The sequence below is a fragment of the Salvelinus alpinus genome, chromosome 17 (assembly GCF_045679555.1).
Source record: "Salvelinus alpinus chromosome 17, SLU_Salpinus.1, whole genome shotgun sequence".
NCBI lineage: Eukaryota > Metazoa > Chordata > Actinopteri > Salmoniformes > Salmonidae > Salvelinus > Salvelinus alpinus.
The window spans coordinates 38,623,587-38,695,675 of NC_092102.1; the positions used below are offsets into that span (position 1 = coordinate 38,623,587).

Consider the following 72,089-nt stretch of genomic DNA (forward strand, 5'->3'; position numbering starts at 1 on the left):
AGCTAACTAGCTACATAAATAATGAATCCACTAATTGTAAGTTGCTCTGCATAAGAGCGTCTGCTAAATGACCACTGCTAAATGTAAAAATACATCCAGAGCTCCAGAGTAACACTGAAAGTATTGCAACTGCACTTTAACTTTAAATAATTCATGATTGAGCTGGGTATACTAAATTTGATGTAACAGCTGATGTAAATAGCTCAAAAAGGCATCAGTCCCAAAGCGGCCTTAATCCTTATTCATTTCCCTAAACTTATATTCTAAATCAGGGGTATTCAACCTGAGGTCCACGGCCATCTATGGGTCTGTGGGGGTACTGCAGGGGGTCCTCGAAGATGAATATCACTAGCAACAGAATAAACAAATTGTGAATTACATACTTACAGTAGAAAATAGTGGAATATCTTCTTTCTAATGACGTCAACTGAACATCTCAACTCCTAATATTGAGTATATTACACTCACTGAGTATCTGACATTGGCGTTGAAAAATCACCTACAGCAAGTACCAGTCGCAGCAAGTACCACCCGCAGCAAGTACCACCCGCAGCAAGTACCAGTCGCAGCAAGTACCAGTGGCTGCTGGTTAGCTTGCGTGACGTTTTTGCCAACACATGGCTAACCTTTGTTTAACCAGCTAAACAGCTGCTATTAGCTAAAAAGTATTTGGAGTTAACTTATTAGCTAGAAAGTTATGTTAGCATAACCCTGAATAGGCTAAATGTGTAGAATTGCAGAAAGATACCGGTTTTTCTAACTACATCTAGTCTACTACGACAGGTTCTTATCTGAGCAAGCCAAACCAGCCTTTCCTAATTAGCCCTAATTCACTTGGCGTTGGGTCTGGGCACGACCAGGTCTGGGCACGACCAGGTCTGAGCACGACCAGGTCTGAGCACGACCAGGTCTGAGCACGACCAGGTCTGAGCACAACCAGCTAGCTACTCCAAATTATTAACAACTTAACTCCCCTCTAAAGGATTTACAGGGCAGCTCTAACAAGACTCTTTTTATACATGGTACCATGGGGAACAGACAACAGGAAAACACAGGAGTTCCTGAAAAGCAGATCGCTGAGACGGCATGGTCAACAACAGGATCTGTTGCAATGGCAAAGTGGAAAGGGTACATTGTTAAAATTGTCATCACCATCATTACAGTATTTGTCTTAACAAGATTGTTTGTTATGCTGGTGAGGACAATGTCATCATCATCATCATCATCCCCCCCATCAACCTGCCCCCTATGAGATGAGATAACTGGGCTGTTCATGTTGTGGTCATGTTGTTGACATTAACAAGTGATTCCATTACCACCAGCTGCTGTGTGCCAGCAGCACAAGACCAGCGTAACCACGGCAGCAGTATCAATAACAAGGGGAGGGACGGGCCGCGGAAACAAAGAGATTCTTCTCCTGTCCCTCAGGTTACACTGGTGATTAGTGTCCATCTCCCTTACTCCAAACTACCCCCATCCTCACACACCTAATAAAAAAAACACCCTAGATTAGAGGACAACACATCTAAATGAAATAGATCTGAATCTGAGTGACAGAAGAAGTTGACATGTTTTGGAGTAGGATCATGTGGTTTTGCTAGTGTGGTCACTAGGTGGAACTAATCTGCGTCAGAGGTGGATAGAGACAGGATGTTGTGCTGAAACAAGAAGACACAATGGTGACCTAGAGGTGCTGCCTATACTTTCAGTGAGGAAGCTGCCATGCAATAGTACACAGGTGTCAAACTCATTCCACGGAGGGCCAAGTGTCCGTGGGTTTTCGCTCTTCCCTTGTACTTGATTGATAAATTAAAGTCACTAATTAGTAAGGAACGTCACTCACCTGGTTGTCTAGGGATTAGTTGAGAGGAAAAACCAAAAACCTACAGACACTAGTTTGTATTTCTGAAGTATTCTCACAACATGATGGAAGGGTCCATTTATTTATGAGAGGTGTGACTGTTAGTGTGTATCTAGGAGGAGTCCGTGACATCATTGGTCTATCAGCCACTTTATTGGCCCACAGTAAATTAGACAGAAGTTTCCACATACATCATCTTTATTAGCCTACAATGTGTGTGTGTGTGTGTGTGTGTGGGGGGGGGGGGGGGGGGGGGGCAGCATTGATAATGTACCAATAGATTGCTATAGATAACTAGATAAGTTGTCCATGCCATATCAGTGAGGAAGTGGGTTTCTCAACTATTTAGCCCTGCTTAATAGCCTCTCAAGAGAGCACTGTGTCCCATGGTAACCACACGAGATTATGCTCATTAAGTTGTGAATGAGTGAGTGAGAGAAAGAGAAATTGCAATAGAGATAGTGTGAATGTGTGTATGTGTGTGTGCTTTCGTAAAGGACGGATCACACGGTCAAGGAAAGGCTATAAGAGGATTTCTGGTGTTTGAGAGTGACTCGATAGGTGAACTAAATTCCTTTGTTAATACAGCATTCAGCATCACATGTCCTTGGGCCTCACCTTACACACGCTTAAAACAATGGGTCCAATAGCAGCTAGGGCAGGAAGACATAGGCCCACCTACCTAACACTCTAGAGGGCAGTCAACTGGTTTCCATTGAACAAATGAAAAGTAATCAATTCATAGAGGTTTCACGGTTTGATTCCCCATGTGTGGCCATGTCACTTTGACAAATTGCTTGTTCTTTTGAAATGGCCATTTGGCAGATATGAATGAATAGGCCTACTATTATGGCAAAATGAGAAATCTAATCTAACCACACTGGGCGTAATCAATTTAATTCCAAACATATATTCAACTCCCTTCACAGCAGAGCAATAACCTATTCCAAACGCATGGGGACTGATTAAGTGTGTTTGGACGTATGCACCAGGCACAGAATAACTCTGCCTTTTCCATTTGGTTCTCTTGGGGGGGGGGGGGGGGGGAACTGCAGTCACACACACACAAAGCACTGCGGCTGGAAGCAAAATGTTTGTGTTGTTACTGTGACGACAAAGATACACAAAGTCAGTGTTCCGGTCTGATCAAGGTCTTGGGGACCACAGTAACCACAAGAAAATGACATACGTCAGATAGACAGACAGTAGGTATCATTGTCTAAAGAGGAGACATTCAATCTATGGAAAGTCTGCAGTGTGGGTGTGTGCCTTCCTCAAAAGTCCCCACGAGGATAGTAAAACAAGACATTTTCAATTTTCCAGGTCCCCAGAAGGACAAAGGTTATTTTAAGCTCAGGGGTTTGGTTTAGGGTTACAATTAGGGTTAAAATTAACTAGTGATTGGAAATTAGCCCTAAGAAGCCAACTGTGTGAATTGATCAAAGAAGCATCAGAGAGAAAATAAATTTGCCTCACTATTGGCCTCAAGGACTGGAGATGCACAGACCTGCTCTAAAGTGGAGCCACTGTAAGAGCACATCCTACAGACCCAGAAAGGCCTAAATATACAACAAAAACACACACGTCAAGGTACACACTATGTTAACCCAGGTCCAAACCCGGTCCTCACCATTATGGCAACCACACAGGCAGCCGGGTCTATAAAAGTGTCAAGAGAAAAGAGCAGTATCATTATTCATCTGGGATAGTGTGTTAACATCATGGAGAATAGAGGACTTTATACACTATATAGGATGAGGCATCTTAGTGGTTGGAGGCTTCCTCTCCTCATCATCTTCAATTTGACTGATGTAAAAACACATGAAAGAAATATGGTGGATGAAATATACACAGAGTGTACAAAACATTAAGAACACCGGGGATCAATAGGGATCTTTCACCTGGATTTAGCTGGTCAGTTGATGGAAAGAGCAGGCGTTCATAATGTTTTGTACACTGTGTACATTCACCTGTCCAATTCTTTCACCTCAGATGTGACACGAAAGGAGACCGTTCAGACCATGGATGAAACAAACTGGATGGACTGAATGGTATTGTTAAGCAGATTAATTCAATTTTGCATTATAAATCCCAAATAGTTGTTTGTAGTTTGTTGGCTCTAAAGTGCTGCCTCTCTGACCAACAAAGTTAATGAGTTAGACATTACCCTCAATGGTCATTATCTAGGCAGACTCCTAGTACCTACCAACCAGCTACACACGGACTGGAGGTCAACAAGACAGACTGACAGCCAGACATGGTTTTTGCCTCCATTCGCGTTTGCCAAAATGCAAAGCACCCTGCTACACACCACCATGGTCATGACATGAGCGCTGACACACACACACACACACACACCCCCCTTTTGAGTTTACACAAATCAGGATTCAAATGATGCTATGAGTAGGATGCTGCTTTGCTGCCTTCCATTGTTAAGCCAAAATTGCAGCTTGGAAGGAAGTGGCTCACTATGCACACACACGTGCACGCCTACACACACGTACACGCCTACACACAGACACATACACAACGTAGTCTCAGAGCATTTGGTATTATTCTGTACGTAAATTTGAGAAACTCAATTTCGTATGATATGCTACGAATTTGCTAAATGTTTGATATGTTACGATTTCCAATTTGTGGGGCTAACATTAGCTAGGTGGCTAGCGCTAAATTAGCTAGCTTTAGGGGTTACGGTTAGGAGTAGGGTTAAGGATAGGGTTAGCTAGTAGTTGCAAAGTAGCTAAAAAGTAGTAAGTCATTGCAAAGTTGATAATTATCTAAAATGCTAAAGCTGTCCGTGATGAGATTCGAACACGCATTAAGTAACCTTCCATGTTATACAACATAGCATACTAAATTTCAGTGTCCTGGATTTACGCTTACTATGTTACATGTAGTCTAGGAGACCAGTCTGGCACACAGGACAAATAAAAGCATGCACACACACAAAAATGAAACACAGCTATTCGTTGAGCTGCCTTGCAGGAAACTCAGGTGGGGAAACTAAAAAGCCTGGAGAGGCAAGCTATGCAGGAAGAGGGGTACAAACTGACCCTGAGTCATCAAGGAAACAACACAACTCAAATTCAACAGAAAATGAAAATGTAAAAACTTTGCATCACAGGCACAATATTTCTGATAGTCATTTCCTTCACTGTGATGGGTTTTGCAAGCCTCAGGGTTTTAGAGTCAGTAAACCAGATTCCAAAACCTTTAAAGAAGCAGTCGATTTAGGCCCTGCATGAACAGATTTCAGCTGAAACCCTGCCAACTCACAAATTGACCATAGCTGTAGAGTCGTTTATCGAGATAAAACAAGCAGAGCCTGCCAAAACCAGACAACAGATTTCAAAGGTTCAAAGGTGGCATGCTGCAAGGAAACGGTGACGTAAGAGAGGTTGGCATGGAGACAAAGACACAGTCAAACAGGGAGAGACCAGTCAAACCAGAAGAGGCCAGTCAAACCGTGAAATAACTTATTTTTTGGGGAGGGGACATACCCAACCAGAGCAGGTTGAGTGAAAGCTGAGCTCGCTCAAATTTTTCACTAGATGTTATCAGGTGAGCAAGGCTATAACCTGTTATCTACACATTACAGATGCAGCTAGTGTGTGGAGCATAGCAACATCAGCAGGGCATTTGTGGTTATAGCATTGGGCCAGTAACCAAACGGTCGCTGGTTCAAATAACCAAGCCGACGAGGTGAAAAATCTGTCGATGTGCCCTTAAACAAGGAAACCCTCATTTGCTCCAGGGGCGCCGTACTACGATGGTTGACCCTGTAGAACAACACATTTCACTGCACCTGTCCAGTGTGTGACAATAAAACAACATTAAATAAGCATTAGAGCCAACCCTCTGCTGCAACACTATGCATAGGCTTGTCTGTCTGTCCACTCTCTAGTAATACATTTTAGCCTCAGTCTCTCTCTTTGGGTATCCCGGGTCACCGGGGTCTGAGAGAAAGAGGAGTGCTACCACTGGTCGCTGTGTGTGGGTGACTGACCGACCATAATAACACAGCCATAGTTACCACAGCAGGCAACATGAACTAACTGGCAGTTCACACCCACTCTCCCCCTGTAATTAACAGACTCACATGCTATCAGGATGGGAGAATTATACCATGGAGATGTATGCCATAAAACCATGGGCATCCGCCTGGCGTCGCAGGATAAGCTTTAGCAGTCAACACCTTGGCAATGTATGCAATGTCATTTTTATGAGGTGTGTGTGTGTGTGTGTGTGTGTGTGTGTGTCAGGGTAGTCAGTCACTGGCACTTAAGTAAGCTAAAGCACTGTTTTGCTGGTTCAAAGCATGTAGCCTTTACACTCGTACATGGGTTGAAAATGGCAGATTTGGGCACTAAAAAGCACCTACATTTGAACGTAGTGGCTGTACAGTAATTCTTTCCATGATGTCAGAGCTCAGGCTCTGTGCGTCACAGTGCTGTGTGGGTTTTATACTGACTGACGTTCTGAACTTGAGCACCATCCCTCCTGGTAACTGGGAAACTTTTTGGTTGTCCGAGTGAGGGGAATACTGTAAATGAAGAGGACGATGTATTATGAAAGATGAGATGTTGAGGATTATAATAAATACCCACGAGTCCAAATGTGCACTTCACATTTCCAAGTCATAAAACTTATGTCATATCCAGTGTCAACGTTTCTGATCACTGTGTGATGTACAGTTACAAGATGACATGGCTTCATACCCTGGTTGTTCTGAACACAATGAGCCTGTTAGTCGACTGTGAAGAAAACACCTGGATGCACTCATGACTTCTTTCTATGGCACCAAAGTTACATTTCTCTGAATTGCCTTGTGAAAACCTAACACCGTAAGATCTTATTTTATAACTTAGCTAGTCATGTTGGCAATAGAACAAGCTTTCAAATGATGCCCACCTGGCCCAGAGTGAGGTCTATAAAATGGGCAATGTTTGGATTGTGGAAACAGTAATTGTGTGATGGCGAGGATGCAGGGTTGTGTGTCGTTGGCATAATGTGTATCAATGCATCACATGCGACTCCTAATAAGACTAAGCAATTAGCCTATTAAAATGTTTATCTGACTCCATAAAGATTATTTAGCAATATGCAAGAACACCATAGTTGAGTTACAGTAATAGACAATGAAGAAATTTCTAAATACAAATGTATTGAATTACTTTGTAAAATGAATGGACTCACATACAAGACATAAACTTAAGTTACAATGCATTACATGGCTTTATTCTAAGTATATAGATCCTAAGGTTAACTTACAAGACAAAGCATGAACAAAGAGACACTTACTAGACCGGAGGCCTAGAAAATGAGAATTGATCATATAACCTTCCTCCATGGACTGGATACAGGATACGAGAGAGAACAAAGGCATTTCATTCCATTTATAACATCTGAAGATGTAACCTTTCAACCCAAAACCAACCATTGATCAATCAAACGATACCAAGTTACCAGAGTAACCTGACCACCAAGGCCCAACCTAAACAGGGTGTCACAGCAGTTAAAGGTGTGTGTGGGGGATGAGACTTATGTAAATAAGACAGAATTCCTGAAAGGACAAGACAACCTGTTTTAGAGTCATTTAGAGTTCACCCTGTCCAGATACAAGTTACCACAGAGATCACCCATCCATACAGATAGCATCAGAGTTCACCTCAGTGAACAGTTACCACAGAGATCACCCATCCATACAGATAGCATCAGAGTTCACCTCAGTGAACAGTTACCACAGAGATCACCCATCCATACAGATAGCATCAGAGTTCTCCTCAGTGAACAGTTACCACAGAGATCACCCATCCATACAGATAGCATCAGAGTTCACCTCAGTGAACAGTTACCACAGAGATCACCCATCCATACAGATAGCATCAGAGTTCTCCTCAGTGAACAGTTACCACAGAGATCACCCATCCATACAGATAGCATCAGAGTTCACCTCAGTGAACAGTTACCACAGAGATCACCCATCCATACAGATAGCATCAGAGTTCACCTCAGTGAACAGTTACCACAGAGATCACCCATCCATACAGATAGCATCAGAGTTCACCTCAGTGAACAGTTACCACAGAGATCACCCATCCATACAGATAGCATCAGAGTTCTCCTCAGTGAACAGTTACCACAGAGATCATCCATCCATACAGATAGCGTCAGAGTTCTCCTCAGTGAACAGTTACCACAGAGATCATCCATCCATACAGATAGCATCAGAGTTCTCCTCAGTGAACAGTTACCACAGAGATCATCCATCCATACAGATAGCATCAGAGTTCTCCTCAGTGAACAGTTACCACAGAGATCATCCATCCATACAGATAGCATCAGAGTTCTCCTCAGTGAACAGTTACCACAGAGATCACCCATCCATACAGATAGCATCAGAGTTCTCCTCAGAGAACAGTTACCACAGGGATCATCCATCCATACAGATAGCATCAGAGTTCTCCTCAGTGAACAGTTACCACAGAGATCACCCATCCATACAGATAGCATCAGAGTTCTCCTCAGTGAACAGTTACCACAGAGATCACCCATCCATACAGATAGCATCAGAGTTCTCCTCAGTGAACAGTTACCACAGAGATCATCCATCCATACAGATAGCATCAGAGTTCTCCTCAGTGAACAGTTACCACAGAGATCATCCATCCATACAGATAGCATCAGAGTTCTCCTCAGAGAACAGTTACCACAGAGATCACCCATCCATACAGATAGCGTCAGAGTTTTCCTCAGTGAACAGTTACCACAGAGATCACCCATCCATACAGATAGCGTCAGAGCATCAGAGTTCTCCTCAGTGAACAGTTACCACAGAGATCATCCATCCATACAGATAGCGTCAGAGTTCTCCTCAGTGAACCCGTTTCAGGTAGAATAATGCTATAGTATTCATGTTTGGTATCTATCACTCCTCTGGATACTGTAACGTAGATACATTTTGGACCCTCAGAGGGAGAAGGGCTGACTAGTTCTTGGGTATTGACCTTTGTTCCTGGACCATTTGCCATGCAGCTCCATGTAACAGAGAACACATAAATTAGGGCCGAGCCTACATGTGTACCAAACAAAACAACTAAAAGTGTGCTGGCTCTAGTTCCTTAATGGCACAGCTAGGATTGCAACATTTGTTTTATTAAAAGCACCTTATAGTTGAAGACTGTTCGTTGAGTCATAAAAGTGCATTGAAATTACTTAGAATTTGTGCACACTTTGGAGAGGTGTGTGGCCCTGTCATTTTTTAAAAATGTTTATGTTCCAATCAACAGTGTCATGTTTGGATTCAGTCTTGTGTCAGGTGACCTCGTGTTCTCAACTTTGGTCTAATAATATTCCCATAAGCTCCAAACTGTTCTTTCATGTGCTCCCATGGTTATGCATATGTTTGTGTCTTCTGTAAGAAACATTTCCATTTAGCCCTATCCATTAGAGGCCAATTCCCACAAGTATAAAGGTTAAACCCATAGGACAATTATAAATGAATAACCAGACACAGAATGTCTTACACAAACGTACTGTGACCTACTTGTTCCTGGTACAGAGTGTGAACTTACTTCCTCAACACCCATATAAGGGAGCAGAATAAGGAAGTTGACAGTTAAGCTGCATCAATATTTTTAAAGTAATACCTCCAATTTAGGTAGTAATCACACCTATCATCACACTCCATCTATGCTGCAGGGTTAGCTGCAATTTTAGCTTTGAAAACATTACCATGCATTGTGGTCAGTGTTTTATAAACATAGATTTTAATGACATGATGATGCCCAAATAAACAAATTATTACATAACAATTGTATTTCCAATTTACTGTGAAATCTATAACACGCAAGCTCGCATGCTAGCTAGTTAGCAGACTGTAAAATCAAGCGTAACCAAAATGTTCAATGGGTTGTAGACTAGAGATGGCTTTAGGGCAGGAACTTGGCTATCCCTGTGAGTGAATGCACGATGGAACTAACAGTGGCACACACCATGTAGTAGTATAACATCCCCTTTATTCAGTACACCTGGGGGTTCACCTACAAACAACAAATCCCACACACACGGCACTGACACACACGGCACTGACACACACGGCACTGACACACACGGCACTGACACACACGGCACTGACACACACGGCACTGACACACACGGCACTGACACACACGGCACTGACACACACGGCACTGACACACACGGCACTGACACACACGGCACTGACACACACAGCACTGACACAGAAGAAGCACCTGGTTTTCTCGTCTCGCTTGCTCTGAGTGTGCCAGTGCGTGGGTGCCTCTATAAATAGGGCTTGTGCCTTCCCCAGCTCCGACGGGATCCTCTCATGTTTTAATTAAGTAAACTGCAGCCATCAAGACCAGCTGTGGCCTGCATCCCCGGTCTCCCAACTGCATCACAGCATCCATGCTCCAGGGCCACAGAGAAGCTGAGCTCATATGAGTATGTGTGTGTGTGTGCGTGTGTGTGTGTGTGTATCACGTGAGTGACGCAGTTTGTTGTGCTTGTTGGAGGGGGTCTATACGTGTTTTTATAACTACACTCCAGTGACGCAGAAACTAGGGACTGAGCCTATGGGAGAGGGGCATTCTGGGTAAAACATACTGGTGTTTCGGGAAGCTCCCCTGGAGTGTAACAGAGAACGAGGGTACTCCTGATCTGTCTATCCCTCCCCCCTCATCTCTCCAGCCATCTATTTGTTTCATTCTCCTCTGGCATCTCTTCACCTACTCATCCCAGAATCCTCCCACCCTCCCCTGTCCCTCTCCCTGCTCTCTGCACCCACTACGTTCCTCATACTTTTCTGACTACCTCACATGTACCTACCCCTTATACTCTCCCCTCCACCTACCCCATATACCCTCACCTGTCTCTCCCCTATATCTACCACCTACACCCTCCCCTGTATCTAACACATACACCCTGCCCTGTCTCTTCCCTCCCCTGTATCTACCACCTACACCCTCCCCTGTATCTACCACCTACACCCTCCCCTGTATCTAACACCTACACCCTGCCCTGTATCTACCACCTACACCCTCCCCTGTAACTAACACCTACACCCTGCCCTGTAACTACCACATACACCCTCCCCTGTAACTAACACCTACACCCTGCCCTGTAACTAACACCTACACCCTCCCCTGTAACTACCACATACACCCTCCCCTGTAACTACCACCTACACCCTCCCCTGTAACTACCACCTACACCCTCCCCTGTAACTAACACCTACACCCTGCCCTGTAACTAACACCTACACCCTGCCCTGTATCTACCACCTACACCCTCCCCTGTAACTACCACATACACCCTCCCCTGTAACTAACACCTACACCCTGCCCTGTATCTACCACCTACACCCTCCCCTGTAACTACCACATACACCCTCCCCTGTAACTAACACCTACACCCTGCCCTGTATCTAACACCTACACCCTCCCCTGTAACTAACACCTACACCCTGCCCTGTAACTAACACCTACACCCTCCCCTGTATCTACCACATACACCCTCCCCTGTAACTAACACCTACACCCTGCCCTGTATCTACCACATACACCCTCCCGTCTCTCCCCAATATCTACCACATACACCCTCCCCTGTATCTACCACTTACCCTCTCCCCTGTATCTACCACTTACACCGTCCCCTGTCTCTTCCCTCCCCTGTATCTACCACATACACCCTCCCCTGTATCTACCACTTACACCCTCCCCTGTATCTACCACATACACCCTCCCCTGAATCTACCACATACACCCTCCCCTGTATCTACCACATACACCCTCCCCTGTATCTACCACATACACCCTCCCCTGTATCTACCACATACACCCTCCCCTGTATCTACCACATACACCCTCCCCTGTATCTACCACATACACCCTCCCCTGTAACTACCACATACACCCTCCCCTGTAACTAACACCTACACCCTGCCCTGTATCTACCACATACACCCTCCCCTGTATCTACCACATACACCCTCCCGTCTCTCCCCAATATCTACCACATACACCCTCCCCTGTATCTACCACTTACACCCTCCCCTGTAACTAACACCTACACCCTGCCCTGTAACTAACACCTACACCCTCCCCTGTAACTACCACATACACCCTCCCCTGTATCTACCACATACACCCTCCCCTGTAACTACCACATACACCCTCCCCTGTAACTAACACCTACACCCTGCCCTGTAACTAACACCTACACCCTGCCCTGTATCTACCACCTACACCCTCCCCTGTAACTACCACATACACCCTCCCCTGTAACTAACACCTACACCCTGCCCTGTATCTACCACCTACACCCTCCCCTGTAACTACCACATACACCCTCCCCTGTAACTAACACCTACACCCTGCCCTGTATCTAACACCTACACCCTCCCCTGTAACTAACACCTACACCCTGCCCTGTAACTAACACCTACACCCTCCCCTGTATCTACCACATACACCCTCCCCTGTAACTAACACCTACACCCTGCCCTGTATCTACCACATACACCCTCCCGTCTCTCCCCAATATCTACCACATACACCCTCCCCTGTATCTACCACTTACCCTCTCCCCTGTATCTACCACTTACACCGTCCCCTGTCTCTTCCCTCCCCTGTATCTACCACATACACCCTCCCCTGTATCTACCACTTACACCCTCCCCTGTATCTACCACATACACCCTCCCCTGAATCTACCACATACACCCTCCCCTGTATCTACCACATACACCCTCCCCTGTATCTACCACATACACCCTCCCCTGTAACTACCACATACACCCTCCCCTGTAACTAACACCTACACCCTGCCCTGTATCTACCACATACACCCTCCCCTGTATCTACCACATACACCCTCCCGTCTCTCCCCAATATCTACCACATACACCCTCCCCTGTATCTACCACTTACCCTCTCCCATGTATCTACCACTTTCACCGTCCCCTGTATCTACCACATACACCCTCCCCTGTATCTACCACATACACCCTCCCCTGTATCTACCACATACACCCTCCCCTGTATCTACCACATACAGCGTCCCCTGTCTCTTCCCTCCCCTGTATCTACCACATACACCCTCCCCTGTATCTACCACATACAGCGTCCCCTGTCTCTTCCCTCCCCTGTATCTACCACATACACCCTCCCCTGTATCTACCACTTACACCCTCCCCTGTATCTACCACATACACCCTCCCGTCTCTCCCCTGTATCTACCACTTACCCTCTCCCCTGTATCTACCACTTACACCGTCCCCTGTCTCTTCCCTCCCCTGTATCTACCACTTACACCCTCCCCTATATCTACCACTTACACCCTCCCCTATATCTACCCTCCCTTGTATCTACCACTTACACCGTCCCCTGTCTCTTCCCTCCCCTGTATCTACCACTTACACCCTCCCCTATCTACCACTTACCCACTCCCCTGTCTCTACCACTCCCCTGTCTCTACCACTCCCCTGTCTCTACCACTCCCCTGTCTCTCCCCCTTATACCCTCCCCTGTCTCTCCCACTTACCCCCTCCCCTGTCTCTCCCACTCCCCTGTCTCTCCCCTCCCCTGTCTCTACCACTCCCCTGTCTCTACCACTTACCCCCTCCCCTGTCTCTCCCACTCCACTGTCTCTACCACTCCCCTGTCTCTCCCCCTTATACCCTCCCCTGTCTCTCCCACTTATACCCTCCCCTGTCTCTCCCACTTACACCCTCCCCTGTCTCTACCACTCCCCTGTCTCTACCACTCCCCTGTCTCTACCACTCCCCTGTCTCTCCCCCTTATACCCTCCCCTGTCTCTCCCACTTACCCCCTCCCCTGTCTCTCCCACTTACCCCCTCCCCTGTCTCTACCCCTCCCCTGTCTCTACCACTTACCCCCTCCCCTGTCTCTCCCACTCCCCTGTCTATACCACTCCCCTGTCTATACCACTCCCCTGTCTCTACCACTTACCCCCTCCCCTGTCTCTCCACTCCCCTGTCTCTCCCACTCCCCTGTCTCTACCACTTACACCCTCCCCAATATCTACCACTTACCCCCTCCCCTGTCTCTCCACTCCCCTGTCTCTACCACTTACACCCTCCCCAATATCTACCACTTACCCCCTCCCCCTCCACTCCCCTGTCTCTCCCACTCCCCTGTCTCTCCCACTCCCCTGTCTCTCCCCTCCCCTGTCTCTCCCACTCCCCTGTCTCTACCACTCCCCTGTCTCTACCACTTATACCCTCCCCCTCCTTCATTTTCCACTCCACTCTACCTCCTCCCCTGTCTCTCCCCTCCCCTCCTTCATTTTCCACTCCACCTCCTCCCCTGTCTCTCCCCTCCTTCATTTTCCACTCCACCTCCTCCCCTGTCTCTCCCCTCCCCTCCATTTTACACTCCACTCTACCTCCTCCCCTGTTTCCTTCACAAACTCCTCCTCCCCCTTCCTTCCCTGTATGGCCATTAGTTTAAGTTGAATTTATTTGCACCAAAGAAAGTGATAGACAACATTACAGACAACAATACAGATAAAAACACATTTCAAAAAATGGTGTGCAGGTTGTGGTTGGAAGCCCAAGGTATTATATGAAAACCACACAAAAAAAGTACTAAAATAAAGGTTTGTTAAAACACATAACAAAATCTACCAATTATAAATGAGTAAATGAATTAAATATATTTGTTTTGTTTAAATGTGTGTGTGCATGTGAGAGAGTTAGGCTATATGGAGGATGTCTCTCTCTCCATCATTCTTCCTCCCCATGTCATTCCTCCCTTTCCTAGTCAATTTCCGCCCTTCTTCCCTAACCCCATTGTATTCCCCACCCCCAGAACTACTCTACTCTGACCTCTTCTCCTGTATCACCCCTCTGTGAGGCCCCAGGTGTTGGGGTCTAAACTGTAGCTTTTAGTAGCAGCAGTCCTGCTCCTAGTTACCATCCATTATTAATGGCCTGCTGCTAGTTCTGTTTCTGGCCCTATCTTACTTTCAGGGGTCACGCAGCCATTAAAACACTACAATCAACACCCAGGAAAACCAGAGAGAGAGAGGGAAGGAGGGGAGACAGGATAACAGAGGGGAGGAAAACTGTTTGCACTAACAAATGGAGATCATCAATAAATGAAGTTTAAAAAAAATGGTGGTAAACGAATGAAGCCAATTATGGTTTTAGAACGGCCGTCAATTGTTCAAAGAGTAATATGGCTGACTTTAAAAAAAATCATAGACAAGAGTCAGGGTAAAAACCCCATGACCTGCAAAGCCAATTCCCATCAGTTGATGTGTTCCCCCATATGAACATTGATTCAATTATTGATTAAGTCAGCTTGAATAGGTAAAAAGCACAGGTGGGTCAATAACCATTCTGATGACTTAGGGAGATCAGCTTACCCGTTGATGATTTGTAAAGTCCCAACATGTGACTTACAAGGGAGGAACTGAACAGCCAATGGGTTGGAGCAGGTGCTGGACATCAAAATGTTTACCAAGAAATACGCCTGCTGAACTAGGACTCCGTCTTTATAATAGCTAATATCTGACTATAAATCATTATTTCATATGCTTATAATGCTTTATACATGTATTATATGTCTGTCCATGGACAATAGTTTGGGGGTTGAGTAAGGGGAGGTCGGCATTATATAGGTGTGTGCCTTTAGTCCCAGTGAAGCAGTATAGCAGCGTTAAAAGATCATTAGAAAAGCAGGATGTTCTACAGTGAAGTGGTTGAAGCACAATATCCGGGCTTCAATGAATATGAGCTTATTGAATAAATAGGACGTAGCTTCTGATCAAGAGACAAGTCAGAACAGTTTAGACTACATTGTACGTTGATGGCTGTATGTTGAAATAGAAGTGATGTTCTGACTATTGTCTCTTAAATAATACATTTATAAAGCATTATAAGCATATTAAATAATTATTTAAAGGAGTCCAGGACAGAGGGAAATATGGTGCTGTCCGAAATCCTTACTTTACCAATACACAATAGTTTCCTAAACTAGATCCTCAGAACCCAGAGGGGAGCACGTTTTGGTTTTTGCCCTAACACTACACAGCTGATTTAAATGATCAAAGCTTGATGATTAGTTGATTATTTTAATCAGCTGTGTAGTGCTAGGGAAAAAAATATATTACCACGTTGTTAGTTGTTAGTTTTAGCAAGGCCATCTTTGACTAATCGTGAAACCATTCATGACCTACTGTACAAAACATATGCCCTATAGTAACCCTTCTTCCCTGCCTCTGATTGGGTCCAGGCCGATTGAATAGTATGAACCATGTGATCGGTTATCTCACTTCAACTAAATAACTACTAACTTGTTCTTTATCATAGGAATTGTTACTCGAAACAGTTATGTCATTTGTGTCAGATTTAATGCACAATGTAAAGCTGCACATTGATTAATGTCCAAGCTTCTCAACAGCATGAGGCTGGAATGCTATATGCTCAGAGTTGAAGTAGAGGCTTGATCAACCCTCCTCAAATACAAAACTGACCTTAGATTAAGGGCAACTTCATCCGTCTCAGCACAGTAGTACATACTAGTTTAGTGAGACACGCCCACCCTGGTGATTAGCTTACTCAGTCATATATCTGTCCAGTGGTGTAAAGTACTTAAGTAAAAATACTTGAAAGTACTACTTAAGTAATTTTTAGGGTATATATTTTTGAGAACTTTTACTTCACTACATTCCTAAAGAAAAGTATGTACTTTTTACTCCACACATTTCCCTGACACTCAAAAGTACTCCTTACATTTTGAATGCTTAGCAGGACAAGAAATTGTCTAATTCACACACTTATCAAGAGAACATCCCCAGTCCTCCCTACTGCCTCTGATCTGGTGGACTCACTAAACACAAGCTTCATTTGAAAATTATGTCAGAGTGATAGAGCGTGCTCCTGGCTAACTGTAAATTAAAAAAAAAAATTGTAAAATTGTGTCATCTGGTTTGCTTAATTAATGTAAGTAATTTTAAATGTATACTTTTACTTTTGATACTTAAGTATATTTAAAATCAAATACTTTTACTCAAGCAGTATTTTACTGGGCGACTTTCACTTGAGTCATTTTCTATTAAGGCATCTTCACTTTTACTCAAGTATGACAATTGGGTACTTTTTCCACCACTGTATCTCTCTTCACTCTCTGTGGAAGTCAAACTGTTCTGATCATTCATTAAATAAATAATAACACCACTAATTGAGTCTAATCAAGAAATAACTATATTTTCTAAACAGTAGCCTAGCATGTTGTGGCATTAACATTATCGTAATAACTGTGGCAGTTTGCTGTGTTAGACTCTCACAGTGACAATCATAGGCAGCATAAGACAGGCAATAAATTGTCAAGAATCATCCCACACAACAAGATAAGAGTTATAATACAGTACAGTGTGGTGTAATAAAACAGCTGACCTTTGGGCCACACATAGAAACTCATGACTACAGCTGGACACCTCAGCTGATAAACTGGCCCTCTAGGAGTGGGAGCAGCCCAGCTACATTGCTGTACAGTCCTCTAGGAGTGGGAGCAGCCCAGCTACATTGCTGTACAGCCCTCTAGGAGTGGGAGCAGCCCAGCTACATTGCTGTACAGTCCTCTAGGAGTGGGAACAGCCCAGCTACATTGCTGTACAGTCCTCTAGGAGTGGGAACAGCCCAGCTACATTGCTGTACAGCCCTCTAGGAGTGGGAACAGCCCAGCTACATTGCTGTACAGTCCTCTAGGAGTGGGAACAGCCCAGCTACATTGCTGTACAGTCCTCTAGGAGTGGGAACAGCCCAGCTACATTGCTGTACAGCCCTCTAGGAGTGGGAACAGCCCAGCTACATTGCTGTACAGTCCTCTAGGAGTGGGAGCAGCCCAGCTACGTTACTGCACAGTCCTCTAGGAGTGGGAGCAGCCCAGCTACGTTACTGCACAGTCCTCTAGGAGTGGGAGCAGCCCAGCTACGTTACTGTACAGTCCTCTAGGAGTGGGAACAGCCCAGCTACGTTACTGTACAGTCCTCTAGGAGTGGGAGCAGCTACATTGCTGTACAGTCCTCTAGGAGTGGGAGCAGCTACATTGCTGTACAGTCCTCTAGGAGTGGTAGCAGCTACATTGCTGTACAGTCCTCTAGGAGTGGGAGCCTCACAGTTACGTTACTGTAAAGTCCTGTGGGAGTGGGAGCCGCCCAGTTACGCTACTGTAAAGTCCTGTGGGAGTGGGAGCAGCCCAGTTACTGTAAAGTCCTGTAAGAGTGGGAGCCGCACAGTTACTGTAAAGTCCTGTGAAAGTGGGAGCAGCCCAGTTACTGTAAAGTCCTGTAGGAGTGGGAGCAGCCCAGTTACTGTAAAGTCATGTAGGAGTGGGAGCAGCCCAGTTACTGTAATCTAGCCTGGGTACCAGACTGTTCAGCTATCATTCCACTCCTTGCCACTCCTGTGTTTTGCCAAATCATTGCCAAAGACTTGGCAAATGACAGGAGTGGAAGGAATGAAAGCTAAACAGACTGGTACCCAGACTAAAAATCAATCCTCTATAACAAAGTATTCCATTCCATTAATTATATTCTATTCAACTATGCATGTTGCACTCTGAACCTTATGTTTCCAACGTTAGTGAGGATAATAACATAACCAATAATATAAGTAGATTGATCCAATATGCTACTTTGCTCATCGGCAAAAGAGCAGTTTCCTGCTCCTACACTCCTAAAGCCGTTCTGATTATCCTCAGAGGCAGAAAATCAACAATGACTTCGCCATCATCACGCAGGTGCATTGCTAGCATCCAGTCGCGTCCCGGAATCATGAGCCATAAAATTGTCTGGAGAATTCCAAGCAACCTAAGCAGAGGCGCGCGGCTTCCCAAGCCTGTGAAACACTCCCATTAGTTGCCAGCGCGAGCTGTACATGATTTTAACACACAGACGTGAGGATCTCATTATAATCACATAAAGGGTGATTTCAGTGTATTACAGATCAATGGGGACTGACTTACCGATACCAGGCGCTGAATAGATGAAGTATAATGCGGTGGTGGACAGTGAGAAGAGGAATATAAGCCCAAGGAATGACCTTCTCCGAAATCGTAGATGTGTCGGCATTATATAGTCGCAAAAACACGTAGACACGTTTTCTTCTTTACAATAGAGATAGGCTAACAGTAGGCCTCAAATCTCCCGAGCGTGTCCAGATGTAAACGCAATCCGCGAATAATCGGTTTTATTTGTCGACTGCAGCAGGGGATCTGCGGGAAAGATGAGTGGCCAAGCGAGTAGGAAGTCTAGCGAATAGAAAGACAGAATCGAAAGGTAGACAGCTAAAGCCAGCTTTGATTCAGTTTAGAAGAAGTCCCAATGTGGAACAGCTAATCGCGACAATGCAGTCAAAACTGTTGGTGTTGTATTCAGTGGAAGGACATCATTAGCCTACAGTCAGACGCTGGGTACTCGGCCGCTCCGGCGGTGGTAGCCTACTATGAACGGAAAGCTACTAGCGTCTACCTTCCACCAAAAAAATGTGCCATGCCTTTATGAGGAGGCGTCTCGTTTCCCCATAGGGAGTGTGTGCAAACTCTTTCACTACGTCACTGATACCGATTGACTTTATGCAGTGGTGGAAAATGTACTCAATAGTCATTATTGAGTAAAAGTAAGGATACCTTCATAGAAAATGACTGTTTAATGGCTTCTGTTTCTTTTTTTTCTTTTATAAAATAATAGCTAATCAGCATTGAGCTAAACTGAGTAAGCTCAGTTGTGACATCATATTTAGCTTACATTAATTGGACTAAATCGTTTTTGGTATATTTTAGTTGTCACTGTATTAGACTACGCATAGGTGATTCAATTATGTTGAAATGGTGCTAGAATAGTGGAGGCGTCGTCTGTATTCTTTGCAACTTGCGGTAACTCTCCATGGTTCAAAGTCAATAGTTGTTTAGTAGTCCGAAAATGTCGGAAACATTAACTTGCTTGACCATGCTGTAGGTCATGTAACTTTTTGTTACACATGCAATATGTTTTATGGACTTCACCGGACAGATGTCTCCGGTTTTGTGATGAAACAAAGGTGTGGTTGAATTTATTCTGCCACTGTCTTCTTATTGTCACGGCCTTAGGCTTATATATCACGGTGTCAAGGCATACAGTAGGAACTAACAGGTTATAGAGCAAACAACGCAATTATCCCAACACATAGGTTGTAATATGGCTTTTTTTCCTGGCTTGGCTTCCCTGGTGATTTTACCCACACATCACTACTGTTTGTGATTAATGAGTCCGCCTGATCAGAGGAAGTAGGGATGACGAGGTATATTGATAGGCGCACGAATCGGACCACCATTCTGTCCTGTCTGAGTATTCGAATTGTAACGTATACTTTTTGGTGTGAGGGAAAATGTATGGGAGTAAAAAGTACATATGTTCTTTAGGAATGTAGTGGTAAAAGTAAAAGTTGCAAAAAAATATGAATAGGAAAGTAAAGAACAGATACCGAGAAAAAAAAGAAAAAAAATGAAAGGGCATCTCCGCCACTTTTCAACTTCATATTCATTAGCTGCAACACCAAACGACTGTCTAAATATGTGAAAACTGAGCATTTCTTAATTTAAATGTAGAGATAAAAAGTTCTCTGATGACATCATCAAAAGTTTAAACATTTTAAAAACAGTGATTTTTAAACACTGAGATTTGCGTTGACATGGTTAGCAAGAAAATATCCTATGGCTAGAAACTCGTTACAAGTTTTGAAAATCACTGATGTCACAGAGACACATTTTTTAGGCCTTATCATTTTAACCACAGATCATAGAAACACACTGGAATAAACATACATTGCCTTTGGAAAGTATTCAGACCCCTTGAATTTTTTCACATTTTGTTAGTTTACAGCCTTATTCTAAAATTGATTAAATAGCTTTTCCCTCATCAATCTACCCCATAATGACAAAGCAAAAACTTTTTTATTTTTTTTATTTGAGCTAATATATATATATATATATGTAACGGATGTGAAATGGCTAGCTAGTTAGCGGGTACGCGCTAGTAGCGTTTCGATCAGTTACGTCACTTGCTCTGAAACCTAGAAGTAGTGTTGCCCCTTGCTCTGCAAGGGCCGTAGCCTTTGTGGAGCGATGGGTAACGATGCTTCGTGGGCGACCGTTGTTGATGTGTGCAGAGGGTCCCTGGTTCGCGTCGGGGTGAGGGGACAACGTAAAGTTATACTGTTACATTGATGCTGTTGACCCGGATCACTGGTTGCTGCGGAAAAGGAGGAGGTTGAAAGGGGGGTGAGTGTAACGGATGTGAAATGGCTAGCTAGTTAGCGGGTACGCGCTAGTAGCGTTTCGATCAGTTACGTCACTTGCTCTGAAACCTAGAAGTAGTGTTGCCCCTTGCTCTGCAAGGGCCGCGGCCTTTGTGGAGCGATGGGTAACGATGCTTCGTGGGCGACCGTTGTTGATGTGTGCAGAGGGTCCCTGGTTCGCGCCCGTGTTGGGGCGAGGGGACGGTTTAAAGTTATACTGTTACATATATAAAAAACTGAAATATAACATATACATAAGTATTCAGACAGTTTACTTAGTACTTTGTTGAAGGACCTTTGGCAGCGATTACAGCCACAAGTCTTCTAGGGTATGACACTACAAGCTTGGCACACCTGTATTTGGAGAGTTTCTCCCATTCTTCTCTTCATATCCTCTCAAGCTCTGTCAGGTTGGATGGGGAGCGTGGCTGCACAGCTATTTTCTCTCCAGAGATGTTCGATCGGGTTCAATTCCGGGCTCTGGCTGGGCCATTCAACGACATTCAGAGACTTATACCAAAGAAACTCCTGCGTTGTCTTGGCTGTGTGTTTAGGGTCGTTGTCCTGTTGAAGGTGAACCATCACCCCAGTCTGAGATCCTGAGTGCTCTGGAGCAGGTTTTCATTAAGGATCTCTCTGTACTTTGCTCCGTTCATCTTTGCCTCGATCCTGACTAGTCTCAGAGTCCCTGCCGCTGGACAACAACCCCACAGCATGATGCTGCCACCAACATGCTTCACCGTTGGGATGGTGCCAGGTTTCCTCCAGACGTGACGCTTGGCATTCAGGCCAAAGAGTTCAATCTTGGTTTCATCAGACCAGAGAATCTTGTTTCTCATGGTCTAGGAGTCTTTTGGTACCTTTTGGCAAACTCCAAGCGGGCTGTCATGAGGTTTTTACTGAGGAGTGGCTTCCGTCCGATTGGTGGAGTGCTGCAGAGATGGTTGTATTTCTGGAAGGTTCTCTCACCTCCACAGAGGAACTCTATAGCTCTGTCAGAGTGAGCATTGGGTTCTTAGTCACCTCCCTGACCAAGGCCCTTCTTCCCCGATTGCTCAGTTTGGCCGATTGGCCAGCTCTAGGAAGAGTCTTGGTTGTTCCAAACTTCTTCCATTTAAGAACGATGGAGTCCACTGTGTTCTTGGGGAACTTCAATGATGCAGAACTTTTTTTGCTACCCTTCCCCAGATCTGTGCCTCAACACAATCCTGTCTCGGAGCTCTACGGACAATTCCTTCGACCTCATGGCTTGGTTTTTGCTCTGACATGCACTGTCAACTGTGAGACCTTATATACAGTTAAAGTCGGAAGTTTACATACACTTAGGTTGGAGTCATTAAAACTCATTTTTCAACTACTCCACATTTCTTGTTAACAAACTATAGTTTTGGCAAGTTGTTTAGGACATCTACTTTGCACATGACACAAGTAATTTTCCCAACAATTATTTACAGACAGATTATTTCACTTATAATCCACTGTATCACAATTCCAGTGGGTCAGAAGTTTACATACACTAAGTTGACTGTGACTTTAAACAGAGTGGATAATTTCAGAAAATGATGTCATGGCTTTAGAAGCTTTTGATAGGCTAATTGACATCATTTGAGTCAATTGGAGGTGTACCCATGGATGTATTTCAAGACCTACCTTCAAACTCAGTGCCTCTTTGCTTGACATCATGTGGAAATCAAAAGAAATCAGCCAAGACCTCAGAAAATACATTGTAGACCTCCACAAGTCTGGTTCATCCTTGGGAGAAATTTCCAAACACTTGAAGGTACCACGTTCATCTGTACAAACAGTAGTACGCAAGTATAAACACCATGGGACCACAGAGCCGCCACACCGCTCAGGAAGGAGACGCGTTCTGTCTCCTAGAGATTAACTTACTTTGGTGCAAGAAGTGCAAATCAATCCCAGAACAACAGCAAAGGACCTTGTGAAGATGCTGGAGGAAACAGGTACAAAAGTATCTATATCCACAGTAAAACAAGTCCTATATCGACATAACCTGAAAGGCCGCTCAGCAAGGAAGAAGCCACTGCTCCAAAACCGCCATAAAAAAGCCAGACTACAGTTTGCAACTGCACATGTGGACAAAGATTGTACTTTTTGGAGAAATATCCTCTGGTCTGATGAAATAAAAATAGAACAGTTTGGCCATAATGACCATCATTATGTTTGGAGGAAAAAGGGGGACACTTGCAAGCCGAAGAACACCATCCCAACCGTGAAGCACGGGGGTGGCAGCATCATGTTGTGGGGGTGCTTTGCTGCAGGAGGGACTGATGCACTTCACAAACTAGACAGCATCATGAGGATGGAAAATTATTTGGAGATACTGAAGCAACATCTCAAGACATCAGTCAGGAAGTTAAAGCTTGGTTGCAAATGGGTCTTCCAAATAGACATTGACCCCAAGCATACTTCCAAAGTTGTGGCAAAATGGCATAAGGACAACAGAGTCAAGGTATTTTAGTGGCCATCACAAAGCCCTGACTTCAATCCTATAGAAAATTTGTGGGCAGAACTGAAAAAGTGTTTGCGAGCAAGGAGGCCTACAAACCTGACTCAGTTATGGCAGCTCTGTAAGGAACTTATTGTGGGAAGCTTGTGGAACACGTTTTACCCAAGTTAAACAATTTAAAGACAATGCTTCCAAATAATAATTGAGTGTATGTAAACTTTTGACCCACTGGGAATGTGATTAAATAAATAATATCTGAATTAAATCATTCTCTCTACTATTATTCTGACTTTTCACATTCTTAAAATAAAGTGGTGATCCTAACTGACCTCAGGCAGGGGATTTTTACTAGGATAAAATGTCAGGATTTGTGAAAAACTGAGTTTAAATGTTTTTGGCTAAGGTGTATGTAAACTTCCGACTTCAACTGTAGATAGGTGTGTGCCTTTCCAAATCATGTCCAATCAATTGAATTTACCACAGGTGGATTCCAATCAAGTTGTAGAAACAACTCAAGGATGATCATTGGCAACAGGATGAACCTGAGTGCAATTTCGAGTCTCATAGCAAAGGGAATAATTTTGCAAACATTTCTAAAAACCTGTTTTCTCTTCGTCATTATGGGGTATTGTGTGCAGATTGCAGAGAATTTGTTTTCATTTAATCCATTTTAGAATAAGGCTGTAACTTAACAAAATGTGTAAAAAGTGAAGGGGTCTGAATACTTTCCGAAAGCACTGTATGTAGACACTGGTTTGGTGTTGGAGATAATTAACATGTGGCGGAGTTGCCCTTTAAGTAGCACTTCAAAGTATTTTTACTTAAGTACTTTACTCCACTTATTTTATGCCAAGTTGGAGGAGCCTTTATAGCCCTAGACCAAAATGAAATAACAAAATATTAACAATATTGCCAATATGAATGCAAAATGTATATTTTATTAGGTTTTATATTGTATCTTTATTCCCCAATATGTTTCATTACGCAATACATTTTCTATAAGATATAAAATAAAACATAAAGACATGGTGTGCTCTTGTGGTACTCAATCCTAATATATTTATTTTGTGTGTGTGTGTGTGTGTGTCTGTGAGAGAGAGACAACATGTGACTGTGTGTGTGTTGTTCGTGTGTGTGTGTGCGTGCATGCATGTAGCATATGTGTTTGTTCACATTTGTGTATCTGTTTATGTGCCAATGTGTGCATGGGTCTGTGATGGTCCTGTAGATTATACATGGAAGTAAATATTTCCGCTTTCAAGTTTGTAGACTATGTGAACATGTTGAGCACAAGGTCAGACCAGCCTATCCCTCAGAGTACGCTTTAAATAGAGCATTTTAAGAGAAATGCCAGGGGATGGGGAACTATGGGAGAAAGAGAGAGAGGGAGAGAAAGAGATGTGCCCTGGGCCATGCCAAAGAGGAAATGGTAAAGGGAGAAAAAGAGTAGTGTTGGTGTGTGCGTGATCAACAGTCAGTCACCACCTACATTCATAACTTCTGCCTTAGGCATGGCTCAGCACAAACCAGGCATTCAAATGTTGGCTACCATAATTTGACTGGCAACCAACAGCATAACAGCATCCTGATTTAAATGGCAGGCCTGTTGGTACAAAGAAGCAGTGAGCATCTGGTTTAATTTACTGTACGACCCATTGAATGTGGAACAATGGGCAGTGTGGGGCTGGGCTGAAGATTGCCTTTCATTGTTTGTAGGCCTATCAAACATGTTCATTTCAAAACAATTATTTTACTGACTATTGAAAATGAATTGATATTTAGAGTCTGACATTGACCCCCAATGCCACTAGTCTCGAATTTTCTCCATGTAAAATAGCCTAGGCCTACTCGTTCCAGTCCAGTCACTATATAATGCAGGACGGCTCTTTCTTCAGAAACTACAAATCCCGTGAAAAGTCATATCTTATTGGGCATTATTTTATTTTTTTTATTGTATATTACCTTTATTTAACTAGTCAAGTCAGTTAAGAACAAATTCTTATTTCCAATGATGGCCTAGGAACGGTGGGTTAACTGCCTTGTTCAGCGGCAGAACGACAGATTTTTACCTTGTCAGCTCCGGGATTCGAGGGAAATTACCTGAAGGCAAAGCCCATAAGCCACTCTAAATATTCAATTCGATGTGAAGATAGTACAGTGTGATTGTTGATATTACTATTTTTGGCGAGTTTATATATTATATCCATAAATCAGCACATAAAATGATCTAGTCAATTTGAAGACCTTCCTGGTGGCACGTAAAAACTACAACTCCCTGCTTGTTCAAACAGGAAGCAGAGTTGTGATGTGGCCAACATGCGATGAAACAGAAATGGATGTGCAAGTATTTTCTCTTATAACCATCGCTTTACTGTTTTAAAAGTATTATTTGAAGAATGAAAGGCTCCGGGTATCATCTTGCTATTTGTCTTTTGTTGACGTGGCCAAATTTGTGCACGACAGAACGAGTTGAGAGACAAGAATCGTTGTTAGATTTGCACGACAGAGACGATGTTGGATTGGAACAGGATCATACAATTATCCCCGGTGACAACAAAAAATCCTCGAGAAACGAAGGAAATATAGCTGCTGCCAACCCTCATCCAGACGGCCACGCAGAGCAATCAACCAGGTGTGGTTATAGCTTTTTAATGCGTTGCCCTTGACTGCAACGGGTGAAACAGCTGTCGTTATTCGTGGATGGCGTTTGTAGAGCAAGGATAGGGGTAGCTGACTAAACTCCACTCCGATGAAGTTAGAGTTCATCAGACACTTCCTTCACCGTGGAGTTTAGTCGGCTACGGTCATGTTTGGTAGGCCAAGGTGACCCATTGCATACTCTTGGTAGCCTAGCTAAAATGTAGTCTTGTATGCTTCCTCCCCAAGCCTGGGCGATGAGGTTCCCTAAAATGTAATGTCAGTAACGATACTCCTTTACATTGAGACATATTCTTATCACACAGAATAAAAACACACTGACAAATTACTCTCAAATGACACCCATGTATGCAGGCATAGAGCAGGCTGCACTATGCCTGACCAGAGCCAGGTGCACTTCTGTTTTAGCCATAGGATGTCATTTGATAGCCTATTTACCCACGTGTCTCAAAATGACACAAAAAATGATAACTCTTATTCTGTCTCCTTGTTCCAGCCTGTTAAATGACACAGATAACTCCAGTAATGACACCCTCCACGCTACCACTGTGGGTGTCAAGGCAACCCCTAAGCCAACCCCGAAGCCCATCCTGCCAGGTGCTGGGGTCAAGGCCCAGGAGGAGGAACAGTCTAGTGGGATGACCATATTCTTCAGCCTACTGGTCATCGGTCAGTAGTGTCTGTCCGTCGGTCTTCTGCGTATTATTATTTTTATTAAAGCGCCTATGGATTTTGAATCTTAAAAAAAAAAAATATTGACAAGAGAGTACTAAATTGTATAGCCTATATTCCGTGTTCATGACCCTTTATCCATACCCCATCGTTGCAACACTAAAACACTACCACTCCCTCCGATTAGGGTGATCCCTCACGAAACTCTAACAAAAATATATTTGGGGGGGGGGTTTTTCACTACATTTAATCCATAGATTGGCCTTTGGAGGAAGGATTGTTGACATATGTTTGACATTTGTATCTTAAAGCATAATTAAGAAGTAATTCATTAAAGTGGGAACATAATGCTGTATGGATTAAATTGTGACAATCCATAAAATCATGGTCTTTTTGTTTTAGTTTCATTCGAATCACCCATTAGTAGTGTTTTGGAGGAAGCAAGGAATGGATGATGGGGAATGATGTGGTAGCACTTCAGACAATCTAGAGAGGACATAAGCCTACACTACATGTTCTGCCTCTTAGGAATTCTAGTCCTCTGCATTAGTATCGATTAGGGCAGCCTCCAGAGTTAGAAGATATATTCTAAATCAGATGACCAGTGTTTCCCAAATGGTGGGTCGGTCAGAGGTTGTGGCTGAATCATTTTGTCGAGGCTTAGGACTGGATCCTAGACTGGTTCTTAGACTAGATATAGCATATTTGTTGTGTTAAGTCAGTGGGTCACAAGTACATAAAGGTTTAGTTGCATGGTGGCCGAGCACAATAAAAAAATATCCATAGAATTAATTCAACAAAACCAAATACTCTCACGTTGCTTCTGCAAAACAATTGTATTGTATATGAGGCTCTGTCAGGAAAGCTAGCCTACACAATGCTTAACACTTCCTTTAGCTGCCAATTTATCTTTGGTGAAAGTCAAACTTTAAGTGAGGGGTTTAAATGGATTGAGTGCTTCCTTATTCCTAAATATTCGTTAGTCTATTGGCTACACTACAGCTTTCAGGAAATGACTCAAGACCCACAATCATTATTCTAGCTCATTAGTAAAAGGGAAAACCAAAGTGTTTGGTCCACAGATTGATGCAAGCGTTCTAGCCTGACGGTTTTCAACTTTTATTTTCACGACACACAAATGGAAGCAGTGTTGATCAGCATAATTCAGTATGTGGATTCCCAGCACTTAGGGAGATAAGAGGTTAGACGTTTGATGCTGTGAACAGTCTGACTTGGGAGACTGGACTCGGTGGTTGGACACTATTTGGATGTTAGACTAAGTAGATTATTGCAGATTAGTTTATGTTGGTCTAAAGACATGGATTGGTTTCATTTTAAATCAAATAGTGAAATTAAGCTATAATAACGTAAATGCATTCCTCAGCATTTTTGGTTTTCTTGAAGTCAAATACTGTATTTTGTCTATTTAAAGTGTTTCATTCCCACATTGACACTGTCCCATTGTATCGGTTTTCTCAGGTATCTGCATCATATTGGTGCACCTGCTTATTAAGTTCAAACTACATTTTCTTCCGGAGAGTGTGGCTGTTGTGTCCTTAGGTAAGTACCACGTGTGATGTGCAATCTGTCGTACTACTTTAGGTTCATACTGTTTGAGCACTCATTGGACCTAAATCTTTTTTCTTGTCTTACAATTTTGTTTTATTCATTTATTACACCATTATTTCTGTCTTCCAACCCCAATTGGGCTGTATGTCATATCTCCATTTAGATCTTTGCAAGGGCACGGCATCTGCAACAGAAATAGCCTTGCAGGTTGACAGAGTAGAATAGATGCTTGTACAGGATATTACACAGAGAACACATCTAGATGGAGAAGATAGTCAACTGTGAGGTCATTTTCCAGATTTAAGTTTTTCTGAAGAGGAAATAGTGTTGTATAATTAAGCAATAAGGCCTGTGGGGGGTTTGGTATATGCCCAATATACCACGGCCATGTGCTGTTCTAAAGCACGACGCAACGTGGAGTGCCTGGACACAGCCCTTAGCCGTGGTATATTGGCCATATACCACAAACTCTGATGTGCCTTATTGCTATAATATACTGGTTACCAATGTAATTAGAGCAGTAAAAATAAATGTTGTCATACCCGTGGTATGCAGTCTGATATACCACGGCTGTCAGCCAATCAGCATTCAGGGATCGAACCACCCAGTTTATAATGCCTGTCACACACACACACACACACCACACACAAACAAACTAACCCCTTTCCTCAACCCTGTGCCCAAGGGGACTTCCACAAATAAACTTTATTAGACAATAGCTTTCTTATTTTTTAAAAGATGATACATTGATACCCTACTTGGTATTAACATCCACACACTGATGGTCTTTAGGAGTTGGTATTTCCATTTTATGTAAATGTGGCATTTTCTTAGCTTTGATAATGTGAGACCTTTAAAACTGTCATGGAGATGAGTTCTTAATGATATCTTGTGGTTGTCTTTCTCTTCCAGGGATCCTGATGGGAGGCTTCATAAAGATCATTGAGTTTCATGAGCTAGCTAATTGGAAGGTACACTACACACTTTGCTGTAAATGTTTAATTCCTGCTTGTTGAATAGAGAGTCTCCCTTAAAAGGGACTATTATTCTAGGAGTGGACTGATTACTCGTGTACAGAATATGTGAATGTTTGAGATGTCGTCTTGTTTTTACAACTTTCTTACTGTCTATTGGAGTATGCGTCTGTGTCTGCCCCAGATTCCCAGTGCCCGTGTGTCTGCCCCAGGTTCCCAGTACCCGTGCGTCTGCCCCAGGTTCCCAGTGCCCGTGCGTCTGCCCCAGGTTCCCAGTGCCCGTGCGTCTGCCCCAGGTTCCCAGTACCCGTGCGTCTGCCCCAGGTTCCCAGTACCCGTGCGTCTGCCCCAGGTTCCCAGTGCCCGTGCGTCTGCCCCAGGTTCCCAGTGCCCGTGCGTCTGCCCCAGGTTCCCAGTGCCCGTGCGTCTGCCCCAGGTTCCCAGTGCCCGTGCGTCTGCCCCAGGTTCCCAGTATCCGTGCGTCTGCCCCAGGTTCCCAGTATCCGTGCGTCTGCCCCAGGTTCCCAGTATCCGTGCGTCTGCCCCAGGTTCCCAGTACCCGTGTGTCATAAAAAGTGATTCATGCTTCAAGACAGCCCCTCAATTTGTTTAACCCAATCTGGAGCCAACCTAAACCATTCCATGTCTGATATACGCACGGTCTTGTTGTTTACTGTGTGACGGTGACTCAACCTTCAATATCTGAGAGTTATTTCATGAGTCGCTCACGCTCCTACTCTTTCTCTATCTTTTTATTCTCCTCTCTTTTCTCTGTCTGCCCTCTCACTCCCTGGCCCCTCTTTTTGTTCTTCCTGCTCATCTCTGTCCCTCTTCTGTCCCTCTTTCTCTTTCCCCATTTGGCCCCTGGTCCTCCAGAGCTAGTACTGGTGGCAGACTTTGCGTGGATTGGATTGCCAGATAGGGGTCTTTGGGATGCCGTTTCTCACTTACTGTAGTTGTGATCCATGGGTACTGGTTCGAATCCCCATATCGACAGTGCTAACCTCACACTGAGCTGTTTCTTTGGCGCTAACCCCCAGGACCATGCTGCTAACTGCCAAGGCCATACTCTACCAACCCCTCAGGCAATGACATCCTGTCTTCCCTGGCTCTGCCCTCATCCTTTTCCATTCATCCCTCCTTCTCTCTTCTCCAACATGTCTACTTTTCCCTTATGTGCTTCCCTCCTGTTATCCTTTCACTCGCTCCCTCCATCTCCCATTTCTCCTTCTCCTCCTGTGTCGTTTCTTTGCCGGCAGTCCTTTTTTTTACCGCATCCTTTCCTCCTCCACTCCAACATGTTGTCTCTTCCCTTATGTCCTTACCTCCTCCACTCCAACATGTTGTCTCTTCCCTTATGTCCTTACCTCCTCCACTCCAACATGTTGTCTCTTCCCTTATGTCCTTACCTCCTCCACTCCAACATGTTGTCTCTTCCCTTATGTCCTTACCTCCTCCACTCCAACATGTTGTCTTTTCCCTCCCTTATGTCCTTACCTCCTCCACTCCAACATGTTGTCTTTTCCCTCCCTTATGTCCTTACCTCCTCCACTCCAACATGTTGTCTTTTCCCTCCCTTATGTCCTTTCCTCCTCCACTCCAACATGTTGTCTCTTCCCTTATGTCCTTACCTCCTCCACTCCAACATGTTGTCTTTTCCCTCCCTTATGTCCTTTCCTCCTCCACTCCAACATGTTGTCTCTTCCCTTATGTCCTTTCCTCCTCCACTCCAACATGTTGTCTTTTCCCTCCCTTATGTCCTTACCTCCTCCACTCCAACATGTTGTCTTTTCCCTCCCTTATGTCCTTACCTCCTCCACTCCAACATGTTGTCTTTTCCCTCCCTTATGTCCTTACCTCCTCCACTCCAACATGTTGTCTTTTCCCTCCCTTATGTCCTTACCTCCTCCACTCCAACATGTTGTCTTTTCCCTCCCTTATGTCCTTTCCTCCTCCACTCCAACATGTTGTCTCTTCCCTTATGTCCTTACCTCCTCCACTCCAACATGTTGTCTTTTCCCTCCCTTATGTCCTTTCCTCCTCCACTCCAACATGTTGTCTTTTCCCTCCCTTATGTCCTTACCTCCTCCACTCCAACATGTTGTCTTTTCCCTTATGTCCTTACCTCCTCCACTCCAACATGTTGTCTCTTCCCTTATGTCCTTACCTCCTCCACTCCAACATGTTGTCTTTTCCCTCCCTTATGTCCTTTCCTCCTCCACTCCAACATGTTGTCTCTTCCCTTATGTCCTTTCCTCCTCCACTCCAACATGTTGTCTTTTCCCTCCCTTATGTCCTTTCCTCCTCCACTCCAACATGTTGTCTTTTCCCTCCCTTATGTCCTTTCCTCCTCCACTCCAACATGTTGTCTTTTCCCTCCCTTATGTCCTTACCTCCTCCACTCCAACATGTTGTCTTTTCCCTCCCTTATGTCCTTTCCTCCTCCACTCCAACATGTTGTCTTTTCCCTCCCTTATGTCCTTTCCTCCTCCACTCCAACATGTTGTCTTTTCCCTCCCTTATGTCCTTACCTCCTCCACTCCAACATGTTGTCTTTTCCCTCCCTTATGTCCTTTCCTCCTCTCTCTCTCTCCATCCATAAATCCATCTCCCCTCTTCAGCATGTGTAGTTTCTGTTCCTTTTGTTTTTCCCTGGCAGTCCTTTTTTTAACTAGGCAAGTCAGTTAAGAACAAATTCTTATTTACAATGGCGGCCAAACCCGGACGACGCTGGGCCAATTGTGCGCCGCCCTATGGGACTCCCAATCTCGGCCGTATGTGACACAGTCTGGATTCGAACCAGGGACTGTAGTGACGCCTCTTGCACCGACATGCAGTGCCTTAGACAGCTGCTCCACTCGGTAGGACAAGAACTCTTGAACATCAGATCGGACCTTACCTACCCCAATTCTGCCTTCTACTTCGACTCATCTGCCCTGGGCTCTCTGCAATTCAACCCAATTTCCGGGCTACCCAAGAGAAAATGTACGTATAGTCACTTAATAATAAGATGGATGACCTCAGATCGCGGATTTGCTACCAAAGGGACTCTCGGAATTGCAAATATTCTTTGTTTTTCAGAAACCGGTGCATCAAGTCTGACACCAACAGGCTCTTGAACAGCTTCTATTCCCAAACAATACGACTGATAAATAGATAACAAAATGACTACACAGACTGAGTTTACCTTGTAACTTCATTGACCTTTTATTTCAGTATTTGCACTGTCTCTATGCACACTCACAGGGCCCTACACACTCACACACACCCACACACACACTGTCACTCCATGTCCTCGCACATACAGTGCATTTGGAAAGTATTCAGACCCCTTCCATTTCCACATTCTGTTATGTTACAGCCTTATTCTAAAATTGATTTCAATCTACACAATACCCCTTAATGACAAAACAAAAACAGATTTTTAGAAATGTTATTAAATGTATTAAAAATAAAAAACAGATACCTTATTTACCTAAGTATTCAGATCCTATGAGACTCGAAATTGATCTCAGTTGCATCCTGTTTCCATTGATCATCCTTGAGATGTTTCTACAACTTGATTGGAGTCCAACTGTGGTAAATTCAATTAATTGGACATAATTTGGAAAGGCACATACCTGTCTACAAAAGAACCCACAGTTGACAGTGCAAGAACCAAGCCATGAGGTCGGAGGAATTGTTCGTAGAGCTCTGAGACAGGATTGTGTCGGCACAGGTCTGGGGAAGGGTACCAAAAAATGTCTACAGCATTGTAGGTCCCCAAGAACACAGTGGCCTCTATTATTCTTAAATGGGAGAAGTTTGGAACCACCAAGACTTCCTAGAGCTGGCTGCCCGGCCAAACTGAGCATTCGGGGTAGAAGGGCCTTGGTCAGGGAGGTGACCAAGAACCCGATGGTCACTCTGACAGATCTCCATAGTTCCTCTGTGGAGATGGGAGAACCTTTCAGAAGGACAACAATCTCTGCAGCACTCCACCAATCAGGCCTTTATGGTAGAGTGGCCAAACGGAAGCCACTTTTCAGTAAAAGCCTCATGACAGCCCGCTTGGAGTTTGCCAAAATGCACCTAAAGCACTCTGACCTACAAGATTCTCTGGTCTGATGAAATCTGAATGCCAAGCGTCACATCTGGAGGAAACCTGGCACCATACCTACGGTGAAGCATGGTGTGGCAGCATCATGCTGTGGGGATGTTTTTCAGTGACAGGGACTGGAAGACTAGTCAGGATCGAGAGAAAGATGAACAGAGCAAAGTACAGGTTTTAATGAAACCTGCTCCAGAGCACTCAGGCTCCTGCTCCAGAGCACCTCCCATCCAAGACAATGCAGGAGTGGCTTTGGGACAAGTCTCAATGTCCTTGAGGCCCAGCCAGAGCCCGAACTTGAACCCGATCGAACATCTCTGAAGAGACCTGTTTAAATATTTGCGCAGCAATGCTCCCCATCCAACGTGACAGATCTTGAGAGGATCTGCAGAGAAGAATGGGAGAAACTCCCCAAATACAGGTGTGCCAAGCTTGTCATAACCGAGAAGACTCGAGGCTGTATACGCTGCCAAAGTGCTTCAACAAAGTACTGAGTAAAGGGTCTGAATACTTACTTAAAAGTGAATATTTCGGTTTTTTATTTATAATACATTTGTAAACGTTTCTAAAAACCTGGTTTTGCTTTGTCATTATGGGGCATTGTGTGTAGATTGAGATTAGTTTTTCTTAATCCATTGTAGAATAAGGCTGTAACGTAACAAAGTGGAAAAAGTCTAGGGGTCTGAATACTTTCCGAAAGCATTGTACATTTTATACTGACTCTACACATCTACACACCCACTCGCATACAAGCTGCTGCTACTCTGTTTATCTTATATCCTGTTGCCTAGTCACCTTACCCCTGTACATATCTACCTCCATCACTCCAGTATCCCTGCACATGTAATATGGTATTGGAACTGACTTTTTAAATATTTCCTGTATATAGTATGTTTACTTTGTGTGTGTGTGTGTGTATATATATATATATATATATATATATATATATATATATATATATATATATATGGTTATTGCGTTGCTGAGTTTGCAAGGAAGGCATTTCACTGTACTTAAAAATGTGAAACTAAAATTGCATTAGAAGATCTAACTAATTAACTGAACTAGAAACAGTTCCTAATTCTTATCCAGAATATAAAGCTTCAGTCTATCTACTTCCTCTTATGTAGAGTGGTGACACAATGTACCTTAGTAGTCAAGCCTTATGACTAATCAACCTGCTCTACGGTCGGGATTAGATAGACCTGTTTGCTCAGAAATCTGCTTTGCATGTCAAAACTGCCCTGTCAGCACAAAGCAGACAGGTTAGCCTAGTAGAAACAGATTACAACATCAAAGATCCACCACCATATTTTACAGTAGGGATGAGCTATTTTCTGCATATGCATTGTTCTTTTGAGGCCAAGCCCACCTCTGGTGTGCGGTGGGTTTGGGTATATCTCTAATTTCTTGTCATATGACCATTAGCACTGGTTCCAATCCAAGTAACAATGCTGTTTAGCACCACCTGGAATTTGCTATGTTCAGATGACAGGAAAAAGAGCTGTTTGAACGCACGCTCCAATGGCCTTCGAAAGAACAATGCATATGCAGAAAATACCTCGTCCATACTGTAAAATATGGTGGTGGATCTTTATGGGGCTATTTTGCTTCCACTGGGCCTGGGGCCCTTGTTAAGGTCAATGGCATCATGAGATTTACCAAGTACCAGGACATTTTTATCCCAAAACCTGGTTGCCTCTGCCAGGAGGCTGAAACTTGGCCTCAATCTTATCTTCCAGCAAGATAATTACCCTAAGCACACGTCAAAATCGACAAAGAAATAGTTAATTAACCACAAAATCAACATTTGCGATCTCCATCTCCGGACTTGAACCCCATTAAAAACCTGTGGTTGAAGAGGACAGTCCATAAGCACAGATGAAGGTTATCAAGGATCTGGAAAGATTCTGTATGGAGGAATGGTCTAAGATCCCTCCCAAAGTTTTCTCCAATCTCATAAAACATTTTAGAAAAAGGCTGTATCATTATCCTTGCAAGGGGAGGGTTCTGGAGTATAGAAAACAGGGGATCCTACTTCCTAGTCTCTCCCTGAGTGATTTGTATTATAATTTGTATTTTATTTTTTAGCATGGAATATAGCTCAGTATTTGTATAATTTATTTTAGTTTTTTTTTGTCTGTCATTATCAATGGATCCAATAATTCTGTACCCTACTGGATATGGTTTTCAGGTTGACTATGCATATGTAACAGTATAACTTTAGTCCGTTCTCTCGCCCCGACCCGGGCACGAACCATGGACCCTCTGCACACATCAACAACAGTCACCCACGAAGCATCGTTACCCATCGCTGCACAAAAGCCGCGGCCCTTGCAGAGCAAGGGGAACCACTACTTCAAGGTTTCAGAGCAAGTGACGTCACCAACTGAAAGGCTGCTAGCGCGCACCACCGCTGCCTAGCTAGCCATTTCACATCAGTTACACATAACAATAATATGATTGTACACACTTAGTTAACCCTGATTCACTAACATGCCGTACTTATTGTCACGCATGTCGATATTCATAGTCAGCATCGATATAGTGGGCCGATTTACAATCCCCACACACAACGTAATGCAACAGCACATGACGTGAGTACAGTGTGAGTCAGATAAAGTACCATACTGTGTGTGTAAATCTCTGAGTATGTACGTTATGTATGCATGAGTAGGTTTGTAGACGTGTGTGCCCCTGAGGGTCTTATCATGTGCGTCATGGTGGTGCTGGGCTAGGTCAAACTCAGTCTTGTGCCTCTAAGGGGAGCCTCACTATGATTCATTAGTGTGTGTGTGAGAAGCTCTCTTGAAGTGAAAGATGTGTTTTGACAAATCGAGGTCTGTTGCTAACTTAAATAGGCCCTCTTTCCTGTCTCATCTCCTTCTCTTTTCATTTTCTCTCATCCTTTCCACTCCTCGCTCCCACTGACTGCAGTCACCTGAATTTTTTGTTGTTGCAAAAAATTATTGCTGGAGATGAAACGAGGTTGAGTGTGTTAACCACCATGTCCCCTGATAGGAAGAGGAGATGTTTCGTCCCAACATGTTCTTCCTCCTGCTCCTGCCGCCCATCATCTTCGAATCAGGATACTCTCTACATAAGGTATGTGTGTACTTGCGTGCGTGCATGCATGTGTACGTATGTGTTTCTGTGTGTTTACGAGCGTGTGTCTGCGTGTGTTTCCTCTTGGTGTATTGGGATATTTGGTGCTCATCTCTCCACCTCCATGTGTTCTGGTTGCCAGGGTAACTTCTTCCAGAACATTGGTTCCATCACACTGTTTGCTGTCATTGGGACAGCCATCTCTGCCTTCATCGTAGGAGGAGGGATCTACTTCCTGGGACAGGTGAGGCTTCTAGAACTCTCCATTATGGTTGTGGGGTCCCCTGCAATTCCTGGGACAGATGGGCTTCTAGAACTCTCTATCTCCCCATTCCACATCTGTTGTAGCTAATCCACCACCAGGGCTTTACTGATAAGTAGTTAGTTCAGTTAGTTGTCTAGTTTTGGACTTTAATGTAGAATGTCTTGGAAATCACTGTAATAGAATGGCTTGGGGACCCCGGAGACCAGCTTGGAAATCGCTGTTCTAGAATTAAATTGATTTGCAATGAATTGATTTGTGTAAAAATAATTTTAAAAAACATATTCAAGATGTACAATGTATTCCCAGAGGTGATGGCACTTAAGTATGAATTAGAACGCATGTTTCCAAAGGTGTCCTCGACAGTAACATGTTTTTGGTAACATTTTTCATATGTTACCAAACATTTCACTGGCATTGACACAAGTGTGATTGCATTGTCAGTCTAGGAATATGTGTGAGAAACTGACAAACCTTTTACAAAACAACCACGAAACAAAGTGTGTGTGAGCAATCATTTGAGACATGCAGCTCTGTGTTGCAAACTGTTGTGCAATCCCACAAAATGGTTTGTATTGTAAATGTGTGATGTGTCCTGTTTTTCTCTCTTTCTCACAGGCTGATGTGATCTACAAGATGAGTATGACTGACAGGTGAGGAGATCAGCATGACTGTCTGACTGACTGGTGAGGATATCCGCATGACTGTCTGACTGACTGGTGAGGAGATCAGCATGACTGTCTGACTGACTGGTGAGGAGGTCCGACTGACTGACTGACTGGTGAGGAGGTCCGCATGACTGTCTGACTGGTGAGGAGGTCCGCATGACTGTCTGACTGGTGAGGAGATCAGCATGACTGTCTGACTGACTGGTGAGGAGATCAGCATGACTGTCTGACTGACTGGTGAGGAGGTCCGCATGACTGTCTGTCTGACTGGTGAGGAGATCAGCATGACTGTCTGACTGACTGGTGAGGAGATCAGCATGACTGTCTGACTGACTGGTGAGGAGGTCCGCATGACTGTCTGTCTGACTGGTGAGGAGATCCGCATGACTGTCTGGCTGACTGGTGAGGAGGTCCGCATGACTGTCTGACTGACTGGTGAGGAGATCCGCATGACTGTCTGACTGACTGGTGAGGAGATCAGCATGACTGTCTGTCTGACTGGTGAGGAGATCAGCATGACTGTCTGAGTGACTGGTGAGGAGATCCGCATGACTGTCTGACTGACTGGTGAGGAGATCAGCATGACTGTCTGACTGACTGGTGAGGAGATCAGCATGACTGTCTGGCTGACTGACTGGTGAGGAGATCCGCATGACTGTCTGGCTGACTGGTGAGGAGGTCCGCATGACTGTCTGACTGACTGGTGAGGAGATCCGCATGACTGTCTGACTGACTGGTGAGGAGATCAGCATGACTGTCTGTCTGACTGGTGAGGAGATCCGCATGACTGTCTGAGTGACTGGTGAGGAGATCCGCATGACTGTCTGACTGACTGGTGAGGAGATCAGCATGACTGTCTGACTGACTGGTGAGGAGATCAGCATGACTGTCTGACTGACTGGTGAGGAGATCAGCATGACTGTCTGACTGACTGGTGAGGAGATCCGCATGACTGTCTGACTGACTGGTGAGGAGATCCGCATGACTGTCTGGCTGACTGACTGGTGAGGAGATCCGCATGACTGTCTGGCTGACTGACTGGTGAGGAGATCCGCATGACTGTCTGGCTGACTGACTGGTGAGGAGGTCCGCATGACTGACTGACTGGTGAGGAGATCCGCATGACTGACTGGTGAGGAGATCCGCATGGCTTTCTGACTGACAGACTGACAGATGGGGAGTTTACCTGTGTAGCTACTAGGGTTGGGTGTTATCCTGTTTTTTATACCTCATACCGTTAACATATATATATATACACCGAGTATACAAAACATTATGAACACCTGCTCTTTCCTTTATGTAGAGTGACCAGGGGAAAGCTGTGATCCTTATTGATGTCACTTGTTAAATCCATTTAAATCAGTGTAGGTGAAGGGGAGGAGACCGGTTAAAGAAGGATTTTTAAGCCTTGAGGCATAGATTGTGTATGTGTGCCATTCAGAGGGTGAATGGGCAAGACAAAAGATTTAAGTGCCTTTGAACGGGGTATGGTAGTAGGTGCCAGGCGTGCCAGTTTGTATCAAGAACTGCAACGCTGCTGGGTTTTTCATGCTCTAGTTTCCTGTGTGTATCAAGAATGGTCCCAGCGTCCCTGTGGAATGCTTTTGACACTTTGAAATGTCTCTGCCCAGACAAATTGAGGCTGTTCAGCAGCATAGCTGGAGCCAAATGCATAGCTGGAGCCCTGAGCCGGACATCATTTTATTTGTGATAATTTATTATAGATGGTTAACAGTGGCGCACCCTCCCTCAAACTCCGGTATACATATAAGGCTCAAGCATAGTAGCTACAGTGTCATCACGTAACAATAGTGGATCCTTAGCAGATATTTTTATATTTAACCTGGTAGGCCAGTTGAGAACAAGTTCTCATTTACAACTGCGACCTGGTCAAGATAAAGCAAAGCGGTGTGACAAAACAACAACACAGAGTTACACATAAACAAACGTACAGTCAATTACACACACAAAAAAAAAAAGGAAGAATCTATGTACAGTGTGTGCAAATGTAGGTAATAAATAGGCCATAGAGGCTAAAACAATTACAGCTTAGCATTAATATTGGAGTGATATGTGCAGATGATGTGCAAGTAGAAATACTGGGGTGCAAGAGGGAAGGTATTGGGGATGAGGTAGTCGGGTGTGCAATTTACAGATTGGCTGTGTACAGGTACAGTGATCGGTAAGCTGCTCTGACAGCTAATGCTTAAAGTTAGAGAGGGAGATAAAAGACTCCAGCTTCAGAGATGTTTGCAATTAGTTCCAGTCATTGGCAGCAGAGAACTGGAAGGAAAGGCAGCCAAAGTAAGTGTTGGCTTTGGGGAAGACCAGTGAAATATACCTGCTGGAGCGCGTGCTACGGGTGGGTGCTGCTATGGTGACCAGTGAGCTGAGATAAGGCGGGGCTTTACCTAGCAAATACTTATAGATGACCTGGTGCCAGTGGGTTTGGTGACGGATATGTAGTGAGGGCCAGCCAACGAGAGCATACAGGTCGCAGTGGTGGGTAGTATATGGGGCTTTGGTGATAAAACGGATGGCACTGTGATAGACTACATCCAGTTTGCTGAGTAGAGTGTTTGGGGCTATTTTGTAAATGACATCACCGAAGTCAAGGATCGGTAGAATAGTCAGTTTTACGAGGGTATGTTTGGCAGCATGAGTGAAGGAGGCTTTGTTGCGAAATAGGAAGCCGATTCTAGATTTAATTTTGGATTGGAGATGATTAATGTGAGTCTGGAAGGAGAGTTTGCAGTCTAACCAGACACCTAGGGATTTGTCGTTGTCCAAATATTGTAGGTCAGAACCGTCCAGAGTAATGATGCTAGTCGGGCGGGAGGGTGGGGGCAGCAATCGGTTGAAGAGCATGCACTTAGTTTTACTAGCATTTAAAAGCAGTTGGAGGCCACAGAAGGAGTGTTGTATTGCGTTGAAGCTCGTTTTGGAGGTTTGTTAGCACAGTGTCCAAAGAAGGGCCAGATGTATACAGAATGGTGTTGTCTGCGTAGAGGTGGATCAGAGAATCACCAGCAGCAAGAGCGACAAAATTGATATATACAGAGAAAAGAGTCGGCCCGAGAATTGAGCCCTGTGGCTCCCCCATAGACTGCCAGAGGTCTAGACAACATGCACGATTTGACACACTGAACTCTATCTGAGAAGTAGTTGGAGAACCAGGCAAGGCAGACTTTTGAGAAGCCCGGGCTGAGCATATGGATTGAGCATATTTCCAAAGGAGGGCAGCAGCCTTAGGATGAGGAAGTGGTGGGTTTGAAGGTTCACCCAATGTCTCTGTAGTCACATGCTGTGGAGTGTGTGTGTTTTCAGTAGTCAGTCTGTTTTCGTGAGTCACTCTCTGCCTTTCTGTCTATATGTTTTCACTGACTGTGTTATCTACCAGTTTCCTACTGTTTTTAACCATGATAAGAACAGCCTGTAAAATAATTGCAATTCCAAAGCTTTGTCCAACAAATTCTTGTCCCTCTCCCTCCTGAAGCTTTGCGTTTGGTTCTCTGATCTCGGCTGTGGACCCCGTAGCAACCATCGCCATCTTCAATGCTCTCAACGTGGACCCTGTCCTCAACATGCTGGTGTTTGGAGAGAGCATCCTCAACGATGCTGTCTCTATCGTACTCACCAAGTACGTACTCCTCCTCCTCATCCCCTCTTTCTTCTTCCTTCTCATACTGTTTTATCAAGGCACTAGATTTTATCAAGGCACTACATGTACATCTTCTGGTGAAGGCCAGTATAATGTGTGTAATTCTTAGTCAGTGCACTCACCCTTTGTCCCTGTGTTGTAATTCTAAATGTCAGATGAGCTACCATGCCTTGGAGTTGGTATCCCCTTTTTGCGGCTGTAACAGCCTCTACTGTTCAGGGAAGGATTTACACTAGATGTTGGGCTATTATTGCAGGGACTTGCTTCTATTCAGCCACTAAAGCATTAGTGAGGTCGGCCACTGATATTGGGTGATTAGGCCTGACTCGCAGTCAGCCTTCCAATTTGTCCCAAAAGTGTGCGACGGGGTTGAGGTCAGGGCTCTGTGCAGGCCAGTCAAGTTTTTCCACACCGATCTCGACAAACCATTTCTGTATGGACCTTGCTTTGTGCACTGGGGCATTATCATGCTGAAATAGGAAAGGGCCTTCCCCAAACTGTTGCTAATAAGTTGGAAACACAGAATTATCTAGAATGTCATGGAATGCTGTAGCGTTAAGTTGTCCCTTTACTGGAACTAAGTAGCCTAGCCCGAACCATGAAAAACAGCCTTTCCTCCACCAAGCTTTACAGTTGGCACTATGGATTGGGGGCAGGTAGCTTTCTCCTGGCATCCGCCAAACCCAGATTCCTCTATCGGACTGCCAGATGGTGAAGTGTGAATCATCACTCCAGAGAAAGCGTTTCCACTCCTACAGAGTCCCATGGCAGCGAGCTTTACACCAATCCAGCTGAAGCTTTGCATTGCGCATGGTGATCTTAGGCTTGTGATCTTCTAAGGTCCCAACGAACAGTTCTTGTGCTGACGTTGCTTTCGAAGGCAGTTTGGAACTTGGTAGTCAGTGTTGCAACCGAGGACAGATGATTTTTACGAGCTACATGCTTCAGCCCTCAGTGGTCCCGTTCTGTTAGCTTTTGAGGCCTACCACTTTGTGGCTGAGCCGCTGTTGCTCCTAGATATTCCACTTCACAATAACATTGCTTACAGTTGACCAGGGCAACTCTAGCAGGGCAGAAATTTGACGAACTGACTTATTGGAAAGCTGGAATCCTATGACGGTGCCATGTTGAAAGTCACTGAGCTCTTCAGTAAGGCTATTCTACTGCCAATCTCTCTCTGTCATGGTGCTCTCAGGTGTAGCCTCGCCTGTATACATTAAATGAACCCATGCACAGTTGGCCGCTGATAGCGGGTGTTACCCACTTATGGGAACACCTTCCTAGAGCGCAGCAGACTTGGGAGGCCGATGACATCACGGATTAACATCAGATTAACTCCTTGAATGCCCTACTGCTTGAAGTTTGCAGTTCAATGCGCACTTTGCACTGTTTCTCTAGAGTTAAATCTGATCAAGCCTGAACTGCGCGATGTCGTAGGGAGTTGTAGTTTCCAACAGGCCAATATTCTACGTAGTTTAGTGTAGAAAATGTGGTAATTGACTACAATGATCAACTTTGTCCAGTCTTTGTTTCTTTTATGCCTACTACACTAGGTTGTAGCTTCGGGTGTTGCAGACACTGAGAGTGATGAGACAGAAGGGGGATAGAGAGCAGTTGCTACTGTATCTCTACCTGAAAATACATGATCTAAGAGTGAGTGATAGGTGGTATTCAGCAGTCATAAAAATATGCCTTATTTACTTTGAAGAACTACAAAATAGTGATTTTGTCAGACAGCATATGCAGCAGCTCTGTAGAGATGAGATGATGACTTGGAATGAAATAATAAAGTCATCAAATAAAACAAATGTAATACAACCTGAAATATTTTGGTAAGGTAATGTCAGTAAGTAATGGGCTGTCACTACCATCATGGGACTTGTATTCATTTTTTAAATTCAGTGTTACAACGTTCAACCCATATAATGCGGAGTGCATTTAATGTAAAAAATAAATACAAATTTGATAATTTTTTTTATGATCTAACTAAAACTGAACCGACCTCCAAAAGCACTAATCACTCAGTACTACAGGTTAGTTTTAGAGTTCTCAGAAAATGACCTTGTTTGTTTTCAGACATCAGATATACTGTGTTCCTTGTGTCATCTTTGACTGGCTAGGTCACAGGAAAATAGTTGTCACGTCTCCGATGTGTACAGAGCAATCTGATAACCCTGTGTTGGGAGAACAGGTTCTCACACAGACGGGCAGGAAGACACACACACACACACACACACTTATGCACATTGCAGATAGTAGATTGAGAGAAGGTTAACCATTTTGTTTTTGTGATGCAACGTGACTGCCCTCTTGTGTGACATATTACTGCATGAATGAATGAATGAATGACATTTTTTATTTTCAAGTCAAATCGCCAATTGGCAACCCATCCCTTATGGTATTAATTGACACATAAGCAAACATTAAAACAATTCACTATGGTAATTAAATAAACAATTCTTCCGGTGTTATCTGCATTGCGCATCACATATGGAGTGAAAAAATGTGCATTTTGGATGAGTTACACTATTGCCTTCTGGCAAAATAAAAAGTATATACACTTGAAGGCTGAGTCTTTTAGGTCAAATGGGTTACATATTCCCTCCCCAAGGTAATGTAATTATTGACTAACAAAACCATATGAAACGCTCTATACCTAACATCACCATGATGTATTCTTTCTCTCTTTATGTCATTGTGTCGTTCAGTACGGCCGAGGGCTTTGCCCGGGATGATAACTCCATGGTAACGGGCTGGGAGACATTCCTCCAGGCGTTGGGATACTTCCTCAAGATGTTCTTCGGTTCCGCTGCCCTTGGAACCCTCACCGGACTCATATCTGCCATTGTATCTTCTCTGTGTGTGTGATTGAGTGTTTTGTGTAGTATGTTGATAATATTCCCATTTAACATGTTCATACACCTTGTAAACACGAGCCTGTTACTGTTTTACCCTTGACCCCTGTGCCAGTTCCTGAAACACTTTGACCTGAGGAAGACTCCGTCTTTAGAGTTTGGCATGATGATCATCTTTGCGTACCTGCCCTACGGCCTGGCAGAGGGCATTAAACTCTCTGGTGAGTCCTCATGTCAGTGTAATATCAAGCATACAATGGAATGTCATGAATTGTTCTATGCATTTGCTCCCCTCTCGTTCACCCCTCTATCTCTCTGTGCAGGTATCATGTCTATCCTGTTTTCGGGGATCGTGATGTCACACTACACCCATCACAACCTGTCTCCTGTCACTCAGATCCTAATGCAGCAGACCCTCCGCTCGGTGGCCTTCATGTGTGGTTAGCACTTGTCTTTCTGCCTCACAAGTCCTTTCCCCCATATCCTGTTGTAAAAAACACTGACTTGTGTTATTTATTTTTAACCAGGTAAGACCCATTGAGGTTAAAAACCTATTTTTCGAGGGCAGCCTGTCAAGAAGGCAAAACAGGGAAATCGCAGCGTGAACATAAAATATTACAGACAAATACACACAAAAGACAGTGTCACAAGTTTGTTTTCTACTCCACAGAGACTTGCGTGTTTGCTTTCCTGGGTCTCTCCATCTTCAGCTTCCCTCACAAGTTTGAGCTTTCCTTCGTCATCTGGTGTATAGTAAGTACTCCCAATCTGTAGTGACCAGGTATAGCCTAGCATTACTACCAATCTGTAGTGACCAGGTATAGCCTAGCATTACTACCAATCTGTAGTGACCAGGTATAGCCTAGCATTACTACCAATCTGTAGTGACCAGGTATAGCCTAGCATTACTACCAATCTGTAGTGACCAGGTATAGCCTAGCATTACTACCAATCTGTAGTGACCAGGTATAGCCTAGCATTACTACCAATCTGTAGTGACCAGGTATAGCTAGCAATGTTCCCTCTAAGATGCTCCCTGGGACTGCCAAGCAGAAGAAATATCAGCGCACACAGAGAAACACGAAATGTAACTTTTCCCCGTTAACACTATCAACGTTTCCCTGTACTGTAGGAATTGTGATCGACTCAACACAATATTAGCCACTTTCAATGCAACATACCGAAACTGACTATGCAAGACTTAGTGTGCAAAAATAACTATGCAAGAGATATTGTTGTAGGCAGAACTCATCAGAGTAGTATTTTATTGCATTGACAGGCACACCACAGTCCCGGTGCGCCATAACCAATCAGGCCTGCAGTAGGCCTATATGCAAATTCACCGTTGCCATATATGTATCTGTGCCATTCACTTTGAACTGGACTGTTTTTTTACAGCATGACTGGTCGTGAGTAGATGCGCTTGTTTTGAGATCCAAGCGAGAGCTACATGTAGGGACATGTGCACATATGTACATTTGTTCATATCCTTTGCTCGTTAGTGGGTTATTAACCCAGTTATGGGTAATTTGTTGTCAGCAATGGGGGAGTTATTGCTTCCTACAAGAGCACAAAACGTGCGCATTTCTAGACATCTTTGAAAAGTGACTTAGGTAAAAAAGCTATTTTTTTTGTCTTAAAGGGGCAGTGTTATATTTTGAGAGGCTTGAATAAGCTAAGTAGCCAATAGTCAGAGGGTAGCATCATTTATGATTCTCTGTAATAATGGTATGGGAATAATGATGCATTTTATTTTGTAAAGGGGTTTCTTGCATCAAACACAACATTTTCAGTCTCCTGCTTGTCTGAAGGTTAACAGGTTAATGTCAAGCCCTGCATGTTTAGTTTTTTTAAGTCTCATGGAATGTAGGCCTACATTGAACTGCACAAATTGGCTGATACTGTAGGCTGAACAGCTATTTCCATGTTAAAATGTTATGGGATGCATTTTCTCTGTTTTTGATGGTAGGCCACTCTGGTAGGCCTACATTATGATCAAATAGTCACAGTAGCCTACTTGGCCACTGTTAAAACACATTTAAAGTGGGTACAGCATCAGTGTTCACAGTAAACACGCAACAGAACTTTCACAACTTTCAAGTTTGCACTCAGCAGACCTGCAATTTGCTCAGTGATGAGGGAACATTGCCACCTAGTGTTAGCATTCTATACTACAACGGGTTGAGCCGAGATGTGGACATAAGGGTAGGGTTAGGGTTTAACCAGGATGTGGACCTGAAGCGAGGGTTGAACCAGGATGAGGACATGAAGCTAGGGGTAGAGGTTAGGTGTTTAACCAGGATGTGGATGTGAAGCTAGGGTTAGGGTTGAACCAGGATGAGGAAATGAAGCTAGGGGTAGAGGTTAGGTGTTTAACCAGGATGTGGATGTGAAGCTGGGGTTAGGGTTGAACCAGGATGTGGACATGAGGCTAGGATCAGGGTTGAACCAGGATAAGGACATGAAGTTAGGACTAGAGGTTAGGGGTTGTCCAGGATGTGGACATGAAGCTAGGGTTAGGGGTAGAGGTTAGGGGTAGACGGTAGGGTGAGGGGCAAAGGTTACTGTTTGTGCTGAGCTTTGTATTCTACCTCTTTCCAGGTGTTGGTGTTAGTAGGTCGGGCCGTGAACATTTTCCCGCTCTCCTACCTGCTCAACTTCTTCAGAGATCACAAGATCACGCCCAAGATGATGTTCATCATGTGGTTCAGTGGTAAGTAGAGCATTTCTTCACTACTCTAATACACCTCCATCGGTTTGGCTCTACTGTCCATCCCTCTCTCCCCTGTTCTTGTCTCGCTCCATCCCTCTCTCCCCTGTTCTTGTCTCGCTCCATCCCTCTCTCCCCTGTTCTTGTCTCGCTCCATCCCTCTCTCCCCTGTTCTTGTCTCGCTCCATCCCTCTCTCCCCTGTTCTTGTCTCGCTCCATCCCTCTCTCCCCTGTTCTTGTCTCGCTCCATCCCTCTCTCCCCTGTTCTTGTCTCGCTCCATCCCTCTCTCCCCTGTTCTTGTCTCGCTCCATCCCTCTCTCCCCTGTTCTTGTCTCGCTCCATCCCTCTCTCCCCTGTTCTTGTCTCGCTCCATCCCTCTCTCCCCTGTTCTTGTCTCGCTCCATCCCTCTCTCCCCTGTTCTTGTCTCGCTCCATCCCTCTCTCCCCTGTTCTTGTCTCGCTCCATCCCTCTCTCCCCTGTTCTTGTCTCGCTCCATCCCTCTCTCCCCTGTTCTTGTCTCGCTCCATCCCTCACTCCTTTCTTCTGTTAGGTCTGAGAGGTGCCATCCCCTATGCCCTGAGTCTTCATCTTGGTCTAGAGCCAATAGAGAAGCGCCAGTTGATTGGCACCACCACCATCATCATTGTCCTCTTCACCATCCTCCTCCTCGGCAGTGGGACCATGCCCCTCATTCGCATCATGGACAACGAGGAGAGCCAATCCCGACGCAAGAGCAAGAAGGACATCAACCTCAGCAAGACTGAGAAAATGGTAAAAAATAAAATCCTGGCAGTAATTTACCCTAGTTTATGTAGACATACACAAGCAGACAGATGTTAATGAACACACCAGCACTCTCTTTCTGGTAAAGAGGTATCTTGTGGTGTTGCCTCCTCTCATATGCTTCAGTTCCTTCCTGTTGTTTCAAGTTTTGTCACGTGCACAGGTACAGCGAAATAACTTTCTTGCTAATTCTAAACCCAACAATGCAGTAATCAGTTCCACTGTAGTACTAAAAATAACATACGGTAGAACAAAAACACACAAAAAATAAGAACAGGAGAAAGTAAGAAGCTATCTACAGGGTCAGTTCAGTACCATATTTACAATGTGCAGGGATACTGGAGTGGTAGAGGTATGTACTGTTGTACATATAGTGTATGTATGTGGACACACCTTCAAATTAGTGGCTTCGGCTATTTCAGCCACACCCGTGTATAAAACCCAGCACTCAGCCGTACAACCTCCATAGACAAACAGTTGAATGGCCTTACTGAAGAGCTCAGTGACTTTCAACGTGACACCGTCAGTGGATGCCACCTTTCCAACAAGTCGTCAGTTTGTAAAATGTCTGCCCTGCTTGAGGTGCCCCGGTCAACTGTAAGTGCTGTTACTGTGAAGTGGAAACATCTAGGAGCAACAACGGCTCAGCAGCGAACTGGTAGGCCACACAAGCTGACAGAACGGGACTGCAGAGTGCTGAAGTGCACAGTGCGTAATTGTCTGTCCTTGGTTGCAACACTACCGAGTTCCAAACTGCCTCTGGAAGCAACGTCAGCACAAGAACTGTTCGCTGGGAGCTTCATGAAATGGATTTCCATGGCTGAGCAGCCGCACACAAGCCTAAGATCACCATGCGCAATGCAAAGCGTCAGCTGGATTGGTGTAAAGCTCGCTGCCATTGGACTCTGTAGGAGTGGAAACGCGTTCTCTGGAGTGATGACTCACACTTCACCATCTGGCAGTCCGATAGAGGGGTCTGGGTTTGGCGAATGCCAGGAGAACGCTACCTGCCCGAATGCATAGTGCCAACTGTAAATTTTGGTGGTGGTGGAATAATGGTCTAGTGCTGTTTTTCATGGTTCGGGCCCCTTAGTTCCAGTGAAGGGAAATCTTAATGCTACAGCATACAATGACATTCTAGACTATTCTGTGTTTCCAACTTTGTGGCAACAGTTTGGGGAAGGCCCTTTCCTGGTTCAGCATAATGTGTTGGAGCGTGAGTGTGTAGAGTACCGTCATTTCAGTGTTGTGGTGTTGCATCTCCTCTCGTATGGCGTCAGTCACTTCCTGTTGTCTGTGTTGTGGTGTATGGCGTCAGTCACTTCCTGTTGTGGTGTTGCTTCTCCTCTCGTATGGCGTCAGTCACTTCTTGTTGTCTCAGTGTTGTGGTGTATGGCGTCAGTCACTTCCTGTTGTTTGTGTTGTGGTGTTGCCTCTCCTCTCGTATGGCGTCAGTCACTTCCTGTTGTCTGTGTTGTGGTGTTGCTTCTCCTCTCGTATGGCGTCAGTCACTTCCTGTTGTTTGTGTTGTGGTGTTGCCTCTCCTCTCGTATGGCGTCAGTCACTTCCTGTTGTTTGTGTTGTGGTGTTGCCTCTCCTGTCGTATGGCGTCAGTCACTTCCTGTTGTGGTGTTGCATCTCCTCTCGTATGTCGTCAGTCACTTCCTGTTTGTGTTGTGGTGTTGCTTCTCCTCTCGTATGGCGTCAGTCACTTCCTGTTGTCTGTGTTGTGGTGTTGCATCTCCTCTCGTATGGCGTCAGTCACTTCCTGTTGTGGTGTTGCATCTCCTCTCGTATGGCGTCAGTCACTTCCTGTTGTCTGTGTTGTGGTGTATGGCGTCAGTCACTTCCTGTTGTTTGTGTTGTGGTGTTGCCTCTCCTCTCGTATGGCGTCAGTCACTTCCTGTTGTCTGTGTTGTGGTGTTGCTTCTCCTCTCGTATGGCGTCAGTCACTTCCTGTTGTCTCAGTGTTGTGGTGTATGGCGTCAGTCACTTCCTGTTGTTTGTGTTGTGGTGTTGCATCTCCTCTCGTATGGCGTCAGTCACTTCCTGTTGTCTGTGTTGTGGTGTTGCCTCTCCTCTCGTATGGCGTCAGTCACTTCCTGTTGTCTGTGTTGTGGTGTTGCTTCTCCTCTCGTATGGCGTCAGTCACTTCCTGTTGTCTGTGTTGTGGTGTTGCTTCTCCTCTCGTATGGCGTCAGTCACTTCCTGTTGTCTGTGTTGTGGTGTTGCTTCTCCTCTCATATGGCGTCAGTCACTTCCTGTTGTCTGTGTTGTGGTGTTGCTTCTCCTCTCGTATGGCGTCAGTCACTTCCTGTTGTTTGTGTTGTGGTGTTGCCTCTCCTCTCGTATGGCGTCAGTCACTTCCTGTTGTGGTGTTGCTTCTCCTCTCGTATGGCGTCAGTCACTTCTTGTTGTCTCAGTGTTGTGGTGTATGGCGTCAGTCACTTCCTGTTGTCTGTGTTGTGGTGTTGCTTCTCCTCTCGTTTGGCGTCAGTCACTTCTTGTTGTGGTGTTGCTTCTCCTCTCGTATGGTGTCAGTCACTTCTTGTTGTCTCAGTGTTGTGGTGTATGGCGTCAGTCACTTCCTGTTGTCTGTGTTGTGGTGTTGCTTCTCCTCTCGTATGGCATCAGTCACTTCTTGTTGTCTCAGTGTTGTGGTGTATGGCGTCAGTCACTTCCTGTTGTGGTGTTGCTTCTCCTCTCGTATGGCATCAGTCCCTTCTTGTTGTCTCAGTGTTGTGGTGTACGGCGTCAGTCACTTCCTGTTGTCTGTGTTGTGGTGTTGCCTCTCTTCATATGGTGTCAGTCCCTTCCTGTTGCCTCAGTGAGAGGAAAACTTGAAAGGCCTTACACACGCAAGCATCAGTCACATGAGACCAGAGGACGAGGCAGATTGCAAACAATAGAACAATTTCGTCAGCCTTTCTTCCTCCCTCAATCTCTTTCTCACTAGTTCATTCATCCCTCTCCTTTCCCCCTCTTTCTTGTCCCCCCTCCCTCCTTTCGTTCTCCTCCTACGTCCCTCCCTCTGTTCTCCTCCCTTCTCTTCCCTCCCCCTGTCCCCAGGGTAATGCTTTAGAGTTGGAGCACCTGTCTGAGTTGACAGAGGAGGAGTATGAGGCTCAGATCTACCAGAGACGGGACCTGAAGGGCTTCATGTGGCTGGACGCTAAATACCTCAACCCATTCTTCACACGACGACTCACACAGGAGGTAACGGCCATTTCAACAGCAAGTGTGTGAGACATGTAATCCCACCTTGGTTTTAGCAGTGCCACTCTCCCTGACCCCATGTTTTATTGGTGTCTACACGTGCATGCACACATGTTCATATTTGATTCATAAGCACCCAGTCATATTAGTTTGAAAGATGCCTATATCTGCCTTGACTTTCTCAGATGTATTCTGTTGCTGTGAGTTTGAGTTTATTTTCTGTGTGTGTTCCAGGACCTCCTCCATGGTCGGATCCAGATGAAAACTCTGACCAATAAGTGGTACGAGGAGGTCCGACAGGGCCCGTCTGGTTCTGAGGACGTTGAAGACGAGAATGAGCTACTCTGAACCCAACACATTGATGAATGGGCGGGAAGATGAACCGAGCCTGTGTCCTGGATTCAGAGTGTATGAAAGGACAGGAGACTGCAGAGAGGAACGCTTGTGGAGGAAAACCACTTGATTCTGTTTCTTCCTTGCATGTGTCACCTGTGTGTTCTTGACCACTAATGACTAGTTTCATTCTCTGTGGACTACACCACTCTGCAGCCCCCCCCCCCCCCCTCCCTCTTCACACCACTACCACTCCTCTACACTGGAGCACACTATTTGATTTGAGCCAATCCAAAATGCACTGTCTGTGATGTCTGACAAACCGGGTGATACTGAGAACTGGCGATCACACATGAATTTGCCATTATACCATGTAATGATAGTAAAATAGTTTTGACGATGAGGCTTTTCCATGTGCCAGCATGTTATTACTCAGCTCTACACAGTAACTACAGATAAGGTACATGGAACATTGATTGAATCGTGGCTAAAGGATAGTGGCCAAATTCTGACCCTTGTGTGTCTATGTAGTTACATTACTTTTCCCAAGAAAACAGATTCTATGTAACTCCATTTTATTTGAGAGGTTTTGAGGACACGGGTTAGAAAAGCAGGTTGAAGGGAATCAGAAAGCAACTCCTGTGAAGAGAGAAGCCTCTAGTGAAGCAATATTGGAGTTACCGTTTAGTTCACCTTTCAATGTGCTTTTACATATGCTGATAACTAGATGTTCTGGTAACACAATTTGAATGTTTGCTTTATAAACTACTTATAAGCATTATTGCAAGAATATATATTTTTTGTATGATACCAGGTAATATTATAACATTATGTAGTTATGATTATTTGATTATAATTGTGATAGTAGTTGAAAACAGTTTATAAGCAGGATCTTTAATAAGGCGATATCAGAGTATTATTTTTTTCATGTGAATCACTTTATGATGGAGACAAGGCACCAATGAATGTCTGTGTGACGGGGGTGGAGGTCTTGTTTAGTTATTTATTTATCTTTTATATGTAATTTGTTGCTGGGATGAAGGCTTTTCTGTAAACTCTTGTTACACTGGGCACTGCTGAATAACACGATGATGAGGATCATGATGATAGAATGTGGTATTTTTAATTTGAAAAGAATTGGCTTGGAGTTATACATAATACAGACATGGCTTGTCATGTGATTCATTCTTGGCTTTAGTTATTCCTCATGCCTATCCAACCCTCTCAGATCAACGTGAAGTGCCTAGCCATAGAGGTGAGGGGTCGATTTGGAGTCAGGTAGAAATGTATAATGAAGACTTGTTCAAAGATGTTTAATGTTCAAAGATACATCACTTTCTAAAAGTGAACATGCTACATTTGACTTTGATCGTACACACGCACATGCTCGCTCTCTCTCTCTGATCAATCTTAAGCTGCTTAAGTTTCCTATGACCCAAGTAACATAATCCGACCAATGATATGATTGCTTTTACGAGGATGACCCCAGGCATTACTCTGGGATATGCATAAATCCAGTTTATTTGATAATATTCATGGAAGGCAGAAGTTTTATGTTCAGATATGTTTTGTCAGTTTCATGCAAAGGAATATAAAGAACCCTGCCTGTTCTGTATGTTGCAATTCTAGGTGTAAGATTTTCTAAGATTGCCACAGGCAGGTTATGCCTGTAGATGCTGCATCTACACTTGTTATCTAGATACTGCTTAATGACTACACATGTTATCTGGATACTGCTTAATGACTACACATGTTATCTGGATACTGCTTAATGACTACACACGTTATCTGGATACTGCTTAATGACTACACATGTTATCTAGATACTGCTTAATGACTACACATGTTATCTGGATACTGCTTAATGACTACACATGTTATCTGGATACTGCTTAATGACTACACATGTTATCTGGATACTGCTTAATGACTACACATGTTATCTAGATACTGCTTAATGACTACACATGTTATCTAGATACTGCTTAATGACTACACATGTTATCTAGATACTGCTTAATGACTACACATGTTATCTAGATACTGCTTAATGACTACACATGTTATCTAGATACTGCTTAATGACTACACATGTTATCTAGATACTGCTTAATGACTACACATGTTATCTAGATACTGCTTAATGACTACACATGTTATCTGGATGCTGCTTAATGACTACACATGTTAGGTTGAGTGTTGTCTGCTCTCCCTCCATTCCCAGGCCAGGTTGTCTTGGTTAGCTACTAGTTTGCCTGAGGCGTGTTGCAACATGGGCAATAATGAACACGTCCCTTCTCGCTCCATCTCAACCTGACAGATGACATGCTATTAATATTGATGTACGCTGGCTTTTAGTACAAGACGTCCATATGATTTATTGACAGCTTAAGGTAGTGGATGTTTCTCTGTCATCTCGTTTTCTCCATACAGCAGCATGTACAGTACAGCAGCATGAGCCAATTATCCCCAGTCTCTCCATAGAAGGTTAAAGAGTATCTTGACAGGATAACAGGGGGGTTCGCTTGGCACCCTAACTAAGCACAAGATCATTAGACTACTGAAATAGGTGAGAGTGTGGTCATGCTGTGTGCTTCTAAGCCTGACCAGATTATAGGAAATGGCACACACCACCGGTCAGGTCAAACCTCATCTCAGGTTATTTTGAGCACCTTCCATATCCAGGAAATGTGCTTAATCACATTATTCAAAGATCTGAACATTCCATTTAGGTGGCGAATCGCATCTCTGCATGTCTGGCAGACATATCAGTGTGGATGACGGATCACCACCTCAAGCTGAACCTCGGCAAGACGGAGCTGCTCTTCCTCCCGGGGAAGGACTGCCCGTTCCATGATCTCGCCATCACGGTTGACAACTCCATTGTGTCCTCCTCCCAGAGCGCTAAGAACCTTGGCGTGATCCTGGACAACACCCTGTCGTTCTCAACTAACATCAAGGCGGTGGCCCGTTCCTGTAGGTTCATGCTCTACAACATCCGCAGAGTACGACCCTGCCTCACACAGGAAGCGGCGCAGGTCCTAATCCAGGCACTTGTCATCTCCCGTCTGGATTACTGCAACTCGCTGTTGGCTGGGCTCCCTGCCTGTGCCATTAAACCCCTACAACTCATCCAGAACGCCGCAGCCCGTCTGGTGTTCAACCTTCCCAAGTTCTCTCACGTCACCCCGCTCCTCCGCTCTCTCCACTGGCTTCCAGTTGAAGCTCGCATCCGCTACAAGACCATGGTGCTTGCCTACGGAGCTGTGAGGGGAACGGCACCTCAGTACCTCCAGGCTCTGATCAGGCCCTACACCCAAACAAGGGCACTGCGTTCATCCACCTCTGGCCTGCTCGCCTCCCTACCACTGAGGAAGTACAGTTCCCGCTCAGCCCAGTCAAAACTGTTCGCTGCTCTGGCCCCCCAATGGTGGAACAAACTCCCTCACGACGCCAGGACAGCGGAGTCAATCACCACCTTCCGGAGACACATGAAACCCCACCTCTTTAAGGAATACCTAGGATAGGATAAAGTAATCCTTCTCACCCCCCCCCCCCCCCCCCCCCCCTTAAAAGATTTAGATGCACTATTGTAAAGTGGCTGTTCCACTGGATGTCATAAGGTGTAATTTGTAAGTCGCTCTGGATAAGAGCGTCTGCTAAATGACTTAAATGTAAATGTAAATTTAGTCCCACACTGGGATGATCAGTAGTTGTAGTAATCAGTTCTGACCAGTAGGGGGAGCTATGTCCACAGTTTGTCCCAACATTGGGTTGTGAAGTGTGGTGTTACAAGAGCCACGTACAGACGTTCTGTAAAGCTTCTTTCATCAAGGCTTTCAATGTACTTTGCAGAGGCGCTGTTTAAACTGTGTAAGATTAGTCAATCAAATTTACAGTGCCTAAGGAAAGTATGCAGACCCCTTGACTTTTTCCACATTTTGTTACGTTACAGCCTTATTCTATAATGGATTAAATAATTGTTTCCCCTTATCAATCTACACACACTACCCCATAATGACAAAGTGAAACATGATTTTTGAAATACCTTATTTACATAAGTATTCAGACCCTTTTCAATGAGACTTGAAATTGAGTTTATGTGTATCATGTTTCCATTGATCCTCATTGAGATGTTTCTACAACTTGATTGGAGTCCACATGTGGTGGACATGATTTGGAAAGGCACACACCTGTCTATATAAGGTCCCCCAGTTGATAGTGCATGTCAGAGCAAAAACCAAGCAATGAGGTCAAAGGAATATTTGTGTCGAGGCACATCTGGGGAAGGGTACCAAAAAATGTCTGCAGCATTGAAGGTCCCCAAGAACACCGTGGCCTCCATCATTCTTAAATATAAGAAGTTTGGAATCACCAACACTCTTCCTAGAGCCTGCCGCCCAGCCAAACTGAGCAATCAAGGGAGAAGGGCCTTGGTCAGGGAGGTGATCAAAAACCCCATGGTCACTCTGATAGAGCTCCAGAGTTCCTCTGTGGAGTTGGGAAAAACATCTCTACAGCACTCCAACCATCAAGCCTTTATGGTAGAGTGGCCAGACAGAATTCACTCCTCAGTAAAAGGAACATGACAGCCAGCTTGGCTGATGTTTTGGTCACTTGCACATTTGTGGCCTGCTGGAGCTCATTTTGCAGGGCTCTGGCAGTGCTCCTCCTTGCACAAAGGCGGAGGTAGCGGTCCTGCTGCTGGGTTGTTGCCCTCCTACGGCCTCCTCCACGTCTCCTGATGTACTGGCCTGTCTCCTGGTAGCGCCTCCATGCTCTGGACACTACGCTGACAGACACAGCAAACCTTCTTGCCACAGCTCGCATTGATGTGCCATCCTGGATGAGCTGCACTACCTGAGCCACTTGTGTGGGTTGTAGACTCCGTCTCATGCTACCACTAGAGTGAAAGCACCGCCAGCATTCAAAAGTGACCAAAACATCAGCCAGGAAGCATAGGAACTGAGAAGTGGTCTGTGGTCACCACCTGCAGAACCACTCCTTTATTGGGGGTGTCTTGCCAATTGCCTATAATTTCCACCTTTTGTCTATTCCATTTGCACAACAGCATGTGAAATTTATTGTCAATCAGTGTTGCTTCCTAAGTGGACAGTTTAATTTCACAGAAGTGTGATTGACTTGGAGTTACATTGTGTTGTTTAAGTGTTCTCTTTATTTTTTTGAGCAGTGTATAAAGATCCAGTCCATAAAAAAAATTGAAGGCCTTAAATTCTAACTATATACTTAGCGCATAGAATTAAAACAGTTTTGTCAGATATTATTCATTCTAATCAGATTTTTTACATGGATGATACTTTGGAAATGATATAAGACATGTACTGGTAACAATAGAACACTGAAATATCGGGGAAACCTGGCCTGGTTTTCATAGCTGACTTTGAAAAGGCTTTTGATAAAGTATGACTGGAGTTTATATATAAATGCCTGGAATATTTCAATTTTCGATTATCTCTTATACAATGGGTTAAAGTTATGTATAGTAACTGTAGGTGTAAAACTGTAAATAATGGCTATATCTCAAATTTTTAACTGTCGGAGTAAAACAAGGTTGTCCACTATGGGCATATCTATTTATTATTGTCATTGAAATGTTAGCTATTAAAATTAGATCCAACAATAATATTAAGGGATTAGAAATCCATGGTTTAAAAACAAAGGTGTCATTGTATGCTGATGATTCATGTTTTCTTTTAAATCACAATTAAAATCCCTCCACAGCCTCAACGGCGATCTAGATACTTTTTCTAACCTCTCTGGATTAAAAACCAAATAATGATAACTGTGCTATATTACATATTGGATCACAAAAAAATTCAACTTTTACATTACCGTGTAGTTTACCAATAAAAGGGTCTGACGGAGATTTGGACATACTCGGTATTCATATCCCGAAAGAAAGAAATGATCTCACTCAAATACATTTTTATAGAAAGTTAGCAAAAATAGTTAAGATCTTGCTACCATGGAATGGAAAATACCTGTCTATTTGTGGAGAAATCACCCTGTTTAACTCTTGTCATATCACAGTTTACCTATTTGCTTATGGTTTTGCCTGCAGCTAGATACCTGCTTTTTAAAGACCACATTTGGTTAAATAAAATTGTGATAAAGAAAAATATATACCAGTTTAATTACCCAAAAATTGACAGCTGTGCAATTTAAATTGCAAAATAGTTGAAGAGATTTTCAATGTACTAATTCCATGGCATATGGTTTATGAATTGACACGCAAAACAATGCCAGATTCAAAAGTTTACATTTTTAAATTTAAATGATTATACAAAATTCTTACAACCAATAGAATGATATACAGTGGGGCAAAAAAGTATTTAGTCAGCCACCAATTGTGCAAGTTCTCCCACTTAAAAAGATGAGAGAGGCCTGTAATTTTCATCATAGGTACACTTCAACTATGACAGACAAAATGAGAAAAAAAATCCAGAAAATCACATTGTAGGATTTTTTATGAATTTATTTGCAAATTATAGTGGAAAATAAGTATTTGGTCAATAACAAAAGTTTATCTCAATACTTTGTTATATACCCTTTGTTGGCAATGACAGAGGTCAAACGTTTTCTGTAAGTCTTCACAAGGTTTTCACACACTGTTGCTGGTATTTTGGCCCATTCCTCCATGCAGATCTCCTCTAGAGCAGTGATGTTTTGGGGCTGTTGCTGGGCAACACGGACTTTCAACTCCCTCCAAAGATTTTCTATGGGGTTGAGATCTGGAGACTGGCTAGGCCACTCCAGGACCTTGAAATGCTTCTTACGAAGCCACTCCTTCGTTGCCCGGGCGGTGTGTTTGGGATCATTGTCATGCTGAAAGACCCAGCCACGTTTCATTTTCAATGCCCTTGCTGATGGAAGGAGGTTTTCACTCAAAATCTCACGATACATGGCCCCATTCATTCTTTCCTTTACACGGATCAGTCGTCCTGGTCCCTTTGCAGAAAAACAGCCCCAAAGCATGATGTTTCCACCCCCATGCTTCACAGTAGGTATGGTGTTCTTTGGATGCAACTCAGCATTCTTTGTCCTCCAAAACACGACGAGTTGAGTTTTTACCCAAAAAGTTATATTTTGGTTTCATCTGACCATATGACATTCTCCCAATCTTCTTCTGGATCATCCAAATGCTCTCTAGCAAACGTCAGACGGGCCTGGACATGTACTGGCTTAAGCAGGGGGACACGTCTGGCACTGCAGGATTTGAGTCCCTGGCGGCGTAGTGTGTTACTGATGGTAGGCTTTGTTACTTTGGTCCCAGCTCTCTGCAGGTCATTCACTAGGTCCCCCCGTGTGGTTCTGGGATTATTGCTCACCGTTCTTGTGATCATTTTGACCCCACGGGGTGAGATCTTGCGTGGAGCCCCAGATCGAGGGAGATTATCAGTGGTCTTGTATGTCTTCCATTTCCTAATAATTGCTCCCACAGTTGATTTCTTCAAACCAAGCTGCTTACCTATTGCAGATTCAATCTTCCCAGCCTGGGGCAGGTCTACAATTTTGTTTCTGGTGTCCTTTGACAGCTCTTTGGTCTTGGCCATAGTGGAGTTTGGAGTGTGACTGTTTGAGGTTGTGGACAGGTGTCTTTTATACTGATAACAAGTTCAAACAGGTGCCATTAATACAGGAAACGAGTGGAGGACAGAGGAGCCTCTTAAAGAAGAAGTTACAGGTCTGTGAGAGCCAGAAATCTTGCTTGTTTGTAGGTGACCAAATACTTATTTTCCACCATAATTTGCAAATAAATTCATTACAAATCCTACAGTGTGATTTTCTGGATTTTCTTTTCTCATTTTGTCTGTCATAGTTGAAGTGTACCTATGATGAAAATTACAGGCCTCTCTCATCTTTTTAAGTGGGAGAACTTACACAATTGGTGGCTGACTAAATACTTTTTTGCCCCACTGTACATTAAGTTGACTGTGCCTTTTAAACAGCTTGGAAAATTCAAGAAAATTTGGTAATGGCGTTAGAAGCTTCTGATAGGCTAATTGACATCATTTGAGTAAATTGGAGGTGTACCTGTGGATGTATTTCAAGGCCTACCTTCAAACTCAGTGCCTCTTTGCTTGACATCATGGGAAACGCAAAACAAATCAGCCAAGACCTCAGAAAAAAAATTGTAGACCTCCACAAGTCTGGTTCATCATTGGGAGCAATTTCCAAACGTCTGAAGGTACAATGTTCATCTGTACAAACAATAGTATGCAAGTATAAACACCATGGGACCACGCAGCCGTCATACCGCTCAGGAAGGATACTCGTTCTGTCTCCTAGAGATGAACTTACTTTGGTGCGAAAAGTGCAAATCAATCCAAGAACAACAGCAAAGGACCTTGTGAAGATGCTGGAGGAAACAGGCACAAAAGTATCTATATCCACAGTAAAACGAGTCCTATATTGACATAACCTGAAAGGCCGCTCAGCAAGGAAGAAGCCACTGGTCCAAAACCGCCATTAAAAAAAGCCAGACTATGGTTTGCAACTGCACATGGGGACAAAGATTGTACTTTTTGGAGAAATGTCCTCCTGTCTGATGAAACAATAATGGAACAGTTTGGCCATAATGATTATCGTTATGTTTGGAGGAAAAAGGGGGAGGCTTGCAAGCCGAAGAACACCATCCCAACCGTGAAGCACGGGGGTGGCAGCATCATGTTGTGGGGGTGCTTTGCTGCAGGAGGGACTGGTGCACTTCACAAAATAGATGGCATCATGAGGTAGGAAAATGATGTGGATATATTGAAGCAACATCTCAAGACATCAGTCAGGAAGTTAAAGCTTGGTCGCAAATGGGTCTTCCAAATGAACAATGACCCTAAGCATACTTCCAAAGTTGTGGCAAAATGGCTTAAGGACAACAAAGTCAAGGTATTTTAGCGGCCATCACAAAGCCCTGACCTCAATCCCATAGAACATTTGTGGGCCGACCTGAAAAAACTTGTGCGAGCAAGAATTCCTACAAACCTGACTCAGGTACACCAGCTCTGTCAGGAGGAATGGGCCAAAATCCACCCTCCTTATTGTGGGAAGCTTGTGGAAGGTTACCCAAAACGTTTGACCCAAGTTGAACAATTTAAAGGCAATGCTACCAAATACTAATTCAGTGTATGTACATTTCTGACCAACTGAGAATGTGATGAAATAAATAAAATCTGAAACAAATCATTCTCTCTACTATTATTCTGACATTTCACATTCTTAAAATAAAGTGGTGAACCTAACTGACATAGACAGGGCATTTTTACTAGGATTAAATGTCAGGAATTGTGAAAAACTGAGTTTAAATGTATTTGGCTAAGGTGTATGTAGACTTCCGACTTCAACTGTATATAAGTTCAGAAATTTTGTGAAATAGCAGTTACAAATATATGGTAAATAGAAATCAAACTGGATGGACCTCAGAAATAGAGGAAGGCCAGGACTAAAAACAAACAAAATATAACTATTGTAAAATTGATTGTGTCTGTAAAATGTGTTAGTATGTATAAGCTGGAAGTAGAAGCCTAAGTGTTATTGTTTATTCGATTACTCCATTTGGGGGAGGGGTGGTAGGGTCTGCAGGGAATAATAAAGGAAGGTGTGTATATATATAAAAAGTGTAAATGTATGTATGTGTATATGTTTGAATGTTTATATGAGTGTGTGTATATAGATATATTTACCAAAAAATATATGGGGGATTGGAAATGATGCAGACAATTACATTGATGGAAACAACAATCTATCCACAATAAAAAGCTGATCCACCTCCCCAAAAAATAGAAAAGAGAACCTTGAGGAACACCGAAACGTACAATTGATTTGTCAGAGGACAAACCATCCACAGAGACGAACTGATATCTTTCCGACAGATAAGATCGAAACCAGGCAAGAACTTGATGATGACAGCTTGATGAAGACTGGGGATGTGCACATTAATTTAAGGCTGGTAGTCTGCAGGGATTTCTACCCTGTCCCCTTGACCAGGTGATGTGATTTCTTACCTCTGTTCCTATTCTTCAGCCGCCATTTATCTTTTATATTTCCTCAAGGTGTTGTATACTGTATTAGAATGAAATGCCATGGAGCATTGACCTCACCTCTACAGTTTTATATGGAATATACATCTCATGTGAGCTTATAGTGGTCCAGGCAGTCTGTCATGTTTATGGGGTGTCAGTGGGACACATGTTTGTTCACACACCTGGGTATATTCATTCAACACACAAGTACACATGCATGCACATACACGCCACACCCTCCCTTCCCTCTCCGCAATATTTATACCCCTCTGCAAAAGGATGCACCACACACACACACAATCACTCCATCATCATCATGGACAGAGGGACAGTGCTGTGCTTTGTGAAATGTTAAATGGAAGACATAAGTCAGGTTTAATAGTGCTATCCAGACCAGGGTACTGCTCACGCCGATCATTAAAAGGCCCAGTGCAGTCAAACATTTGATTTTCCTGTGTTTTATATATATTTCCACACTGAGGTTGGAATGATACTGTGAAATTGGGAATATGGTGTTAGTGCACTTTCAGTGTAAGAGTGGATTGTAAAACCGCCTGAAATTTCAGCCTGCTGGTCACATCACCTGGCGGTAGATTAGTTAACCTCTTGACGCTAGGGGTCAGATTATTATTTATTTTTTGAAATAACGTTCCCAAGGTAAACAGACTATTTCTCAGGTCCAGATCGTAGAATATGCATATAATTTACAGATTAGGAGAGAAAACACTCCAAAGTTTCCAAAACTGTCAAAATATTGTCTGTGAGTATAACAAAACTGATTCTGCAGGCGAAAACCTGAGAAAATCTAACCCGGAATAGTTATATATTTTTTTATCTGTGTTTCCTGGCCAGTCTTTCTTCCATTTAAAGGGGTATCAACCATATTCCTTTTCCAATGGCTTCCTCAGGCTGTGACTAGGCTTTAGACATAGTTTCAGGCTTTTATTTTGAAAAATGAACAAGATTTTTCAAAACTAGTCAGGTGTCCTCCGAATAGTTCCTGCGCGCGTGAGAGGAGCATTCCATTTTCCGTTTGTCTCTTAATGAATAGGTTACGGTCCGGTTGAAATATTATCGATTATGTTTGTTAAAAATAACCTGAGGATTGATTATAAAAAACATTTGACATGTTTCTACGACCATTACGGATACTGTTTGGAATTTGTCGAACGGAACAAGGCTTTGGTTTACTGAACATAACGCGCAACCCAAATGGCGTTTTTTTGTGATAAAAGTAATATTTATCGAACAAAAATAACATTTGTTGTGTAACTGGGAGTCTCGTGAGTGCAAACATCCGAAGATTATCAAAAGGTAAGCGATTAATTTTATTGCTTTTCTGACTTTCGTGACCATGCTAATTTGGGGCTAGCTGTTCTAGCATTGATTGATACACTCACAAAAGCTTGGATTTCTTTCGCTGTAAAGCATATTTTCAAAATCTGACACGATAGGTGGATTAACAACAAGCTAAACTGTGTTTTGGTATATTTCACTTGTGATTGCATGATTTATAAATATTTTTAGTAATATTTCGCGCCCTGCAATTCAGCGGTTGTTTAGGAAAATGATCCCGTAAAAAAGGGATCCGTAGCGCAGAGAAGTTAATCAACATACCAGGGTGTTTCTACGACCATTACGGATACTGTTTGGAATTTGTCGAACGGAACAAGGCTTTGGTTTACTGAACATAACGCGCAACCCAAATGGCGTTCTTTTGTGATAAAAGTAATATTTATCGAACAAAAATAACATTTGTTGTGTAACTGGGAGTCTCGTGAGTGCAAACATCCGAAGATTATCAAAAGGTAAGCGATTAATTTTATTGCTTTTCTGACTTTCGTGACCATGCTAATTTGGGGCTAGCTGTTCTAGCATTGATTGATACACTCACAAAAGCTTGGATTTCTTTCGCTGTAAAGCATATTTTCAAAATCTGACACGATAGGTGGATTAACAACAAGCTAAACTGTGTTTTGGTATATTTCACTTGTGATTGCATGATTTATAAATATTTTTAGTAATATTTCGCGCCCTGCAATTCAGCGGTTGTTTAGGAAAATTATCCCGTAAAAAAGGGATCCGTAGCGCAGAGAAGTTAATCAACATACCAGGGTGTTCACAAACACTACAGGAACAAGACCATTCACATGTATTGATCACATTTTTACTAAAACTGTAGAACTTGGTTCTAAAGCTGTATCTAAAGCTGTCGCTGGAGGCTCCGGACTAGAGGGCGTCGCTGGAGGCTCCGGACTGGAGGGCGTCGCTGGAGGCTCCGGACTGGAGGGCGTCGCTGGAGGCTCCGGACTGGAGGGCGTCGCTGGAGGCTCCGGACTGGAGGGCGTCGCTGGAGGCTCCGGACTAGAGGGCGTCGCTGGAGGCTCCGGACTGACGTCCTTCGTTGGAGGCCTCGTGGCATGGATCTGGAGGCTTTGTGCCATGGATCATCACTGGAGGCTTTGTGCCATGGATCATCACTGGAGGCTTTGTGCCATGGATCATCACCGGAGGCTTTGTGCCATGGATCATCACTGGAGGCTTTGTGCCATGGATCATCACTGGAGGCTTTGTGCCATGGATCATCACTGGAGGCTTCGTGCCATGGATCATCACTGGAGGCTTCGTGCCATGGATCATCACTGGAGGCTTCGTGCCATGGATCATCACTGGAGGCTTCGTGCCATGGATCATCACTGGAGGCTTCGTGCCATGGATCATCACTGGAGGCTTCGTGCCATGGATCACCACTGGAGGCTTCGTGCCATGGATCAAAACTGGAGGCTTCTTGCCATGGATCACCACTGGAGGCTTCGTGCCATGGATCACCACTGGAGGCTTCGTGCCATGGATCACCACTGGACTGGAGAGACACACAGGAGGCCTGGATCTGGGAGAAGGCACAGGACTCACCAGGCTGGGGAGACATGCAGGAGGCCTCTTCCTTAGCCGAGGCACCGGATACACTGGGCCGTGGAGGCGCACTGGCGGTCTCGTGCGCAGAGCTAGCACAACTCGTCCTGGCTGGATACCCCCTGTAGCTCGGCAAGTGCGGGGAGTTGGAACAGGCCGCCCTGGGCTGTGCTGGTGAACTGGGGACACCGTGCGTAGGGCTGGTGCAGTATAACCCGTGCCGAGGAGACACACTGGAGGCCAGAAGCGCTGAGCCGGCATCAGCCCTCCTGGCTCGATTCCCACTCTAGCCCGGCCGATGCGAGGAGCTGCGATGTAGCGCACCGGGCTATGCGTGCGCACTGGGGACACCGTGCGCTTCACCGCATAACACGGTGCCTGCCCGGTCACTCTCTCGCCACGGTAAGCACGGGGAGTTGGCTCAGGTCTCCTACCTGACTCCGCCAATCTCCTCATGTGCCACCCCTCCCCCCAAAAAAATTCTGGAGCTGCCTCTCGTGCACTTTTCCTCAAGCCAATTCCTCGTAGTGTCGCCGCTCCGCTCTAGCTGCCTCCAGCTCCTCTTTAGGACGGCGATACTCTCCCGGCTGTGCCCAGGGTCCTTTGCCGTCCAAGATTTCCTCCCATGTCCAGGAGTCCATTCTACCACGCTGCTTGGTCCCTTGTTGGTGGGTAGTTCTGTAACGATCCTCTTCGTCTGATGAAGAGTAGTCATGATCGGACCAAAACGCTGCGTGGTAAGTGTCCATGTTAATATTTATTGTAACTCAGAACACTAAGATAAAATAACTAAAATAGACCAACACGAAACAGTTCTGTCTGGTGCAGACACAGAGACAGAAAACAACTACCCACAAACACAGGTGGGAACAGGCTACCTGAGTATGGTTCTCAATCAGAGACAACAATAGACAGCTGCCTCTGATTGAGAACCACACACGGCCAAACACAAAGAAATAGACAACTTAGAACACCAGACATAGAATGCCCACCCCAACTCACGCCCTGACCAAACCAAAATAGAGACATAAAAAAGGAACTAAGGTCAGGCCGTGACAGTGAGTGTAATGCTTACTGATAATTTTTATTGTTTATTTCACTTTATTTCCTTATTATCTACCTCATTCGCTTTGGCAATGTTAACATATGTTTCCCATGCCAATAAAGCCCCTTGAACTGAATTGAATTGAAAATGAGACACAGACATACAGTTGAAGTCGGAAGTTTACATACACCGTAGCCAAATACATTTAACATACATTCACAATTCCTGACATTTAATCCTAGAAAACATTCCCTGTCTTAAGTCAGTTAGGATCACCACTTTATTTTAAGAATGTGAAATGTCAGAATAATTGTAGAGAGAATGATCACATTCCCAGTGGGTCAGAAGTTTACATACACTCAATTAATATTTGGTAGCATTGCCTTTTAAATTGTTTAACTTGGGTCAAACGTTTCGGATAGCCTTCCACAAGCTTCCCACAATAATTTGGGTGAATTTTGTCCCATTCCTCCTGACAGAGCTGGTGTACCTGAGTCAGGTTTGTAGGCCTCCTTTCTCGCACACACTTTTTCAGTTCTCCCCACAAATTTTCTAAAGGATTGAGGTCAGGGCTTTGTGATGGCCACTCCAATACTTTGACTTTGTTGTCTTTAAGCCATTTTGCCACAACTTGGAGTTATGCTTGGTGTCATTGTCCATTTGGAAGACCCATTTGTGACCAAGCTTTAACTTCCTGACTGATGTCTTGAGATGTTGCTTCAATATATCCACGTAATTTTCCATCCTCATGGTGCCATCTATTTTGTGAAGTGCACCAGTCCCTCCTGCAGCAAAGCAGCCCCACAACATGATGCTGCCACCCCCGTGCTTCACGGTTGGGATGGTGTTCCTCGGCTTACAAGCTTCCCTGTTTTTGCTCCAAACATAACGATGGTCATTATGGCCAAATAGTTCTATTTTTGTTTCATCAGACCAGAGGACATTTCTCCAAAAAGTACAATCTTTGTCCCCATGTGCAGTTGCAAACCGTAGTCTGGCTTTTTTATGGCGGTTTTGGAGCAGTGGCTTCTTCCTTGCTGAGCGGCCTATCAGGTTATGTCGATACAGGACTCGTTTTACTGTGGATATAGATACTTTTGTACCTGTTTCCTCCAGCATATTCACAAGGCCCTTTGCTGTTGATCTGGGATTGATTTGCATTTTCACACCAAAGTACGTTCATTTCTAGGAGACAGAACGTATCTCCTTCCTGAGAGGTATGATGGCTGCGTGGTCCCATGGTGTTTATACTTGCATACTATTGTTTGTACAGGTAAACGTGGTACCTTCAGGCGTTTGGAAATTGCTCCCAAGGATGAACTAGACTTGTGGAGGTCTACAAGAGATCTTGGCTGATTTCTTTTTATATTCCCATGATGTCAAGCCAAGAGGCACTGAGTTTGAAGGTAGGCCTTGAAATACATCCACAGGTACACCTCCAATTGACTCAAATGATGTCAATTAGCCTACCAGATGCTTCTAACGCCATTACCAAATTTTCTTGAAATTTCCAAGCTGTTTAAAGGCACAGTCAACTTAGTGTATGTAAACTTCTGACCCACTGGAATTGTGATACAGTGAATTATAAGTGAAATAATCTGTCTGTAAACAATTGTTGGAAAAATGACTTGTGTCATGCAAAAAGTAGATGTCCTAACCAACTTGCCAAAACTATAGTTTGTTAACAAGATATTTGTGGAGTGGTTGAAAAACTAGTTTTTATAACTCCAACCTAAGTGTATGTAAACTTCTGACTTCAACTGTATACCTGCTGGAGCGCGTGCTACCGGTGGGTGTTGTTATTGTGACCAGTGAGCTGAGATAAGGCGGAGCTTTACCTAGCATAGACTTATAGATGACCTGGAGCCAGTGGGTCTGGCGACGAACATGTAGCGAGGGCCAGCCGACTAGAGCATGCAGGTCGCAGTGGTGGGTGGTATAAGGGGCTTTGGTGGCAAAACGGATGGCACTGTGATAGACTGGATCCAGTTTGCTGAGTAGAGTGTTGGAAGCTATTTTGTAAATGACATCGCCGAAGTCGAGGATCGGCAGGATATTCAGTTTTACAAGGGTATGATTGGCGGCGTGAGTGAAGGAGGCTTTGTTGCGAAATAGGAAGCCGATTCTAGATTTAATTGTGGATTGGAGATGTTTAATATGAGTCTGGAAGGAGAGTTTACAGTCTAGCCAGACACCTAGGTATTTGTTGTTGTCCACATATTCTAAGTCAGAGCCGTCCAGGGTAGTGATGCTAGTCAGGCGGACGGGTGCGGGCAGCGAACGGTTGAAAAGCATGCATTTGGTTTCCTAGCGTTTTAGAGCAGTTGGAGGCCACGGAAGGAGTGTTGTATGGCATTGAAGCTCGTTTGGAGGTTAGTTAACATGGTATCCAAAGAAGGGCCAGATGTATACAGAATGGTGTTGTCTGCGTAGAGGTGGATCAGGGAATCACCGGCAGCAATATACAGAGAAAAGAGTTGGACCGAGAATTGAACCCTGTGGTACCCCCATAGAGACTGATTTGACACACTGAACTCTATCTGAGAAGTAGTTGGTGAACCAGGTGAGGCAATCATTTGAGAAACCAAGGCTGTTGAGTCTGCCGATAAGAATACGGGGATTGACAGAGTCGAAAGCCTTGGCCAGGTCGATGAAGACGGCTGCACAGAACTATCTTTTATCGATGGCGGTTATGCTATCGTTTAGTACCTAGAGCGTGGCTGAGGTGCACCTGTGACCAGCTCGGAAACCGTATTGAACAGTGGAGAAGGTACGGTGGGATTCGAAATGGTCAGTGATCTGATATTAACTTGGCTTTCGAAGACTTTAGAAAGGCAGGGCATACAGTATATAGAGAGAAACAGACAGATATATAAAGAGAGAGAAACAGACAGATATATATATATATATATAGAGAGAGAGAGAGAAACAGAGAAACAGAACGATACATCGAGAGAGAAACAGAGAAACAGACAGATATATATATAGAGAGAAACAGGCAGGTATATAGAGAGAGAAACAGACAGATATATATATATATATATAGAGAGAGAGAAACAGAGAAACAGTCAGATGTGTATATATATTGTGAGCGGACCAACTAATTGGGCGTCACTCTAAAGTGGGAAGGTGGAACAAACGAGTCAGGAGTAGGTTTCTTGATTGAACACAATTCTATATTGAGGGCATTTGGTCAACAAAAACACTCCAACATAATCAATGAAAATCTTCTTCTCCAGATTAAACAGGAACACAATATGATTGTCTTTTAAACTATAACAAAAGTCACCGGATTGTCACCGTCTTAATGGTTCTTCATAGATAGCTCCTCTCTCTCGGTGGCCATCTTCCAGAGTTAGTTCTCCCCCCCCTCCTGTTGGTTCCATACTCTCTCTTATAGGGGAAGGAGAATATCTCATTAGTAGTGTCAGCTGTGCTCAATTGCCTCTGGTTACCTTGTCTCCCATGCCTTGTTGGGCTACCATCCGTGAGCCCAGCCTGCCCTCTGGTGGTCCTTCCACATACCTTCCCCCTCAGGACCGAACCGGAGGGTCGGGCGCCAGACGCACCGTCTTGGTCGCGTCGGGACAGCGCGTCTGCATTCCCGTTCCTCGATCCGGCCCTGTGGATGACATGGAAAGAGAACGGTTGTAAAGACAAAAACCATCTGGCTATTCTGTTGTTATTGTTTCTCTTACCAGCCATCCACGTGAGGGGCGCATGGTCCGTAACTAATGCAAACCTCCGACCCAGTAGGTAGTACCGGAGATAATCGAGGGCCCACTTAATGGCTAAGGCCTCTTTCTCTACGGTAGCATACCTCTGTTCCCGATCGCTGAGCTTCCTACTTATGAAGAGAATCGGCTTCTCTGCTTCGCCTTTACCCTGAGCTAGTACGGCCCCGAGCCCCGTATCCGAGGCGTCGACCTGCACAATGAACTCTTGTGAGAAGTCCGGAGCCTGTAGGACGGGATCAGAACACAGGCCATCTTTTAGCAATTGAAAGGCCTCTTCCGTCTCGTCTTTCCACTCTACCTGGTTTGGCAAGTTTTTCTTGATGAGGTTTGTGAGGGGATTGGCAATGGTTGCATATCCCGGGATAAAACGGCGATAATATCCCGTTATCCCTAAGAAGGCCCGAACGTCCCGCTTGGTCCGGGGTCGCGGCCAGTCCCGAATTGCCCTGGTCTTCTCTGCCTGTGGGCGTATTTTCCCATTCCCCACGGTGTACCCCAGGTATTCCGCTTCGGACAGGCCCAGGCAGCATTTATTTGGATTGGCCGTCAACCCTGTGGCTTCCAAACTCACGAGCACCGCCCGTAATCGCAGGAGGTGACTATCCCAGTCCTCGATGTGGATAACCACATCGTCTATGTACGCCGCTGCATACTCTTGATGGGGCCGTAGAATGGCATCCATGAGGCGTTGGAAAGTTGCAGCGGCACCATGCAGTCCGAAGGGCATCCTCACATACTGGAAAAGCCCCTCTGGTGTGGCGAAGGCAGTCTTTGGGCGATCCTCCGGAGCCACCGGCACTTGCCAATATCCCTTCGTCAAATCCAGGGTGGTGATGAACTTGGCCTTTCCTAAGCGCTCCAAGAGTTCATCCACGCGGGGCATGGGATACGCATCGAATGTAGAGATGGCATTCACGGCCCTAAAGTCGTTGCAGAGTCTCATACTACCATCGGATTTGGGGACCAGGACTATGGGACTGGACCACTCACTCATCGATGGCTCGATCACACCCATCCTCAACATCTCCCTTACCTCGTTCTTAGCGATGACTCGGCGAGCCTCAGGAATCCTGTAAGGGTGGATATGCACCTTCTTGCCGGGTTCAGTGTGGATATGGTGAAACAGGACATCTGTTTGTCCTGGGAATGGAGAGAATATTCGACCGAAGTTCATAATCAGCTTGTCTAGCTGTCTTGACTGCTCCGGCAGGAGAGTTTGACCACGGCGCACCTGTGGTAGAGCCTCCTCTTTTCCTTTTCCCTCCAGGGCCATCAAAGCCACCTCCTCCTCTCTTCCATGGTACGTCTTCAACAGGTTTATGTGATAGAGTTGGACCTTCTTCCTTCTATCAGGTTGCTTGATGAGGTAATTGACCGGTGAGACCCTTTTCATTACCTCGTATGGCCCCCTCCACTGTGCCAGCAAGCGATGTTCGGCCGTGGGCACGAGCACCATCACTTTCTCTCCCACGGTGAACTCACGGGGGGTCGCGGACTTATCATAGGCCCGGCCTTGGGTCCTTTGTGCCTTCTCCATATGCTCCTTGACTATGGGCCACACTGCTGACAGGCGGTCTCTCATCAGGGTAATATGTTCTATTGTGGATCGAAAGGGGCATGGTTGGGTCTCCCAGGTCTCCTTGGCTAAGTCGAGGATCCCTCGACAGGGTTTGCCATAGAGCAATTCAAACGGAGAGAATCCAGTGGATGCTTGGGGTACTTCTCGCAGGGCAAACATTAAGTGTGGGAGAAGCATGTCCCAGTTTTTCCCGTCTCGGGACACCACTCTTCTCAACATGCTTTTAATCGTTTTGTTCAAGCGTTCACACAACCTGTCTGTTTGAGGGTGGAATATGCTTGTACGTATCTGTTGAACCTGATACAACCGACACAAGTCTTTCATCAACCGGGACATGAATGGGGTTCCCTGATCAGTTAAGATCGTCTTGGGGAGGCCCACCCGAGAGAACATCATGAATAATTCCTTGGCAATTCCCTTTGATGACATGTTACGCAGGGGTATGGCCTCCGGGAACTTGGTAGCGTAATCTATGACCACTAGGATGTACTCGTGTCCTCTGGCGGATTTTGGGAGGGGTCCTACGAGGTCCATAGCTATGCGTTCAAAGGGAGTCTCTATGATGGGGAGAGGAATCAAAGGGTTACGTAGGTGTGGCCGTGGAGCTGTACGTTGACATTGATCACACGTCCTACAATACCTGGCCACATCCCGGGTGACCCGGGGCCAATAGAATCTCTGCATGATTCTGTCAATAGTCTTGTCTCGTGCCAGGTGTCCTCCTAGGACGTGGGAATGGGCTAACTGTAGAACTGTATCCCTGTATGGTCTAGGCACCATTAGTAATTCCTGGTTTTCCCCCCTTCGTCGTACGACCCAGTATAAGAGACCCCGCCTGATTGCATAGTAAGGAAGAGGGGGCTCACCTGATCCGTCAACGTTCCTCCCGTCGATCACCTTCACCTTCCTCATGGCCTCCCTTAGGTCTGGGTCTCTATGCTGCGAGGTGCCGAACTGTCCCTTTAATTCCTGGGGCAGATCAACCTCGGTAGAGGGATGTGGAGGTTGTTCCCCATCCCCCTCAGGGGTGACCGATGAGAATCCCTTCCAGGTTCCCTCCTCGGATGGAGCTTCAAATATATCCCTTAGTGCCTGGTTGCTTCTTCCTTCCTCTGTTGTGTATAACCCTTCACAGGTGTCTTCATCGGTGGTTTCCTGGAATATCTGTCGTACACGTTGGGTCGCTATTTCTTCCTCTGCTGCAGAGGACGAGGACGCAGCTACGTCTCCTTGTAGGACTACTACCTCGGGCTTGGGTTTTCTCTTCTTTCCTGTCCCCCTTCTTCCCGTGCATAACGTCATCTGCCGGAGCTCCTTATATAGGGGACAGTCTCTCCCGATCAATAATGGTACCTTCAGCTGGGGCACTTTCCCTGCCCTGACTGTACACCTTCCTTTTGGAGTGAGAATAGGCAGATTCACAGTGGGGTAATAGTGGGTGTCTCCATGGATACAGGATACGGCTACTTTGTCTGGTAGCAGTGTTGCGGAGGTCACCAGCCGCTCCTCTACTAACGTAACCATACTTCCCGAGTCGAGAATGGCTACCACATCTTGTCCTT

At 44.6% G+C, this 72,089-nt stretch overlaps 2 protein-coding genes across 2 annotated transcripts in view; one reads left to right on the forward strand and one right to left on the reverse strand.

Annotated features, from left to right (window-relative positions):
- The window catches only part of b4galt5 (UDP-Gal:betaGlcNAc beta 1,4- galactosyltransferase, polypeptide 5), a 57,725-nt gene extending 38,296 nt beyond the window's left edge, over positions 1 to 19,429 (reverse strand). Inside the window, exon 1 of the mRNA XM_071348896.1 lies at positions 18,880 to 19,429. Within this exon, the coding sequence (XP_071204997.1) occupies positions 18,880 to 18,985 (106 nt within the window). The 5' untranslated portion in view covers positions 18,986 to 19,429. The remainder of the gene's footprint in view (positions 1 to 18,879) is intronic.
- Positions 19,430 to 25,911: 6,482 nt separating this feature from the next.
- slc9a8 (solute carrier family 9 member 8) lies at positions 25,912 to 52,397 on the forward strand. Its single transcript, XM_071348897.1, has 16 exons — positions 25,912 to 26,290; positions 26,813 to 26,985; positions 28,468 to 28,548; positions 29,470 to 29,528; positions 36,643 to 36,726; positions 36,869 to 36,970; positions 37,607 to 37,641; positions 41,153 to 41,296; positions 44,026 to 44,164; positions 44,288 to 44,393; positions 44,496 to 44,612; positions 44,843 to 44,925; positions 46,774 to 46,885; positions 47,435 to 47,655; positions 50,737 to 50,883; positions 51,118 to 52,397. Exons 1-16 carry the CDS (start codon positions 26,055 to 26,057, stop codon positions 51,229 to 51,231), a joined length of 1,953 nt encoding a protein of 650 aa, XP_071204998.1. The 5' UTR covers positions 25,912 to 26,054; the 3' UTR covers positions 51,232 to 52,397.
- The last annotated feature ends 19,692 nt before the right edge of the window (positions 52,398 to 72,089 follow it).

What these genes read in the sequence shown, in the direction of transcription:
- slc9a8 (XM_071348897.1), top strand. Translation starts at nt 26,055, where the DNA reads ATGAAAGGCTCCGGGTATCATCTTGCTATTTGTCTTTTGTTGACGTGG. An exon ending in CACGCAGAGCAATCAACCAG is followed by an intron (nt 26,291 to 26,812) that starts GTGTGGTTATAG and finishes TCCTTGTTCCAG; the next exon opens with CCTGTTAAATGACACAGATA. An exon ending in AAGATGAGTATGACTGACAG is followed by an intron (nt 37,642 to 41,152) that starts GTGAGGAGATCA and finishes TCCCTCCTGAAG; the next exon opens with CTTTGCGTTTGGTTCTCTGA.